Source organism: Staurois parvus, unplaced genomic scaffold (genome assembly GCF_062004578.1).
Source record: "Staurois parvus isolate SC_StPar_1 unplaced genomic scaffold, SC_StPar_1.0 ptg000274l, whole genome shotgun sequence".
Lineage (NCBI taxonomy): Eukaryota > Metazoa > Chordata > Amphibia > Anura > Ranidae > Staurois > Staurois parvus.
In genome coordinates, this window is record NW_028318070.1 from 1,220,793 (window position 1) to 1,292,881 (window position 72,089).

The 72,089-nt window shown below is 42.6% G+C and overlaps 2 protein-coding genes and 1 long non-coding RNA gene across 3 annotated transcripts in view; all 3 read right to left on the reverse strand.

Moving 5' to 3' along the window:
- Window positions 1–1,079: 1,079 nt before the first annotated feature.
- Window positions 1,080–3,910, reverse strand: LOC149459110 (uncharacterized). The gene is made up of 2 exons (XR_016313344.1): window positions 2,186–3,910; window positions 1,080–2,025 (listed from the first exon to the last, which is right to left on the reverse strand). It is a non-coding gene; the product is annotated as an uncharacterized LOC149459110 (long non-coding RNA).
- Window positions 3,911–6,339: 2,429 nt separating this feature from the next.
- LOC149459111 (uncharacterized protein CXorf65-like) lies at window positions 6,340–36,060 on the reverse strand. Its single transcript, XM_089681624.1, has 6 exons — window positions 35,885–36,060; window positions 33,942–34,028; window positions 32,547–32,663; window positions 32,383–32,457; window positions 6,900–7,001; window positions 6,340–6,819 (listed from the first exon to the last, which is right to left on the reverse strand). Exons 1-6 carry the CDS (start codon window positions 35,907–35,909, stop codon window positions 6,770–6,772), a joined length of 456 nt encoding a protein of 151 aa, XP_089537750.1. The 5' UTR covers window positions 35,910–36,060; the 3' UTR covers window positions 6,340–6,769.
- Window positions 36,061–44,408: 8,348 nt separating this feature from the next.
- Window positions 44,409–72,089, reverse strand: part of LOC149459112 (uncharacterized) — a 243,337-nt gene continuing 215,656 nt past the window's right edge. The window contains exons 88-91 of the mRNA XM_089681623.1: window positions 63,418–63,509; window positions 51,891–52,011; window positions 48,661–48,780; window positions 44,409–45,964 (exon numbers count right to left, since the gene is read on the reverse strand). Coding sequence (XP_089537749.1) covers window positions 45,785–45,964; window positions 48,661–48,780; window positions 51,891–52,011; window positions 63,418–63,509 — 513 coding nt within the window. The 3' untranslated portion in view covers window positions 44,409–45,784. The remainder of the gene's footprint in view (window positions 45,965–48,660; window positions 48,781–51,890; window positions 52,012–63,417; window positions 63,510–72,089) is intronic.

The following is a 72,089-nucleotide window of genomic DNA, read 5'->3' on the forward strand; positions in this document are numbered from 1 at the left end:
GCCTCAGACAAATGCTGGAAGCCTGGGGACAAGTTGGGGCAAAGTACTACATGTGCTTTTTCCCATTGGTAATGGAGTACTGGTAAATAACCTGATACTTCTTCTTTAAGTACATGTATACAGCATGGTTGTGCAAACATTTAATATATATATATTATAAGTTACTTCTATTTTCTTAGCAGAATAGAACAAAGTTTTCTCAAAGATCCTCTCACACTTCTATTTCTGACATTTTGAGAAGGCAATGTTACATTTTTAGTTCCTCCTGTACAAATAGTTTTACCACTTCATTTTTCAGATATATCCTCAAATGACCCGTCCAGCACGTGGTCACAGTTCTAATTATCTAAGGAACAGATTTGACTATTCTAAATGCACTCATCTTTAGTCATAGACCAACCTATGAAAAATTATATGAATGTTGTCCTTAAGATATTATCGGTATTACCATTAATGGATTAACGTAAGCACCGCGTATAATCAGATCAGCAGAAGAAAATACAGAATTTCATAGGTGCCAATAAACACCTAAGGCGTAGAAGCAGAATAAACACGGCAAGCTCCTTGGGTAATAGTGTTAATGATAGCAAAACACGTGTCCTGAATTACATGCAAATCCGTTGTAACAATCTAAACCTGCCAAGTTAGGTTTGTGTGGTGTTTGTCTATACTTGCAGAACTCGATGCATGAACTTCGCTCCATATTGGGGTTGCATTAAAGTCTTCCTGTGCTAGGGCTATTGTTGTGTGCTGCTGGAGGACTCCGAGAGTCCGCAACGATTCCCAGACTGGACGAATAGAAACCAGCACACCGTGCCTTTAAAGGATGCCTGTGGGTACCATTGCTGTCTACTTTCTGAAAATGCTAGTTGCCTGTCCACCACTGCCTGCAATACTATTTGGGTTCTAGACTTAGAACATGCATGTATGTGGCAGGCGCACCCTTTGGTGCCTTGTGCGCTGTGGCATTAGAAAAATTATGCAATTGCTGTTTCTTTGTTTGATTAGACTGACTTTACTCTGTAATTCCGCCAATGCCGCTCTATGGATGCAGTAGGTTTAAAGAGCACACCGAATACTTTAGTTAACTTCTTTAATAACTTCAATCTTCTTCATATAACATGGCTTACAATGGCTTATTTCTTTCATATTACAATGGTTTTATTCGTATTACATTGGGTTGATTCGATAGCTTATCTCGATAGATTCGTTAGATTCGATTGGATTATGATTACTCTACAGTGACTTGATTCGTAAGTTCGTAAATTCGATAAGTTTGTAAATTCGATAAGTTCGGTGGAACTAAAGTAAACACATACAACATTTTTAGACACAGATCTACCTGCACTGTTAAACAATAGAGGAACACACAAGTGCATTAAATACTTATTTGGCCTTCTCTGCTTCCATAAAGCTTTTCTGATTAGAACTGTCTGTTTCCTCTTCTGTCTGGTGAGCATGTGTCTCTAGAAAATCCTAGCAGGGAGTTTTACACAGGCATAAATGTGAAACTGGCTGGGATTGGTTAAGGCTCTTGTACAGTGTGAGGCTGTCTGTGATTGGCTCATCTTTAACTAACTCTTAAAGGCATATTTTCCTTTTCTGCTTCTGCTAACACAATGAATATATAAATGTCATATAACAATCAAAGACATAAATTACAGCAATGATTCTGCTTTTGGCTTTAACATGTGCCCATATACACTGTATTGAGGTTATTGGCAGGTTTGGTATACACATATATGTGAACCATATTAACAACCTAGGACTGGTCTTAGCTGGCCAGCTACAATGTACGCAGCAAACGAAGTCAGAATTGATATATACGCAAGTCAGGGAGTCAGAAAACATGACAGCCAAGCACACAGATTTTGTTTTTAGGAGGAGGGACATTAATGGCTCAAACCTCATTATTGGCTGCACTGTGGTCAGTTCTAGGAAGGAAGACTCAAATTCCTCTGTCCTTTGTCAGATTGTGCAAGAGAAGTTGGTTCTCACTTCCTGGCAGTGTAGCAGATTGTTCGCCTGATGATGATAGAAGAAAAATAAAACTCAACAACAATTTTTTCAAACGTTTTGTTTCCTGAAAAACATTTTTGGATCATGTTAGACCCCTTTAAACTGCACACAGATCTAATTTCAGAATGGCAGTATCATGTAGGAATCTGGAGAAATGTGAAATTACCTTTTAATGACTATAATTAATGGCATGATGGTTCCGACATGTTACATGAGTTTAACAGGGATAAAATTGTTTTGCCTTCGCTGCCATTGTGCTCTTGCTGGGTATCACATGCGTCCCTGTGTCTTTAAGGAGGGGTAGGCTCCGTCCAGCCATGCCTGCCATTAATCTTCCATGCATATATGTGTTCCTAATATGGAGGCTATGCAAATTTAGAGTTAAGACAACAGTATATACAGAGGTCCTTTGGCGTGGGCACTGCGGTCTACGCATATATGTGCAAACAAAACCCTCTGCTTTTAATGTAAACGTAAATGACAGGGTCATTTGTACTCAAACACAGCAAATACTTTACTCCTGCGCTGGGGTTGGACTCAACAAAGGCTAGACTGACAATGTCAATGTTCTGGAATATTTACTGTTTGCTGCCCTCAACAGACTGGGGTAGTCCAAGTCACTAAATGCAAATGAAAAAACAAAAAGAGGGTGCACCGGCCTAGTGCATTATCATTTAAAAATATTTATTGAAAGAATAAAAAAGTAGGTATCATACTCACAATAGACATATAGACATAGGAATATCACAATGAACAAAAGTGTTCAATCCATATAGCATCTGAGTCCACAACGATGGAACCCTGGATGACCAACTTGCTGACGCGTTTCGAGGACTCACCCTCTTCCTCAGAGCCCTCATTTGTACTCAGTGTCCAGTATATCTTTCTGCAGTTTCCAACAATAGTCAGCCAACACTGATCGATTCCAGCTGCCCCAATACCGTATTTCCTTTCACCATGTTCATAACAGACTACACCTAGATTTTCAGGAAAGAAGCCCAAGTGTGAATGCAGAAAATGAATCTTCAGTGACATGTTGCTGTTCATGGTCTTGTATGCTGTAAGAAGTTTGTCAACCAGCTGAATGCGTTTGAGAATTTTCTTGGTAACTATAGAGTACCAATGACATCCTTGAATGATTTCCAAGTGAATTTTGATCTGTGGACCAACAAAACTGCTTTCATTGACCTTGGTGTCAGGTACAGTATTCTTGGAAACATCTTTGTTCTGACAACAAGTGGTTCACGTGCCATGTTTTTCTGTCAAGGAACTTTTGGAGTGGACATTTATTTTGAATGCAATAGGACTGTCTTGCACATCTGTCCCATTCGCATATGTAACAATAGTACTTGGTTTAGCCAAGCTGCAGTTTAAGCACCACAGGCACTTTTAGATCTCCACAGATATTCCAGTTGTACCTTGGTGTACTGGGTGCGCTTCAGCAACAGCTCAGTGTTTTAGTATGCTTCTTTCATGTGTGCAGCATAGCCAACAGGTATTGAGGGGTGCACATTGCCACTGTGTAACAAGGCAGCAAGGGTGCATTAAGGTAAAAAAAATATTTAGGCTTTAGAACCACTTTAATAAAGATAATGCAACCATATTGGAGACACATCTCCTGTGTACACAGCTGTAACTGAAATGGTGTGGTTGGATAAATTGTGCACTACATCCCAGAATATTAGGCAATGCAAAAAAACAAAACAAAACAAAAGATGGGACTTTCCAGATGCTACTCACTTGGAGGGGAAATAAACATAAGCAGAGAACAGCCTACCCTACTTAACTATGTGTACATAACCCTATACATTATAATAATAATTCAGTATCTCCCAGAAATGAGTACACCCCGCATATTTCTGTAAATATTTTATTTTATCTTTTCATGTGACAATACTGAAGAAATGACACTTTGCTTTGTGACATAGTGAGTGTACAGCTTTTATAACATGTAAATTTGCTCCCCTCAAAATAACTCAACACCGCCATTAATGTTAAACCGCTGCCAACAAAAGTGAGTGCACCCCTAAGTGAAAATGTCCAAATTGGGCCCAATTAGCCATTCTCCCTCTCCGGTTTCATGTGACTCGTTAGTGTTACAAGGTGTCAAGTGTGAATGGGGAGCAGGTGTGTTAAATTTGGTGTTATGGCTCTCACGCTCTCATACTGGTCACTGGGAGTTTAACATAGCACCTCATGGCAAAGAACTCTGAGGATCTAAAAAAAAAAAAAAAAGAATTTTTGCTCTACATAAAGATGGCTTAGGCTATAGGAAGATTGCCAAGACCTCGAAACTGAGCTGCAGCACGGTGACCAAGACCATACAGTGGTTTAACAGGACAGATTCTACTCAGAACAGGCCTCGCCATGGTCGACCAAAGAAGTTGAGTGCATGTGCTCAGCATCATATCCAGAGGTTGTCTTTGGGAAACAGATGTATGAGTGCTGCCAGCATTGCTACAGAGGTTGAAGGGGCGGGGGGTCAGCCTGTCAGTACTCAGACCATACGACGTACCCTGCATCAAATTGGTCTGCATGGCTGTCGTCCCAGAAGGAAGCCTCTTCTAAAGATGATGCACAAGAAAGCCCACAGTTTGCTGAAGACAAGCAGACTAAGCACATAGATTACTAGAACCATGGCCTGTGGTCTGATGAGACCAAGATACACTTATTTGGTGCAGATGGTGTCAAGAATGTGTGGCGGCAACCAGGTGAGGAGTACAAAGACAAGTGTGTCTTGCCTACAGTCAAGCATGGTGGTGGGAGTGTCATGGTCTGGGGCTGCATGAGTGCTGCTGGCACTGGGGAGCTACCGTTCATTGAGGGAAACATGAATGCCAACATCTACTGTGACATACTGAAGCAGAGCATGATCCCCTTTCTACAGAGACTGGGTCGAAGGGCAGTATTCAACATGATAATGACCCCAAATACACCTCCAAGACGACCACTTTCTTGCTAAAGAAGTGGAGGGTAAAGGCGATGGAGTGGCCAAGCATGTCTCCAGACCTAAACCTTACTGAACATCTGTGGGGCATCCTCAAACGGAAGGTGTAGGAGCACAAGGTCTCTAACATCCACCAGTTCCGTGATGTCGTCATGGAGGAGTGGAAGAGGACTCCAGTGGCAACCTGTGAAGCTCTGGTGAACTCTATGCCCAAGAGGGTTAAGTCAGTGCTTGAAAATAATGGTGGCCACACAAAAAATTTACACTTTGGGCCCAATTTGGACGTTTTCACTTAGGGGTGTACTCGCGGTTTAGACATTAATGTTTGTGTGTTGAGTTATTTTGAGGGGACAGCAAATTTCCCTGTCATACAAGCTGTACAATCACTATATTATAGCAAAGTGTCATTTCTTCAGTGTTGTCACATGAAAAGATATATTAAAATATTTACAAAAATGTGAGGGGTGTACTCACTTCTGTGAGAAACTGTACATAGTGCTCTGCCCTAGGCTGGATACATTTTGTTTTTGGCTCTGCTCTACTCAGTTGAGCAGCAACTTATTTTTCAGGTCTGATCAGGTCTATCCCTAAAACTAGGGGTTGATTGTTGCAGCCTGCCTCTGGAAGAAGCTTCTAGAAACAGAACAGTAGGATCAATCTTAGGGCTATGAATATTTATTTGACCTCATCCAGTCCCTGGGAGTGGGCACCCAGAAGGTGTAGCTGGGGAGAAGATAAATGTTTGGGAGGGTCTGTTCAGCTTTCTCTCCCTTGGTGCCTCTACCCCTCTGGGAGGCAGCCTTTGTTACTGAAAACCTTAGCATGTGCTGGAGGAACCAGACTTAAATATATTTTCTGGAGGACACTACCTTATGAAGTTGTGTTGAAGAAGGAACCCTCTTACTGAAGAGTGTCGCAGAGAAGCTGGTTGGGAACTGTCCCTGGACATTGTGAGTAGGACCTTGTCTCCAGGAGTGCCAGAGCTTTGAATGAGGGTTAGATGCCAGACAATGCTACAAGGACTGTGATAGCTCTTTTAGAGTCTCAGACTAACTGGCTGTCCCCTCTGCCTCCAGAAATACTTAAGGCTGCTGCCGAAGGACTTTGCTTGAGAATCTGTCTTCTTAATTCCTGTGTGTGTTTTGGAGTATCATGCACCCTCATTCCTCTACTTGCCTGTGTTCAAGTACTGCAATAAATCTTCAAAAAGACACCTCTAGACTGAGCCTGAAACTTGTCAGTGTGCTGTAGAGCTGGTACCTGGGCTGACAAATTCTGAACAGGTAAGTAAGAGGTATTTCCAGCAGCTCCCTTCATGACTGAGCACTACAAACATATGAAAAACGCAGTCAAAATAATTTTCATGGTAAATATAAGAGGTAAGGTGTGCTTCATTTATGTTAAAATGACATACATATATGACTACAATTGACCCCACTGATTACAGAGCTGTAACAATCAAGTTATGGAGAAATGTGAACTCTCATGTACCTTCAGCATTCAGTTCTTTTATATTAACGCCACTGAGCTCCCAAAGCAATTCTGACAATGTGTACATCAAGCTTTCATAATTCAAATTCATATTACTGAAACTGTAGCAATGATTTCAGAGCAGAAGCCTGTGGGTTCACCTGGATCCAGGTGCAGAAAGGAAAAATGTATATGATGATATAGAAAGGATAAAAAGCAATGGGATCATTTTTTCCCCCTGAAACTCTCAGGGTTGGGATGGTGCTATAGGTTGGTATTGAGAACTCAATGCCACTTCATGGTCTGACAGAGGTTTATCAGGTTCATGCTTTCTCATGGCTTTATTGACCGTTTTCGTATAGGTGTGCTCTGTTTTGCTGTCACTGTTGAAAAGCAAAATTATAATAATAAATCATCTAACATAGACATCCATAAAACTGTTAAACAAAACTAAGCTTCTTACCATCCGGAGGCGTGGAAATCACTACTGTGCTTTTTCGACTGGACTTTTTGGATCTCGGCTTGCGACTCGAGTCCTTGGATTCTCCCCAGTTTCCTAATTTTGCTAATGAGAAAGAAATATATTATTTACTCATTATCATCAGCAGTGGTAAATTCCTTTTGTACCCAAAGACTAGAGCTATATGAACTATCAAATCACACTACTAAAAATTTGGAATGCTCCTAGGGAATATTATTATTCCCCTTCCTTATCAATAGAATGGTGCTCCTTTGTGCTGGTGAAATCATGTATATACATCAAGTCTTGTATTGGTGCTTTTAATTTTTCTCAGTGTTATTTTGTTGTATCTTACATATGGAAGATGAACTTTCTCTAAAGTGCATCAAAAGTGCAGCACAATCAGGGTTTTTGTCATACACAATTCACTAAAGAATGTGAAATTACTTTATATAGCATAAATTGGCTTTTATCATAAAGCAAAACTACACTGCATCTGAGCACCACTAACTGCAAATGCTATTTAGTTTGTTTTTAATGTTCAAAGCAAACTCTCCCATCCATCCATGTCTCTATGCTTTATTTTGCTGAGAAATCACTTTAAAACACCCCAGTAACATTTCTGTTGATGGCCATCTTGAGTAAGGCAGATGGCAGATGTAGCATTTACTTTCTAGAATCCATCTGCCCTTAGCTCAGGTATGCAGACAGGAGGGTGAGCTTAGCCAAGAAAACACATCCTCCCCTCCTGAAAACTCCTGGGATGTATGACATAAATTTGGCCTAGGCACAACAACAGGTCAAGGCTCAAGAGAACTTAGAGAGCAGCATGAAGCACTGCACAGCTGAAACTAGCATCAAGTGGAGTGAAAGGCCATCCATGACAAATTCACAGGCCACTGTGTTGAGGAACAGGGGATAACAGCCCTACATGATTAGGTCACAAACAGGATGCATTACAAATGGAATACAAGTGAGGTGGAACCAACTATGGATACTCATAGACCACTGCAGAGCAGCAAGGTTAATGGCCATGCATGACTAGGTCACCACAGGTCACTGTACAAACAGAACAGAGAGATATTACCAACAAGGGTAACTGCACAAATCACCAAGGAACAGCAAGGGTAACGGCCATGTATGACTAGGTCACCATAGGCTCCTGTACAAAAAATACATAAACTCAGACATTATCCACAAGGGTTAATCACAAACCATTACTGAGCAGGAGGGGTTATTGACAGTACATGACTAGATCACCATAGGACATTTACCAAGAAACAGTGAGATATTACCAACAAGGTAACAGACCCAGTTCAGTACCACTGGGTCACCAATACCACTGTATAAACAGCATACAGTGAAACATTACCAACAAGGGATACTCATAGACCACTACAATACAGGAAGGTCAATGGCTGTGCATAGCAAAGTCACTATAGGCTGTCCTACCAATAGGATCTGGTGAGAAATTATCCACAAGGGTTACTCATCAACCCTCTGAAGAATAGAAGGGGTTAAAAGCTGTGTGTGACTATTACAGTACACAGCAAGACACAGCCATCCAGGGATACTCACAAGCCACTGCATGGCAGGAGGGGTTAAAAGCTGTCTGTTGACTATGTACAACAGTGTTGCAGCTCCTTTCAATAACTCCTATGGAAAAAATGGAAAACACATTACAGGGGCGGTGTTTGGTTTCTGGGACACAGAGACAAGCCCTGAGATACTTACTGATAGTGGCTCAGGCATGCAACAGCAGCCCTCAGAAGGGAATGCTGGATGGTCTTTGCCCTCCTAGTGAGCATCCTCCTAAGGGGTCTTTGTAAGGATTGTGCGCAATAGAGACATGGAACCTGTACGCGGCAGCCATTTTTGTTTTTTCATAAGCAATGATCTTCATAATAACTCATTCAAGCCATCACACATGACATGTAAGGCCTAGGAATGCAGGATGTGCCATAAAATGTCTATTCCACAACTTAACAATTCCACATACAATCTATAAAATTCAACATGAACAGGACACATTAGTATTAGGAATATATCTGAATGGGGAATATCATACCGAACAAATCAAGGTCATACATGACTATGTTCGCACATACGAAAAGGGAGAAAGCAGTCTCCTGTCTCCTGGGTGACAAAGGTAAGATGTGTTATGTATCCCTGGGTTCGAAATACAATTCTGAAGATTAATCTGCAAGTTGCTAGAATACCACCTGCACATACTGTAAGTCATTAATATTAGTAGGAAACTGAAGTTGGGGCTTGGTCATAAATTTGGTGACCTCCTAGCACTCATTCCTTAAACTAGATTATTGGTCAGTTGGTCTCTGGCGACACTCCTGTGATATCCTAGAAAAGGGACTGACCGGATCTAGTATGAGCTCTCGTTTAGCATCAACCAAGAAACATCTTACCGGACTTGAGAGCAAAGGCAACATTTTTGCATGGACAATTGGACACTTGCTAAAACCAAGGACTTTGCAAGTATTCTGCCTTCTTAACGCCTTTTTTTTTATTTCTCTGTTGCATTATTGTTTTCTTTATTTATGTATAACATCCCTTTCTGTAACTATTTTAATTGCACCATATGACCTTTTCATTAATAAACCCTATTTTGAAAAGTGTTAAAATTATTTGTAAGGCTTTTAATGCAAACTAAAGAATCCCTGTCTCTTGAAGAGTGCTACTGTATATAATAATCCTCTGAATATACTTGTCTATGGTGACAGTGTGTGTTACAGACATTTACTGTTCACATTTGTTCTTGCTAACATTGTGAAGGGTTGATACTCTCAAAGCTATCTGGTAGCAGTTTGGAGTTTGTCACAGGGTAAAATAATTACGCAATTAACCCTTCAATCGCTCTCAGGCTGCAGGCACATAGATTGTGGTCCTGTGAGTTGGAAAATCTTTGTGCAGGGTGCAGCTAAGAGTGGCATTGCTATGCAAGTGGCAGCGCAGTGTGAGATTGGCTGGTCCTTTGTCATGAGTTGGTGAGAATGGCAGGGGTCGGGTACCGTGTTCGTCACAGTCTTCAGAGACAGGGCTCCATCAGTGCATGGACCCCAGCCCTAGACCTGTATAGCACCCTGCATCTAACTCAGATGTGATGCACCACATGCCAAGGTGAGCACCCATGCAGGATCCAGTGCCCGCAGCAACATTACAGGCTGGCCCCTCATAATTTTCCAGGCAGGATCAAGGTACAGTCACCCAAGTTTCATCTGAGAAGTCAACTGATACAGTGAGCTGCAGGTGGGAGCAACAATGGCTATGGAGCAACTAGAGCTTGATAGAAGAAACTTGAATAAAAAATTCCACCAAAAAGTGATACGTTTGTCTTAAGTAGAGAGATGTTCATTATCCAAGTACACTAGACAAAAACAGAGGCTATCTGGGAGTGGTAGGGGGTTATAGAGGCAACGTCCCTGCACCTTTTTATTGCCAGTGTCCAATCACGTGCCTATAACCCAGGGTTAAGACCAAGTCCCATGTTCTGTACTGTACGATTAAAGCAGTTGTGAGCATACAATGTTATGGGCACTTTCTAATATAAAGTTATAATTATGCAGGCACCATAACTGCTTTTACTTAGTTTCAGACCTTTTTAACAAGGTTAAAAGATTTTATCACATGACCATGCATCCCTTCTTCCTGATAGTGTGAAGTGGGGTTACAGGACACGGTGCAGACATACAATGTGCCTGTTTTCCATAGACTGTTCAACCTGAGGCAAGATACAGGCTGTTATTGAGCAGGGGACGTGCAAGTGATAGGCTATGATTGGGAGGAGGCGTTTGGTGTGTGCAAGATGCAGGCTGTGATTGATCATGAATGGGGGGCACCATTGCTGAACAGACTACTGAATAAACACATGCTGTGTGTCTTCACAGTGTTCTGTAGCTCTGAAAGGCCAGCCAAAGAATGAAAACTGACCACACCAAAGCAAATCCTCTTGCTTTCTGTGGTCAGTTTAGAACAAGAAAGAAAGGTGACTTGCAGGATCAACTGAGTACTTCTGAGGAAAGAAGTACAGTATATTAAAATGATACAGACAATAATTTCTAAAATACACATATATGAACAAACACATAGAAAAAATAAATATTTAGGGTAACATACACTTAAGAAAGATGTGTGTGAGCAAAAATAGCAGAAACACAATAAAAGTGCAGTTGTTACCATGGAGCTAGAAGGAAACATTAAATAATAGGTTAGGGTTTAATATTTATGTCTGTGGGCAGGGCTTTAATGAATAACCCCTTGTGTCTGTGGACAGAAAAGAAAAAACATGGCCTGCTGGCAGTCTCCTAGAACAAGGTTGAACATCCACTCCACGACAGATGATGATGGATGGATAATAACACCGCTGCATCTTTGAGATCTCAGAAGCTGTCCCCAGGGGGTTCATTGGGGGTGGAAGGATAATCTACTGGGTTGGATTTTTCTATACAATTTCTTTAAATTACCTTGTGATTAGATGTCACTAGATTAGTCAACATAGTATGTACAGAACACAGGAACTCTTCAGAAACATAACTTCACAAGAAGTGAAAAAAAAAACAGGCAACAGGTAATAAATCTATGTTAGGGGAGTGGTTCCACCATGACCTGGTAAATATTAAGGATTACTATGAGGCTCCCGCTGCTATTCATGACATACTGATCCAATAAGGGAAGTTATGGCTACTCAACTACTGACATGCTTGAAAATCAACCACCTTTGCTCAAATGTAAATGCATGTCTAAACCCGGCAAAGTAACCTTCTCAGAGGATCAGGAGTGATTGCAAGCCGCATCTAATATTGCAGTGAGGTAAATGGCTGCTCCAGATGTTTCTTCCTCCTGGAGGTCAGCAGACACAGCACTGACCCCAGGCCCGAGGTAGATGATTGCAGTGCTCAAACAAGACTCAGATGTTGGTATCTGATGCCGATTATGCTGCAAGTGATTGGAACATAAGAAAACATTCCCCTGGTCTTTACAGACGTAAATCAACCTAGAATTGTTCATCAGTGGAGTTGAAAATTATTTATTGGAATGCTTTATATATTGGACCTATATTCTTAATACGGCATATTTTAGACTTAAGATATCATAAGAACTTAAAGTTCACCAAACAAAAGGAAAAAACTGGCTAGAACTCAAGCACAGAATATTTTTCAAAAGACATTTCACTTTCTCATCTGTACCTAAATTACCTAAGCTGCCTGATATTTGAGCAACTCACTATCTGTCAGAGTAAAACAAGAGTCTATATTGTTCCACAAAAATCACCTGTTTACACTTGAGTCCTTGTCTGACCCATATGGTTGATTTGTAGTTATTGGAGGACTAAACAATGGTCAGTGATATATCTTCATTAACCTACAGTATACACCTTCAGCTTCTAACAGACATTGCATTAGGATACTGCAGTGGATGTTCACAGGTTTGAATTAAATGTGTGAATATTTGGCATTGGGTTTAACCAATCTCTACTTTTGAAGTTTACAGTCTCCTCACCTAGCGATTCAAACTGGGTGATAATGTTCTTTATACAGCAGAATTGTACAAGTCAAGCAGCTGGATCTTTTGGGCAGCTTTTAGCAATACCAACTGTGTTACCATATTTTTATACAGTCAGCTTTTAAGCAGTGGGGTTCTTGAGCACTCATTGTCTAATGTCTATTATCCAGCAACAGGGAGATATAAGATGTGCATCCTTTAGGTTATGCTGCAAAATATTGCTTATGCTGATAAATAAGATTGCACCTGATATGCATGAACACAGGGCCATGTGTTTGTCTTTATGAGCATATCATAATTTTTTGTGTTTTGTGGGTGTTTTTAGAAAGGTTTTTTCCTATACTAATTAAACATATATCTCTTTTGTATAGTTGTATACTGACTTTATGAGATACTGTATACATATGCCAATTTGGGGAGTGCCTTCTTGTTCTAAATTCTGAGGCATGACGTACTCATAGGTTAATGGTGACACACCTAATAAGGGATTATTTAAATTTTTTTGATTATACAATTTATTTACAAGTTTGTTTTTTTATTGTGACTGTAAGCAGTTATCTCAGGCTATAAATATATTGAAGTTTGTAGTAGGCATACTATTGCTGCTATATGTATGCCATTGCTGATATAATCATTTGGATTTGTGAGTGATTGCAAAAGCTGGAATAGCTAAACTCAATCTGGAAAAGTTATTGATAGTAGTAAAGAAACAAAAAAATCACAAGATTAAAGATTATTTTGTAAACATTTTAAAATATATATATATACACACACACACACACACACGTCCAAAACCTGGAGGTGTGTGTGTGTGTGTATATATATATATATATATATATATATATAAAATCTACTGAACGTGGTTTTTGTTGACAAAGTTTATGAGTTCAGATATTTCCTTATATTCAGCAAAATTCCAGTAAAATAAAACTGCTTCATTTATACAGGCATGCACAAATACAGTATAGAGCAGTGGTTCTCAAGCTTCCTAATGCCGTGACCCTTTAATACAGTTCCTCATGTTGTGGTGACCCCCAACCATAAAATTATTTACCCAGTAATTATAAGTCATGAAGTGTCGTTTACCTCCAATACTGCTGCTTTCAGCACAGTAGCTGCTTTTAACAGAGTAGCTGCTTTCAACACAGCAGCTGCTCTTTACACAGTAGCTGCTCTTTACACATCAGAAATATGTGTTTTCCGATGGCCTTAGGCGACCCCTGTGAAAGGGTCGTTCGACCCCCAAAGGGGTCGCGACCCACAGGTTGAGAACCACTGGTATAGAGACATCAAAGAAGAAACCTTGACCTTGATTCATAAGGGTCAAGGGTTTAAATAAAAACAAATCACAATTTTTCATATACTGTATGTAACAAGAACATGATGATCTTAATATGTGAATAATATGAAACCAAATTGCAAACACAAGAGTTTCAAAGTAAAAGTAGCACACGTTGACACAGTGAATTATTTGAACAATTGATCAATTAATTTATTGGAGTTATAGAGAATTTGAATAGAGAACTACTTGGAAAAAAAAGACAGATTTAAAAAAAGGGATGGCTTTTGCTTCAGGCAAGGCTTGTTGCTGGGAGAAAAGAAAATAGGAATTTTGACTAAAGCAGGCCATACAGGGATCGAAATTTGGCTGGTTCAGCAGGGGCCAGTCGAATTTTGATCCATGTAAGGGGACTGTGGTTGAACAGAAGTCGATTGGTAGACCGTCCTGTTGGAAAAAATTAGCAGAATCAACGCTGAAGGCTATAGTCTGCAGTGCTGATCAGTGTGATCTGATGGCAGGGTATTCTTCCCACTGTCAGAATACAAAGAGACAGCAAGGAGAATTCCTGGTTGAGCAAAAAAAAAAAACTCATCGAAGGTCAGCTTTTACTTGTAAACTCCTTATCTTTGGATACAGTACAGGACAGAAAATGTATGTTTAAAGAGCATGCATTATATGCAACCTACCTTCAAGTGTTCGGGCACTGGCAAAATGCTTGCTAAGGATGACCCTAGAGCGAACCTATATGACCCTTTCCACTTCCCGAGACTCCATGTATATGGAGCCTTGTTAACCTCCAGCATACTACGCTGTCCCCAGCACATCTTCCTTGGCAGCACTGGGGCTAAAATCCAGTTACCAATGCAGTTAATCAGCTCCTTTCTTGTCTTCCTGCTGTACTGTCCTCTCAATGGTGGGGAGAGAAAAGGAAGTGCCTAGGCTATGCAACTCTAGTGCCTTAAAGCACTTGCCAACCAGGAAGCTCTGAGTTGGGGGTTGAGTGTGTGGTACCCCATATCCCCCTTTTATCTACCCTCCTGGACATGCTGGGGACAGTATGAAACGCTGGAGGTGATCAGTGAAATCTGTGGCAGATAGAGAGCTGTTGAGAGACCACTTGGAAAGAATGAACAACCCATATAGATATAGAAAGTAAGATGTGGGATACAGAGGTAAGCAGGTATGGGAGGAGGCTGAACTCTACACACTGTGTTTAGCACACCCCTAAACCCTGCACTATGCATGCGGCGCACCCCCAAACTCTGCACTATGTACGTAGCGCACCCCTACACTCTGTGTAACCCACTCCTATTCCCAACCCCCCCCCCCCCCCCCAAACTCTGCACTTTCTACATAATGAACTCCAGGTATTTAATGCCCCTTTAGGACCCTCCCACTGTTAGTGAAATGTGACCACGCCGGCTATTTGATGCAGTTTGGAGAGTGTGGGGTTTTGGGGGGGGGGGTCATGGTTGAGTTCCTGCACCAATTTTCTGAGAAAAAAATCCCTGGCTGTGGATATACAGTAGCTGTCTCCACACATAGACCTAGATGCATTCTGTACTGTGCATAAACTTGTGTATCACAAAAAGGCTTCTACGTATCTTACCCCTGCACATGTTTTCCATAATGAAAATAGATTAGGAGAGGATTGCTTATAAAGAGAGTACAATTATATAAACCTTTTGTCACCTAATTGTGACATTAGTCACTAGGATCCCAGATTTCCTCCTCATCTACCATGACGAAACTCTCCCACCAAGCTTCTCTCTGTTGGTTCTAGATTAAAGAGTTTACTGCTTTACAGCTGCCAAGTTTGTACTGTGAGCCTGTTGTTACAAATGTGGCTCTCGAATGATGTTACTCAGTAAAATGTAAAATCTACTATGAGTGCACGTTAATGACATGCACCCAATTTTGGGAAACTTTCGAATTGGTGGACACATAATGAAATACAACACCTAGTGTGTGACATAAAATGTACAGATTTGAGTAGATAAAAATGTGACCTGTAGCAATATGTAATCCTAAATGTAGTTTCAGTCCTTGTCATTGTGGAAATGAGGTGTTCAGAGACAGATGCTCATCAATTAGCATCTGAAAAGACTAGCTTCCTCTGGAAGTGGCACCTGGGTGCTAATAAGATTTTGTCACCTTCTGGGAAAACCTGGAAGGAAACGGCTGGAGACAGGTTGGCTTCATGACACCAGGGGGGCTCAGATCTGTCTCCCTGACATTGGGAGCTCTAAAAGAATATACATACATCAAAGGAGTATGTTTCATCCCTCATAAAAGCTAAAATATTAGTTGCAGAGAGATAAAAATACTTTCTTCTGATGAGGCACTCTGTGGGTCACATCGACATATAAAAAACATATTTGTGGATTAGGTAGAATGCCAGGAAAATGCAGGAAATGGTTAGGTGGCGTTGGATTGCGACACCCGAACAGTGATTGGTACTGTTGCGATCGGACTGATGCGCGGGTGTCGGAAATCCAATCCCCGACTTGGTGATTCAAGCCGATCTTGGTCCGATTGACCTTGGGCAGTTCGACACCCAGAACATCCTGTGGGCAGGTACAGGAACACCCCCCAGGGTCAATTGGCAGAAGACTAATGTCCCGCCTACGTCCATATCCCCATAAATTGAGGATACGGACATTTGGGCATGGTGATTCGTATGGAGCCGGTTCTATTTGACTGACGGATAGCTGACGCTCTGACTTGCTCCAGTCGCAGGGTAAATCTTGGTAAGTTTTATTCTGTTTTATTCCCTTTTATTTTATAGTGAATAGACATTTGTGTGTCTTCTTGTATTTTTTGTATTTCTGTAACTTTTTATACTTTGTTTATATTTTATGCACTACCCAGTTTCGGGATATTAAATCTTAAAATTAATAAGTGACTTCTATGTATTTAAGCACGTTGTCAGGGCCTGGACTTGAACCTGGGACTTCTACTGTGTCAGGCAGTAACTCTACTCACTGAGCTACCTGGGATGCTGGACAACACTTTGCCTCATCTATTGGATAATCCTGCCTTGTGCCTTGTTTGCTCTTGAACCTTGAACTCCTTGCTCCTCCCATGAACTTCCTATATAAGCCATGTCCTTGGACTTCCTCCTTGCCAGATTATTGTGCCTTTCCAGCCAATATCCTGCTGCTGTCTACACCTCCGCTACTGACCTTTGGCTTGTTCCTGACCACGATTGATCTGCTACCATTTGTGACCGACCCTTGGCTTGTGACCGACTCTGCTTTCGTCTGATCCCTAACCTGTTGATCCGCTATTGGTTCCCAGTCTGCTCATTCCCTGGTGGGGTGATCCTGAGATCTGCGACCTGGTATTAACACGCAGCCCAATCCATCTCCACCATTAGGAGCTCTGGTAAATACCAGTTAATACTTAGACCCCGCACCTCAGGTGAGCCTGCGTCATTCCCAGGGGGATCCGCTGGTGTACCTATCCTGCTGGTTCCAGGTAAGCCTTTTACTGCTATAGCAACTGGTCTCTGAACCTGACCTTACACCGTGACAGAATAATCTGGCCCACACATGGAGGCCGCTATAGCAAATGCCATGGCTCCTGTCAGGCAGCAAATTTCAGAGCTACAAGAGTTTGGTGTTACCTACCAAAAGAAATTTGCTGAACTGCAAAGTGTAGTAGAGGGGCAACAGGAAGACATCCATGCTCTGCAGACACGATTGCTGGACATGTGCTCCCGCGATGTTGCTAATACACGCATGCCTCTGCCACTTAAGTTCAATGGAGACCGCCGCCACTACAGGGGTTTCCTTAACCAATGCCGCATTTATTTCCAGATGCAACCTGCTGCATTTAATACTGAGAGGCAGAAGGTATTGTTTGTTATAAACCTCCTGACTGAGGAAGCCCTAGCTTGGGCCTCTCCCTATATAGAGCAAAACAATGCAATGTTAAACAGTTTTGCGACTTTTGTGACTGCAATGAACCAGGTCTTTGATGATCCCAACCGCTGCGCTACCGCTGAAGCAAAGCTGCATAGTTTGAGGCAGGGTAGACGGAGTTGCGGAGTATACAACTGAATTTCGACGCTGGATCTCAGATACCACCTGGAACCCAGCAGCGCAAAAGAGTCAGTTCCGGCAGGGGCTCTCTGAACAGGTGAAGGATGAGCTCGCCAGAGTAGAGACTCCTAACGATCTTGAGGAGTTCATCCAATTATGCATTCGGATTGACCAAAGACTGACAGAAAGAAGAAAGGAGAGATTGGGAAGTAATGGTGGCATGCGTTTTTCTGCTAATCAGTTCAGTCAGAAGGATTTAAACATTTCTTCAGATTATAACACACCTGAACCTATGCAAGTAGATACTGTTAAAAGATCAATTTCTACTCAAGAGAAGGAGAGAAGACGTTTGGAGAATTTATGTTTATACTGTGGGGACTCTGGGCATTACGCAGTCAATTGTCCTAATAAAGCCAAAAGAACAATTGCTGCGACTGATGTTATCCTGCCTGAACGCATAAATTCAATTACCCAGTCTATCTCCCCATTGATTGATGAAGAAAATAAAGTTGGTCCTAAACAGTCTCATTTTGTTGTCCCTATCAAACTTTTTACTGAGGGCCATGAAATTCCTTGTTCTGCTATGCTGGACTCTGGGGCTGGGGGAAACTTTATGGACATAGAGTTTGCCCACAATAATAATATTCTCAGGAGAAACAAATCTGCCCCTATTGATATGGAGACAGTTGATGGTTCACCTTTATCATCAGGACCAGTTACTCATGAAACAGTTCCTCTAGTACTCCAATTTCAGGCTGACCATTTTGAGACCATCAGCTTTCAGCTGATTACATCACCTAAATTTCCTGTCATCCTGGGCATCCCTTGGTTTACTACCCATAATCCCTTCATCAACTGGGGAGCACGGACCATAAATTTTACATCCCCCCATTGTGAGGAACATTGTAGGAAACCATGTGCTACAAGTTGTCTACCAATCAGGAAATCACAGGCTGATATGGTAACTACACAGTCATATGACAATCTGCCTCCACAATACCATGAGTTTCGAGACGTCTGTGATAAGAAAAATGTGGATCAACTACCTCCTCATCGTCCATATGATTGTCCCATTGAACTGCTTCCAGGAGCAGAAATACCATTCAGCCGCATTTTCAATTTATCAGAACCTGAGTTAAAGGTGCTAAGGGAGTGGCTTGATGAGAATTTGGAGAAGGGCTTTATCAGACCCTCAACATCTCCTGCAGGAGCAGCCCTGTTCTTTGTTGAGAAAAAGGACTCCACCTTGCGTCCATGCATTGATTTTAGGGGCTTGAATAAAATCAATGTTAAAAACCGTTACCCACTCCCTTTAATCGCAGAGATGTTGGAAAGACTCCGCTCTGCCAAAGTCTTCACAAAACTTGACTTACGGGGGGCATATAACCTGGTACGCATGCGTCAAGGCGACGAATGGAAGACTGCCTTTAGAACCAGATATGGACACTTTGAGTCCCTAGTTATGCCTTTTGGCCTAAGTAATGCTCCCGCGACTTTTCAGCACTTCATAAATGATGTGTTTCGAGATTTGTTGGACCAGTTTGTTATTGCTTATCTGGACGATATCCTCATCTTTTCGGACAACCTGGTGGAGCATCGCAAGCATGTCTGCACTGTATTCAAAAGGTTAAGAATGAACCGACTCTACATCAAACTGGAGAAGTGTGAGTTTGAACGAGCCCAGATCCAGTTCTTGGGATATATCGTTTCTTCAGAAGGAGTGAGCATGGATCCTGAAAAGATCAAGGCAGTGGTGGATTGGACTGCCCCTGGAAACGTTAAGGAAATACAACGATTTATTGGATTTGCAAACTTTTACAGGAAATTCATAAGAAACTTCTCTAAGGTAATAGCACCAATTACACAGCTGACAAAGAAAGGAGTGCCCTTTGCATGGTCAACTGAGGCACAAACTGCTTTTAGTAAGCTAAAGACTCTCTTCACATCTGCACCAATATTGGTACATCCTGATCCTGAGCTACCTTTTATTGTGGAAGTGGATGCCTCAGACTCCGCCGTGGGAGCTATCATTTCTCAGCGACGAGGAGAAAAAATGCAGCTTCATCCCTCTGCTTATTTTTCTCGTTTGATGTCATCTGCTGAAAGGAATTATGACATTGGGAATAAGGAGTTGCTGGCAATTAGGGAAGCCTTTTCCGAATGGAGGCATCTGTTGGAAGGGGCTAAGCATCCTGTGACTGTCTTCACGGATCATAAAAATCTAGAATTCATCCGTTCTGCCAAGAGATTGTCTTCTAGACAAGCACGTTGGTCACTGTTCTTTTCCAGGTTCAATTTTATTATCTCATATCGACCTGGGTCAAGAAACGGAAAGGCTGATGCCTTATCACAAATGTCGTCTGGGCCTCTCCAGGAGAACACTTCTGAATGCACAATCCTGCCTCAAAAGAACTTTCTAGGGGCCACAAGTCCTAAGGCATTCTTGAATCTTCTTAAAGAGGGGTATGAGAATGACCCACTTCTCAATCATCCACCTACGGACATTAACCTGACTTATAAGAATGGCTTTTGGATTCAAGGACATCATCTTTATGTACCTGAATCTGTTCGGGTGGAAGCTCTCAAGTTGGTTCATGATTCCAAACTTGCTGGGCATTTTGGAGTCGCTAAGACCGAAGAACTATTATCACGTTCCTTTTGGTGGCCGGGGTACAAGAAAGATGTCAAACGCTATGTGACCTCATGCTTGACCTGTGCACGCAATAAGATTCCCCGAGCCTCCCCTTTGGGGTTGCTTCAGCCACTCCCTGTTCCATCAAGACCATGGGGGTCTATTTCTATGGATTTTGTGGTGGATTTACCTCCCTCAAAAGGAATGACCACCATTTTGGTAGTGGTTGACCGTCTCACTAAAATGGCCCATTTTGTTCCAGTTAAGGGGGTGCCCACTGCTGAACAGACTGCTGAATTGATGGTTCGAGAAATTTTTAAACTGCATGGAATCCCTGATGATGTGGTGTCTGACAGAGGTGTGCAGTTTACTTCGAAATTCTGGAGAAGTTTTTGCTCAGCCTTAGGTGTTACAATTAATCTGTCCTCTGCTTTTCATCCCCAGTCTAATGGTCAGACTGAGAGAACTAATCAAACAATGCAGCAGTATCTTCGATGCTTTGTCACTTATCTTCAGGATGACTGGGTGGACTGTCTTCCCACTGCAGAGTTTGCATACAACAATTCTAAACATAGTTCCACCTCTCAAAGTCCTTTTTACTTAAACGCCGGTTACCATCCAGTTTTTATTCCTGATCTCCCTATCACAACTCCAATCCCTGCTGTTACCAATAGACTAACTACATTGCAGGAGATTCAAGAGAAATTGATTGAGACTTTGAGGGAAGCTCAGGAGTATTACAAAAAGTCTGCAGACAGACACCGGAGAACACTTCCTACGTTTCATGTGGGTGAAAAAGTTTGGTTATCAACAAAGAATTTGAAGGTCCAGGTGCCATCTGCTAAGTTGGGTCAAAAGTTTGTGGGTCCTTTTCAGATTTCTGCCCAAATCAACCCAGTCACCTTTCGCTTACAGCTTCCGGATAGTATGAGGATTCACCCTGTTTTTCATATATCACTACTCAAACCGTTTCAGGAAAATCCTTTCCCTGGAAGAATTTTTCCACCTCCTCCACCTGTTGAGGTACAGGGTGAAGAAGAATTTGTGGTGGAGAAAATCCTTGATTCCAGGATCTTTAGGAATAAGTTACAGTATCTGGTTCAATGGGAAGGATATGGACCAGAAGAAAATTCTTGGGAGCCTGAGGAGAATGTTCATGCTCCTAGACTAACAAGAGAATTCCACCAGAGGTTTCCACGCAAGCCTAGTCCTAAGACGTCCAGAGGACGTCCTGGGAGGAGGGGAGTACTGTCAGGGCCTGGACTTGAACCTGGGACTTCTACTGTGTCAGGCAGTAACTCTACTCACTGAGCTACCTGGGATGCTGGACAACACTTTGCCTCATCTATTGGATAATCCTGCCTTGTGCCTTGTTTGCTCTTGAACCTTGAACTCCTTGCTCCTCCCATGAACTTCCTATATAAGCCATGTCCTTGGACTTCCTCCTTGCCAGATTATTGTGCCTTTCCAGCCAATATCCTGCTACTGTTCCTGCTGCTGTCTACACCTCCGCTACTGACCTTTGGCTTGTTCCTGACCACGATTGATCTGCTACCATTTGTGACCGACCCTTGGCTTGTGACCGACTCTGCTTTCGTCTGATCCCTAACCTGTTGATCCGCTATTGGTTCCCAGTCTGCTCATTCCCTGGTGGGGTGATCCTGAGATCTGCGACCTGGTATTAACACGCAGCCCAATCCATCTCCACCATTAGGAGCTCTGGTGAATACCGGTTAATACTTAGACCCCGCACCTCAGGTGAGCCTGCGTCATTCCCAGGGGGATCCGCTGGTGTACCTATCCTGCTGGTTCCAGGTAAGCCTTTTACTGCTATAGCAACTGGTCTCTGAACCTGACCTTACACCGTGACACACGTGCTCATAGCTTCGGAGATATTAGATTGGAGAGATTAGATTGTATTGTATTTTAGTGCCTTTAAACGCTCGGTCAAGCTCTTTGCCAATCTGTATGCAATTGCACTGCGTGTTGGCAGATTCCAAAGGTAACAGATCTGCCAGATGGAGATCTGTGTAAGTGGGGTGTCCAAGCAGACCGTTCTGCAGATAAACTGTTGGGTGGTGGCAGGCTACCTTTTGTGGTGTGTCTGGTGCGGGGGCGGGTGGACAGTGGAAGAGTGATTAACACTGGGGTTCTAGCTGTAGGATAGCTGGAGGGATCCTAGAAGGGTGTGTGATTGTAAGCTGCTCCTCAACTCTAATCAGTGCACCAGATTGTATATAAGATTTGTATCTGCCAGTGTGTGTGGTCGACCAGCTGGATTGGAGTAGAGTCTCCCTCAGGTGGTGGCCAAGAGGTAGTGCGGGCTGTGAAAGTGTATCACGGCTGGTCTTATATAAGGTTTTATATATTCAAAGTTAAGTCCCCTTTATTCCCTCTACCCCAAGTCACAGCCGGACGTGCGCGCCTCGGGTAGCTAGTCACTGTGGGCGTGGCGTGTGGGTGAACCCGTGACATAGTGTCTTATATATAAATTCTCCTACCTTGTAGTCACTGTAGGAGGAATGGGGGCGGTTGCCATCATTTGCTATGTAGACCCTCAGTCTCTGCTATGGTAGAGTAGAAAGAGGGTAGCTTGAAAAAGTCAAAATATAAAGGCAGCAGCAGGATTGCCAAGGGTCCAGAGAGTTCAAAGGGATGTTTTAATAAATAATAGATAAAAGAAAGCCAACATATTTCAGGGATCCAGATACTCTCTCTTCATCCAGGCTTAAGTGTTTCATAATCTTAAATGTGGCTGGACTTGATAGAAATGCAACAATAGATAGGTAAATACATTTCTGCCACTGTCAGTGGTCACAAAAGGGCACCCAGAGATTCTGCCCCCCAAAAGCAGATCTTAGCAGCATGAGAACAAGCACTACATAATGTCCATCCTCAGCCATGCAGCTAGATATGCCAGCAACTTCCCACAGTGGAGAAGCCCCACCTGTCCATTGTTTCCTCTCACCTATTATGGTTAGCACTTCTGCTGGCAGTACTAGGGTCGTTGGTTCGAATGCCAACCACGGCACAACCTGCCTGGAGTTTGCATGTTCTCCCTGTGCCTGCGTGGGTTTCCTCTGGGTACCCCGGTTTCCTCCCACACTCCAAAGACATGCTGGTAGGTGAATTGGATCCTGTCTAAATTGTCCCTAGTATGTGCATGTATGAATGGGAGTTAGGGACCTTAGATTGTACACCCCTTGAGGGTTAAGGACTGATGTGAATGTACGATATATATGTAAAGCGCTGCGTAAATTGACAGCGCTATATAAGTACCTGAAATAAATAAAATAAAATATTATGCCCTTCTGTAAACACCTGCTGGCAACTTTACCAGTGGGTTTTCCTTTGCTGCAAAAACACCAGTGACCCATGGTGGACTGCATGCACAAATGTCAACAAGCTGCTGATGACAACCCTTGCTAGCCCCAATAGACCCTGTACAGCTAAGCAGTGGCTGACCCACGCGAAGGCCACAGACTTCAGTCTAGAGTGGTTGCAATCCACTGCCAGGAAAAGGGGAGGGGGAAGGGAACCACTTTAAACAATCTTAAAAAAAGGAAATAATACAAATCAAGAATAAAGTAAAATAACCATTTGGCTGGTAGAGATCCATAAAGTACATTATGGAGGAGATTTCCTAATACTGGTGCACTCCGAATCTGATGCAGCTGTACATGGTAGCCAATCAGCTTCTAAATTCAGCTTGTTCAGTTAAGCTTCGACAATAAAACCTGAGAGCGGATTGGTTCCTATGCAGAGCTGCACCAGATTTTGCACCATGCAATTTTAGTAAAGCAACCCCTATATGTTCCACAATTTAAAATACATAATACAACATATACAGCATGTGTAGCATAGAATGGGAGACTACAAAGAATGATCACTGCACCGATGAATGTAAATCCTAAAGAGAAGTTTCATTCTGAAAAAATAAAAGGCAGCAGCTACAAATGCTGAACTTGTTTACATTTAATAAACACACACTAACCAGTCCAGGGATCCAGTGCTGTCATCACCCAGGATGTTTCCTCGCCAGTCTTCAGGTCCCGGGCACCACTATCTTGGATGTGGGAAGCCAGTCGTGACTTCATGGTGCCTCATAGTCCGCTCCTCACTGCACATGCACGAGGCGCACTGTGCTTTCTCAATAGTCCCGCAGCCTCCTGGGACCTGTGACGTGTCCCAGGAGTTTGTGGGCGGGCAGCAGAAGTGGGAGCAGGACCTGTCAGAAATAGGTGCCAACTCCCAGAAGAAAAAAAAATCCAAAAGCAGGAGGGGGGAAGCAAAGCTTCCCTTTTCAGGTGACGTTTTGCTTTGAAGAAAAGATATAAAACTTAAAATCCTAATTCAAACCAGGTTTGTAGATTCCCTTGAGTTTATAAATCCATTTATTTCTACTTTGAAAATCCACATCTTGAAGGTTACTATGAACATTTAATAATAGCTAAAAATGGTAAACTATTTGATATCTGTGTAGCTGAGCACAAGGTGTCCCAACTGAGGTCTGGAGATTGCCATTAGTAATAGCTTAAACAAGATCATACATTTTTTCTAAACATGTCTTTTTTTTTTACCAATAACACTTTTTTACTACATGGCATTCACAACTAAGGAGCCCTACCCCAATGGTCTGACAATTTCCAAAGAGTTCACAAGGATCACCTATACTGAGGGACTAATATGTTATGTATAGATATTTTTCTAGATAGATATTCTATTAGAGGTTATGACAAAATACCTGTCAAAAATATTCAATTAACCTATCATTAATAAGAATATGCCAATGTTCTCTGCATAATGTGTATAATCCTACTATCCTGATTGTTAGATGAAGTGATCAAACAAGTTTTTTTTTTACATTTAAGGCGACAACCATCCTTGTACATCTTGGACAAGGCACATTAAGAATCATTTTTAAATAAATCTTTACTATAGCCTGTTTGAGAAGCCTTACCTGAAGATTTTTTTATTCCATTTCAAAAGTGTTATCCTTTGTACAATTAAGTTTGTTTTGCAGATACTGACCAACCAGAATCCCTCAGATCAAGTGCGTATGATGTGACCTCTCCACATTGAAGATTTTATTTCCTGCTGTATGTTTTCTGTATAATTTATATCCAAGCGTATTATTTTTATCTCTAAAGATGGTTCAAACTAAAAATTAGATTTTCTTAACACTGCATGTCAGAGCCAATTACAAATTGAATAGATTTGCATTGAAGAATTGTACAAGTTTGTTAAGAAGACAAGGGACAGATTTACTAAAACTGAAGCACTCGGAATCAGGTGCAGCTGTGCATGGTAGCCAATCAGCTTCTAACTTCAGCTTGTTCAATTAAGCTTTGACAATAACACCTGGAAGCTGATTGGTTTCTATGCAGAGCTGCACCAGATTTTACAGTATTAGTAAAACCCCCCATGATGTTTTTGTCCACATCATACTCCATGACAAAATGTGGCATCGGTATATCAACCAATCTTCATTAGAAACAGAGTTTGTCAAATTGTTGAATGTGAATGCATTCGGCTTGCAATTTACACTGACCTACAATGTTAATGATTTCTCTTTTTTTGATTTAACCATCTTTAGAGATGAAAACAGTATGATTGGATCTAAATTATACAGAAAACATACAGCAAGCAATACCATTTTACCTGTGAAGAATTCATATCCTACACATTTGATCCAAGGTTTGTTATTCAATACCTACTGATCAAATATAATTATAATGACTATTCTGAAGTGAAAGCAAAAAGTCTTCAGGTAAGGCTTATCAACTTAGAGCTATAGTACATGTAGACAGTTCACAGTGTCAGCAATAACCTCACTGGCTGTGAGAAGTGGGACAGTAATCATATCATAGTCACTTTTTCATGCAGAAATATTGTGTTTTATGCAAATAGTTGTTTGTGGTTCTTGCAGTTCTGTGGTAACCTGTAGAGCAGGGGTCTCCAAACTTTATAAACAAAGGGCCAGTTTACTGTCCTTTAGGGGGCCGGACTGTGGTCAGTGGAAGAAAATGTCCTGGCATCAGTGGGAGTAAACAATGCCTCATCATTGGTATTAACGGGAGATATAGTGCCCCATCACTGGTATTAATGGGAGGAATAGTGTCCCACCATTGGTGTCAGTAGGAGGAATAGTGCCCTATCACTGGTGTCAGTGGGAGGAATAGTGCCCCATCACTGGTGTCAGTGGGAGGAATAGTGCCCTATCAGTAGGAGAAATAGTGCCTCATCACTGGTGTCAGTGAGAGGAATAGTGCCCCATCATTGGTGTCAGTGAGCGGAATAGTGCCCTATCAGTAGGAGAAATAGTGCCTCATCACTGGTATCAATGGGAGGAATAGTTTCCCATTGTTGGTGTCAGCAGGAAAAATAGTGTCCCATTGTTGGTGTCAGTGGGAGGAATAGTGTCCCACCATTGGTGTCAGTAGGAGGAATAGTGCCCTATCACTGGTGTCAGTGGGAGGAATAGTGCCCCATCATTGGTGTCAGTGGGAGGAATAGTGCCCTATCAGTAGGAGAAATAGTGCCTCATCACTGGTATCAATGGGAGGAATAGTTTCCCATTGTTGGTGTCAGCAGGAAAAATAGTGTCCCATTGTTGGTGTCAGTAGGAGGAATAGTGCCCTATCATTGGTTTCAGTGGGAGGAATAATGCCCCATCATTGGTGTTATTGGAAGGAATAGTGCCCCATCATTGGTGTTATTGGAAGGAATAGTGCCCCATCATTGGTGTCAGTGGGAGGACTAGTGTCCCATCATTGGTGTCAGTGGGAGGAATAGTGCCCCGTCATTGGTATCAGTGGGAGGAATAGTGCCCTATCATTGGTTTCAGTGAGAGAAATAATGCCCCATCATTGGTGTCAGTGGGAGGAATAGTGCCCCATCATTGGTGTCAGTGGGAGGAATAGTGCCCCATCATTAGTGCCAGTAGGAGGAATGGTAGACTATCTATTTTAGGTCTGTGTAGCTGAGCACAAGGTGTCCCAACTGAGGTCTGGAGATTGCCATTAGTAATAGCTTAAACAAGATCATACATTTTTTCTAAACATGTCTTTTTTTACTAATAACACTTTTTTACTACATGGCATTCACAACTAAGAAGCCCTACCCCAATGGTCTGACAATTTCCAAAGAGTTTCATCTCATATTTACAGTTATTAGGTAGAGTCACAATTTTCTGTGTCTTAATATATTTGCAGTATGAACAAGTATCTCATGTGAAAACACCCCAAGGCAACAATTTACATGGATCACCTGTACTGAGGGACTAATATGTTATGTATAGATATTTTTCTAGATAGATAGATAGATATACTATTAGAGGTTATGCCAAAATACCTGTCAAAAATAATTAATTAACCTATCATTAATAAGAATATGCCAATGTTCTCTGCATAATGTGTATAATCCTACTATCCTGATTGTTAAATGTGTAAAAAAACTTGTTTGATCACTTCATCTAAGGTGACAACCATCCTTGTACATCTTGGATTACTTTTGTGCACATTAAGAATTATTTTTAAATAATTCTGTACTATAGCCTGTTTGAGAAGCCTTACCTGAAGATTTTTTAATTCCATTTCAAAAGTGTTATCTTTTGTACAATTAAGTTTGTTTTGCAGATACTGACCAACCAGAATCCCTCAGATCAAGTGCGTATGATGTGACCTCTCCACATTGAAGATTTTATTTCCTGTTGTATGTTTTCTGTATAATTTATATCCAATCATATTGTTTTTATCTCTAAAGATGGTTCAATCTAAAAATTAGATTTCCTTAACACTACATGTCAGAGCCAATTACAAATTGAATAGATTTGCATTGAAGAATTGTACAAGTTTGTTAAGACGACAAGGGGCAGATTTACTAAAACTGAAGCGCTCAGAATCTAGTGCAGCTGTGCATGGTAGCCAATCAGCTTCTAACTTCAGCTTGTTCAATTAACTAATTAATTAACACCTGGAAGCTGATTGGTTTCTATGCAGAGCTGCAGCAGATTTTACAGTATTAATAAATCTCCCCTCATGATGTTTTTGTCCACATCATACTCCATGACAAAATGTGGCATCGGTATATCAACGAATCCTCATTGGAAACAGAGTTTGTCAAATTGTTGAATGTGAATGTATTCAGCTTGCAGTTTACACTGACCTGCAATGTTAATGATTTCTCTTTTATTTTTTTCTCTATTATGACTATTCTGAAGTGAAAGCAAAAAGTCTTCAGGTAAGGCTTATCAACTTAGGGCTGTAATACATGTAGACAGTTAACAGTGTCAGCAATAACCTCACTGGCTGTGAGAAGAGGGACAGTAATCATATCATATTCACTTTTCCATGCAGAAATATTGTGTTTTATGCAGTTGTTTGTGGTTCTTGCAGTTCTGTGGTAACCAGTAGAGCAGGGGTCTCCAAACTTTATGGGCCAGTTTACTGTCCTTCAGACTTTAGGGGGCTGGACTGTGGCCAGTGGGAGAAGAAAATGTCCTGGCATCAGTGGGAATAAACAATGCCTCATCATTGGTATTAACGGGAGATAAAGTGCCCCATCACTGGTATCAATGGGAGGAATAGTTTCCCATTGTTGGTGTCAGTGGGAAAAATTGTGTCCCATTCTTGGTGTCAGTGGAAGGAATAGTGCCCTATCATTGGTGTCAGTATGAGGAATTGTGCCCTGTCATTGTTGTTAGTGGGAGGAATAACGCCCCATTATTGTTGTCAGTGGAAAGAATAGTGCCCCATCATTGGTGTCAGTGTGAAGAATGATGCCCCATTATTGGTGTTAGTGGAAAGAATATTGCACATTGTTGGTGTCAGTGGTGGGAATATTGCACGTTGTTGGTGTCAGTGGTGGGAACTATGCCCCAATGTTGCTGATGGTGGGGGAATAATGCCCCAAGGGCCAGATAAAAGTAAGCAAAGGGCCACATCTGGCCCCTGGCCCGCAGTTTGGAAACCACTGCTGTAGAGGATTAGCTGTCCTCTGAATTCCTCTCCAGCAGTCATTTTGGGGAAGCCCTGTGCTCTGATTGGGCACAAACTCTCTCTAGAATTGAGCGGCCATTTTGTTTTGGCTCTTCTATATAAACAGAGCCCAGCCAACATTTTGAGGAGCTCTTGTGTGTATATAGAAAGGGGGCAGGCTGGGCTTTACTTAGGGAGAGTCTTCCAGCCTCAGGGACAGAACAAGGGTCCTCTGGAGTCTTGCCTATCATCCCTGTTGCTGCGGTTGAGAAGAAAGACTTTCCGAGTCAGTATATCTCCCTGCTATACCAAGACTACTTCGTGTCACCTGCTTATGGACACTAGCTTCTCGCAAGCAAACATTATGTGCCATATATAACACATCAGTGCTTGTAGCAAGGATATAGCAGTGCCAGCAGAATTAAGGTGTAATCTATATCTTGTGTGAATATACTGTGTACCTGTGCCTTATAAGCCTATAAGAAAATCATTTATCTGCACTTTTGCAAATAGTATTTTCAACTTCTGCCAATCCAGCAATTAAAGCTACTTTGTTTGCAATAACACGCAGTGTGATCCCCTCTATCAAATTGTCATGCTTTTAGCCTGCCTACATTTTGGCGTAGTTGGCAGGATGGCAGAACCATCATCCACAGTGGCAGGAGTGGTTAGAGGGTTAACCATGACACCTTATGGAGCAGCTTTGGCACTGATCCCTAAATTCAAGGGCACAAATATACCTCTGGCAAACTGGGTGGAGAGATTGGATAGCTCAAGCCACTTGTTTCAAATACCAGTGGAACACATTGATTGTTTTCTGTTTTCCGATTGATTGTTTTCTGAGTCTTTTTTCCCTCCTGCTTTGAATTTGTGTTCATTTTAGTAATATTTTTAGTTTTTTTGTTTAAATCGGTTCCTTTCTTCCTTCTTTTCCTAGCAGTCAATGGCACCCAGTCTGCACTGGAGTCTGTGGCCTTTGTGTGGGTCTGTTCCTGCTTTGTTCGGCAAGGTCCATTGTGGGTATGCATGGGGTTGGGAAAGAGTGGTGTCAACAGCATTCAATGTGCTGACATTTGTGTGTGTGTTGCAATCTGGAACACATGCATATTTTTGGCACAAAGGGTTGGTTCTGCCCACCAGATGTGACATTGCTGATGGATGTTTTGGGTGTTTCTGGCTGGGGATATAATAGGCAAGGGATAGCAATGGGCAGATGGGCACATATTTTTTTAAGTGAGATTCCAAATAGGTGAAGAGAGTGAAGTCACCATTATCTGAAGATTCACAGGGTGTGTCTTGGAACAAGATTCAACTATACCTGCTTTTGAATTTTATTGAAATTCCATTTTTTTTCTTTTTTTAACCATTTTTGAGTGTGGATGGGACTCTTGGTGTTTTTTAATCTATGAACATTTGTGGTGAAGCAAGTGACAACATTGTTTATTTTGTAGCACATTTTTTGCCAATTTTGTATTATATGCTTTGTAAGTCTGTGCCTTAGGCTTCTTTCACTGAGGAAGACTGGTGATCTTGCCACCAGCAGCATCCTTGATGATGATATCCAGAGTGCCTCTCAAAGGCCATGCTAACCAGATACTTTTTAGATGCAAGAGGTTTCATAGTCCGGCAGTTTAGCCAAAGTGTTCTTCGCATATGTACTGACAGGAGAAGATTCATCTGAGAGTTGAAATGGGACGCTTCCAGCAGCCCATCACAACTGTAGTTTTTGGCTACAACCAATTGCTCCAAATGTTCTAAGAACAAGGAAATAACTGCAGCAGTGACAACATCCCATTTAGGCAAGTTCACAGCAAAGATGGGAGCGCAGTGCAGAGCCTGCCAGCAGGAACAGAGCTTTAGAGAGTTTCCAAAAGTTTATTGATTGGGTCCTTAATGATAGGAGCATCCTCTACTGGAATGGTGGTTGCTTTCTTAACTTCAGAGACTGCTGGATCCACACTGGGAACAGAAAACCTTTTAACAAAGATGCATTTCATAGGCTATCAAGGGCTTGGGGAGCTAACATCTTGTCAGGGTGTTTCCACGGCTGTGAACAGCACTGGTAGAAGCAACAGACCGATTCTCCAGTTTCAGGGTGGTCACTGTAGGTGGGCAGCAGGAAAAGCCTGAAAATCAGTGGGGAGAGGCTGATGGGTGCAAAAGAGAGCTCAGAGCATACACACGACACTCCACCCATCAGAACTCAATCCTTCAGCTTTAACCTCTTTCACAGTGGAAACTGTGGAAAATAGAAATTTTAAAAAGGTGCCCAGCGACTTAAGCAAATGAGGTAGCTCCTCAGGGACAGGTAATGCTCTGGACCCAGAAAGAACTCTTACTAACTTGTGACCAGAATGGAGTTGGGAAAGCGCTTACTTGGAACCCTGTGCCTGAAAGCCAGGCTCAGGACAGCTGTGCAGGATAGCGGTCAGTGAAGAGAGCAGCTCTAGAAGCCATTTAGAGAGGAATGCTGATTGAAGAAAAAAATCTGAATGAAACAGATGCTGGTAAAAATGGGTTAGTCTTTACAGAGCAAAGACATCCATCATCCTGGTACTTTAGTGAAAAACTTAACCATGCTGGTAGTAGGAGGCAAGGGGGGTCAGAAGGGGCACATGCCCCAGGATCTGTCTGCAGGGAGGGGAAGCATGCTGGGCACACTAGCAGCTCCCTTATCTCTGCTTTTCACTGACAGGAGTGACTGCAGTGTCACTGCTGTCAGCAGGGCTTTGCCCGAACAGCTACCCAATTTGTGATAATGGCTGCAGGGAGAAAAACCCCCAGCCCGTTGTCACAGGGAGTGGAGGAGAAGGGGGTGCTGAAAATATTACACCCTAAATATTGGTGTAACATATAGCATGTTCAGAAGAAGAACTTATCCTTTAAGATCCGTAAGAAATGTAATACTGAATGGACACGAGAAAAATCTCAGTAATGCATGCCATAAAACAGGTCCTGCCACAGTCTATTCTTGACATTTAGTATAAAGGAACGCAGTGCATATTTTTTCACTGACATGCTCAAGTCTTACCAAGAAATTTGGAGTTCACAATGTTGTCATCATTCAGTAAGGGTGTAAAGATGACATCCGAGGAGTCCTGAAGCCCTGAGCATGGGGAAGAGATTATAAAACTGATGAAGCTGGAGTAGACCGCGAGTGAAGCAGACCTGTCACATACATTACACATCACTTACTTGTCGCAGCAAGCAGTACACAGGTCTCTCTCTCGCTGAGAACCTCGTTGGCATAGCGCTGCTGATTTTCCAATAGATTTTTCACTTGTCCACTTTCATCCGCTAACTCCACATCACCTACAAAATTCACACGTGAGACACAAAGGTGGCTTGTTATTGAGTTCAATGGACTGGCAGATGTGCCCAAAGGTATCTGCCAAATAAAAGTATTACCCCAGTAATAATTTAACCTGTGTGTCAAACAGAAGGTGATATTTCAAAGAATATCTAATTGGTCCCTTGCACAGTCCTTTGTATTCACTAACCTTAGACCAGCCACTCAAAAAACATAAGGGCAAGACATATTTTATGACCTTTGCATCTGAAAACAAAGGTAATTTTGGCAGACTATGGAACTTCAGCAGAGCACACAGTACAGCCAGCTAGAACCAGGGCTTTTTTTCAGTGGGAATGTGGTGGAACGCAGTCTTAGCACCTCCAGCAGTGATTATAATGGCAAGTGTGCTGGGGTGTGCTGGAGGGTATTTTGATGCTGGCTGCTGGGGAATCTACTGTTCCCAGGAAGGACTGTGGTTGCTGGTGGGGGATAGGTTGTTGCCAGGGGGGTCTTATGTTGCTGGGAAGGATTTACTGTTGAGGGAGGAGCCTATTATTGCTGGCTGCTGGGGAGCCTATTGACGCTGGTGGCTGGGAGATCTATTATTTCCGGGTGAATCTATTGTAGCCGTTGAGGTATTTTGTTGGGGGGATCTATTGTTGCTGGGTAGGGTCTATTGTTGCTAGGGGGGTCTTTTGTTGTTGTTGGCTGCAGGGGATATATTTGACTGCTTTTCTTGCTATCATTAACCAATTCCATGCAAATTACTTCGCACTACAAAATGATACTTGGTCCTGTATTCTCTGAAAGGGCAGTACTGGGAGGTGGGTAAAGGGTGGAACCAAGGGACAGTGCTTGAACATGGGTAGGGGGAGGGGACAAGAGGTGACTTGGAAGGGAGAAATACTTGCACCTATTCTCTGAGGAAAAAAAGCCCTGACTAGAACCACCAACCAACTCTGAGGAGACCCAATAGGTTGGTTTGCCAAGGGCCATGTGATTACTTTGAAAATCACACTACAGGTCTGCCATAACATAATATTACACAAAAAGCTTTTCTTCTTCTAAAGAACATTATTTACAGTCCATAGAGATATTATAGGAACCAACAAACAAAAAGAGTTCATCATTGTCTTTGTGATTTTCTCCAGGCACCAATAACATTTTGTCAGATGGCTGTGGATATGAGTCTAGAATGGCACGGGTCTTGGCTGCTGAGAAGATGGTAATTTAGGGGACCTATAATGGTTTTTCTATGAACCCATGTTATTTCTAGTTACATTCTGCCCCCGCTATACCTTCACTGTCACAGTGGCAGCTGCTCTTGATACCTTCCAGCAGAAGTTGCACCTTGCAGTTAATGTTAAACAGCATTTCTTCACTATCTGTAGAGAGAAATCAGTTTTGAAACTTGAATGATAAAGAATGAAATGTTTGATACAACCTACCTTCACCTGTTACAGACACCACTGAAACATGTTTGTATCAAAGCCTGTTGAGGCAAACAGGACTACATATGTGAAGGTCCCTTATGCTTTCCGGAGGTTCAAAGCTGCTGAACCACCTTATGAACATACAGTGAAGGAAATAAGTATTTGATCCCCTGCTGATTTTGAATGTTTTCCCACTCACAGTTGCTTTGTGTTTCTTCCATTTGCGAACCTTCTCTGTTGTCACCTTCTCACCAAGCTGCTTGGCGATAGTTTGGTAGCCCAGTCTAGCCTTGTGTAGGTCTACAATCTTGTCCCTGACATCCTTGGACAGCACTTTGGTCTTTGCCATGGTGGAGAGTTTGGAATCAGATTGTTTTATTGCTCCTGTGGACAGGTGTCTTTTATACAGGTAACAAAATGAGATTAGCAGCACTCCCTTTAAGAGACTGCTTCTAATCTCAGCTTGTTACCTGTATGAAAGACACCTGGTAGCCAGAAATCCTGCTGAATGATAGGGGATCAAATTCTTATTTCCCTCATGAACATGCAAATCAGTGCATCATTTGTTAGACATGCATTTCTTTTGAATTTTTTGTTGCCATTCTGTCTCTCAGTGTTACATTACACCTACCATTCGATTTTTAGACCGATCATTTCTTTGTGAGTGGGCAAACATTCAAAATCAGCAGGGGATCAAATACTTATTTCCTTCACTGTAGGTCACCCTGCGACAACTGCTGACATGCCCAGAGGCCCCAGTATAAAGAAACAGTTGGGGTTCCCCTTTGATACACTACATAGGATCCAGCCTTCAACATCCGTACCATAACACCTTATATACTGTATGCTCAAGTTATGGCCCTCTGAAATAAATTTAGAATAATGTATAAAGCGTTTTTAAACCCAAAACCAAGAATATATTATACCAATGATTAGATGTGGTGGCTGTACTAGATTTCTTTTTTTTAAGACTTTTTTTTCCCTCTGTCTTCACATGGTGATCTGGCCAGTAACACACCTCCTGTATTAGAGCACCCCCACTCTGGATGAAGGAGCACAGGGGGCACCTTTGGACAGCAGCATTGTCAGTCTGGGAGGAGAGGAGTATTAGAGGTACTAGCAGATTTAAATATACTAACAAACAGAAGCCAAACTCCAGCTAGCACTTTATAAGCAGTTACATTTTCTTTTCTTTTGGGATAAAGGTTTTACATAAACAAAAAGATGATCATTGTAAGCACCCATGTCAGTGATCTATGGTTTGTCTCGATGCTCTACATCTGCATCTTGCTACATCTGCAGGAAAGTCTGTTCTTTTGAAAAACAGCAGACTTAGGATCGCCAGGTGAAAATAAAAAAAAGAAAGCCTAAAAAAGAAATCTAATGCAGCCACTGCATCTAAGAATTGGTAAACTGCAATATAATACATTTGCTTTTAGGTTTCGTAGCACAGGATTATTTCAGCAGTGGGTGTCAAAAACATTAATTCATATCTGGGTTGCCAACCCACCACAAACAAAAGAGGACCAGTTTCTAAAACTCCTGTCGTGAGGGGGCTTGCTTAGGATCTGTGACTCAGGTACTAAAGCCAGACACAGCCAGGCAATCAGCATTGTCAGGAAGAGGCCTTAATAAGTATGTATCAACAAATAAAAGACCTAACCTTCATATTTTTGACACAACACATTTCTTTTAAAGAGGCCCAGTTGGTATATAGCAGTATCTATCATCACAGCATGGCCACACAGGTGTTGGTTCCCCCCTGCAAACTAATGCAAACACTGGGAAGGGGATACATTTCCACCTACCTCCATAGAGGACCCTTATAAACATTTCTGCCGTTGTTCTTAAAGCTGCGGAGAGCTTGAAATCACAGGCTCCCCTCCTGGACACAAGAGCTGATAACCGAGTTAGTTTATGAAGCAGGAGTAGCACACGTCTGAAGTGAAAACACAAGCAATCACCAGGGAGAGAGTGGAACAGCCATCCATTAGCAGTCCCTGGGTCAGTACTTGTTTACCAAGCATCCTCTGATTGCTGAGTAAATAGATTATCAAATGGAAGGGCCAGCATACAGCCAGCTCAGCTTTCGTTTTACAAAGGTTTGTCTCCAAGGTGTTGCTAGGGATTGGTGCCAGGAAAGCGTTAGATCTATACAGAATTCTTGTGTCTGCTCGGATTTATACACCTGAGATCAGACCGGCTGTTGTACCTCAAGTGACGCGTCTCCTTCCTTCCCCAGTATGATATCGTGCTGCTTCCATGAACATATGCAAGGTGCAACAATGCAAAATACTGACATTTTAGGCCTGGTTCACACCTATGTGGTTTTTTGTAAGTGCATTTTGTGTTTTGCAGAAACGCACTACAGTTCATCTAACATGGTTTCCTATGGATCTAGTTCACATCTGTACATTTTGAGCCCCTAACCCTAACAATTACCCCTTACCCCAACCCTAACAATTACCCCTAACTGTAACTCTAACCCTAACAATTACCCCTAACCCCAACCCTAACAATTACCACTCACCCTAACTCCAACCCTAACCATAACAGTTACCCCCAACTCTAACCCTAACAATTACCACTCACCCCAACTCTATCCCTAACAATTGCCCCTAACTGTAACCCAAACTCCAACAATTACCTCTAACCCTAACTCTATCCCTGACAATTACCACAAAACCTAACTCTAACAATTACCCCTAACTCTAACCCCAACTCTATCCCTAACAATTACCTCTAACCCTAACCCCAACAATTACCTCTAACCCTTACCCCAACAATTACCTCTAACCCTAACTCTATCCCTAACAATTACCTCTAACCCTAACAATTACCTCTAACCCTAACAATTACCTCTAACCCTAACTCTGTCCCTAACAATTACCTCTAACCCTAACCCCAACAATTACCTCTAACCCTAACTCTATCCCTAACAATTACCTCTAACCCTAACCCTATCCCTAACAATTACGACTAACCCTAACTCTAACCCCATCTCTATCCCTATTACCTCTAACCCTAACCCCAGCTCTATCTCTAACAATTATCCCTAACTGTAACCCTAACAATTACCACTAACCCTAACTCTGACCCCAACTCTATCCCTAACAATTACCACTAACCCTAACTCTGACCCCAACTCTATCCCTAACAATTACCACTAACCCCAACTCTATCCCTAACAATTACCACTAACCCTAACTCTGACCCCAACTCTATCCCTAACAATTACCACTAACCCTAATTCTGACCCCAACTCTATCCCTAACAATTACCACTAACCCTAACTTTGACCCCAACTCTATCCCTAACAATTACCACTAACCCTAACTTTGACCCCAACTCTATCCCTAACAATTACCACTAACCCTAACTCTAACAATTACCCCTAACTGTAACACCAACTCTAACCCCAACAATTACCACTTACCCGAACTCTAACAATTACCCCTAACTGAAACCCTAACCCTTAGGGTTAGAGTTATAGTTAGGGTTAGCGGTAATTGTTAGGATTAGGGTTAGTATTTTAACCCTAACAATATATAACAAACAACAACAAAATATAACAATTATAGGTAAAGTTGATCCAGGGAATATCCGATCCTCTCGGGGGATATCCGATCCTCTCGGGGGATCAGGAAGGAATTTTTTTCCCCTGCAGGAGCAAATTGGATCATGCTTTGCTGTATTTTTTGCCTTCCTCTGGATCAACTGTGGGTGTAGGATTATAACTTTTTTTTTTTCTTTCTGTGGTTGAACTGGATGGACGTTTGTCTTTTTTCAGCCAGACTTACTATGTAATTATGTAACAGCATTTTATCTAATTTCCTTATAGCTACAAAAAGTTAACATTCCTGCCAACCTGACACCCCAACCCATCACCAATGCCGGACAACCCAATCCATCACCAATTATGGATTGAATGAATAAAGTGTCATAATGAAAGCAGAAAAAAACAGTCATTCACACAAAAAGACAAATACAACAAATTCTATAATTTTTGGTTGAACTAAATGGACTTGTGTTTTTTTTTCACCCAGATTAACTATGTAACTGCCAACCCTAATGATTACCACCAACCCTAACTCAAAACTGTCACACTTTCCTATTGGCAACCCCCCTCCAAAAAAAATGCAAAATGCGTAAAAAACACAAGTTCAAAAATGCAAAAAGCACTGCAAAACATGCTAACAAATGCATCAACTGCAACCTGCATAGATGTGAACCTAGGCTTACAATCATCATACATTTAGATATGACACACAAATAGTAAAAAAAACAAAAAACGTTGATGCTCCTTCACACATTTTATGAGGCTCCTGGAGTTCTATTGTAAAGACACATGGCTTTAAAGAGGCCTCTGTAATGAACATGGTGTCAGACCTCAGACACTTTTCCCCAATATGACAAACAACTGGCCAACTTCACACCACGCTGTCACCAATACATGACACTGAAAGCCTGCACAAAGATTTTCCAGCAGGTGGGACCCCAGCAGACTGAGAGCAATTGACACTGGGTTTAGTTAACCTGTTACACTGCCACCAGAGAAACTATTGGACTATCAACCATTCACAATAACAATCATGACGTTTAATAAATGTCTGTAATACACGCTGTCACGACAGACAGGAATATTCAGAGACTCTACCCGTAGAATCAAAACTGAAGTGTATTTCATAACTCCTGAGCTGATAACAGTACAATAAGGACATATTTACATATATCAATTCATTAGCAGCATTTTAAGCTCAAACACAACATATTAGAAAGTACAGAGGCAGGTAAGGCACATTCCATCTCCTAGGTGATATAGACATCTGATACCCATCATATTTGTATTCATTCAAAAGATAATCCCATGCTGGATAATAATATACTGGTTACCAGAATGTAACCTGTAGGTCAGGGGTGTCCAAACTTTTTTCAAAGAGGGCCAGATTGGATGAAGTGAACATGGTGGAGGGCCGAACATTTTTCCGAACATTCTTTGAACCATTACAATTAAATGCAAATAAATTATTTTATGCCAAGTGTATTGCAAACTACATACTTTTCATTTCATAACATTAAGATCAACTGACAGCTGAGTTTTCATAATGTATTGAAAATAAATTAAAAAAAAACTTACCTGCACTAATGTGAAGGGTGAAAAAGGTAGCTGGAGCTGAAGTCTCTGCTCGGCAGCCGGGAGGGGAAGAGAAACACACTTCACACTGGAAGCCCGGCCCTGACGTCACCGCCCTCTGTCGCTCCCAGCACGGCGCAGTCACGCATGCGCACTGCTCTCAAGCAGAAGACTGTCTGCCACAGAAGGGAGGGCCGTGCGACAGCCGCATTTACACAGACCAGGGAGAACGCGCCGCAGACAGGCATGCGCACTGCCCTCTGCTCTCAAGCAGAAGACTGTCTGCCATAGAAGGGAGGGCCACATTACACAGAGCAGGGAGGGCTGTTGAAGGGCCGTATTAAACCGACCCCCGGGCCGTAAATGGCCCGCGGGCCGGACTTTGGACATGCCTGCTGTAGGTATTTGAAGATATATTCATTTATTTTATTTCAGGTACTTATATAGCACCATCAATTTTCGCAGCACTTTACATATAAAGTACATTCACATAAGTCCCTAACCCTCAAGGGGTGTACAATCTAAGGTACCTAACTTACATTCATACATACACATACTAGGGCCAATTTATACAGGAGCCAATTAACCTTCCAGCATGTGTTTGGAGTGTAGGAGGAAACCGGACAACCCGGAGGAAACCCACACAGGCAAAACATGCAAACTGCATGCAGGTAGTGCTGTGGTTGTGATTCGAATCAAAGTGCTAACCACTTAGCCACTGTGCTGCCCCATATTAATACATGTGGAGAACTGTATCTGAAGAAGTGTGCATGATCATAAACACTGTAATCTCTCATTGGCCACTGCACAAACCTCTTCATTGGTTAGATAATTTTTGACCAACCCCTCCTCAGGAAGCACAACAGGGAGACTGCATCAGCAGTCTGGAGTTCTCCTTTACCATCAAATGAGGAACATCAGCAACATTTTTTTCATGAGAGACAACACTGATCCATCTGAAGTACATTGATTGGCCTTTGCCAGAATGCACAGAACCCAGGACTTACCCTTAAACCCTTTTTCTGTTGCACTATGGTCTCTTTTCCTTTTTTCTGTGAGTATTTTGTTTGCACCTGTTTACTTATTTAACAATATTTTAAAATTATTAACAGTATCTCTAATGCACTAAGCCAGAACTTAAGTAGAACTAAATGCAAAACGTTATTTCTATTTTGGATCGAGTTACCTCTGTCTTTTTTTTTGTCATCTGTGTCCCATTGTCGAGATTTCCCTTCACTTCCTGTCCCATAGCCAGACAAACAGGAAGTGAGAGGAAATCCCTGAAAATTAAAGTACGACTAAACCCACAACAGTAAAATAAGTCTGTATATGCAGTATAGCATGCTTAATAACCACTTAGGTTAGTGGTTAATCCACAATGTGTAAAGATGCTGTTTGATCCTGGCTTCTCTGATCCTTCCCTTCTTCCAGTTTCTCCCTCTTATCTCCTAATAAGACATATCGTGTGGAGTTATTCTGCACATGCTCAGCTTAGTGTGTATTGCTAGAGAGGTTTTACTTTTCTTTGGGAGGGTGCATGTGATCAGCACAGTGCCAATCAGCACTGTCCAGACATAAATCAGGGGTTCTGCTTCCTCCTAGAGCAGAATGAAAACTCCTCCTACAATCTTTAACCAGTGCTCTGCTGGACACTGATAGAAGTCACAAGACTGATAAATACTGCTGATGAGAAAAGGTATTTAGCTGTTTCAATTTACTAAAACAATTGCATTTCCATGTTCTGTGTACTGTGGGAGAGTGGATATAGTGAATTCAGGGTCCTGGGAGAGTAGATATAGTGAATGCGGGGTCCGGGGAGAGCGGATATAGTGAATGCGGGGTCCGGGGAGACCAGATATAGTGAATGCAGCATCCGGGGAGACCGGATATAGTGAATGCAGGGTTCGGGGAGACCAGATATAGTGAATGTGGGGTCCTGGGAGACCAGATATAGTGAATGCGGGGTCCGGGGACAGCGGATATAGTGAATGCAGGGTCCGGGGAGAGCGGATATAGTGAATGCAGGGTCCGGGGAGAGCGGATGTAGTGAATGCAGGGTCCGGGGAGACCAGATATAGTGAATGCAGGGTCCGGGGAGAGCAGATAGTGAATGCAGGGTCCGGGGAGAGCAGATATAGTGAATGCGGGGTGCGGGGAGAGCAGATATAGTGAATGTGGGGTCCGGGGAGAGCAGATATAGTGAATACAGGGTCAGGGGTTTAGTAACACTTTAAGGGAATGCCTTGGGGTGTCCCAGGTCACCAGAACTAGTGTCCCCATTGGAATATTTCCCCTCTATTACTTTTCTGGGGACAACCCAAAATTTGGGATTTTGTTTGACTTTCCCTTTCAATAATAATGATAAACAGGACAAATTGCGAGGGGGAATATCCCTAATGGGAGCACAGACAGCAACAAAAACCTAGCAGGGGTTCTAATCGCTCTCCACCCCATCCAAAACGAAAACAAAATGTTGTGTCTTTAGTTGCTCTTTAACTCCGATAAGGAAAACAACAAACCTTTCCTACACAAAGTTAACAATCATTTTACAGTCAAATCAATGTTACAAAGTTTCACAAACTTCAATTCAATACATAAATCATTTATTCACGTTTCCCAATCTGTTTTTGTGAAAACAATATAAACCAATAAAACCAACCATTATTTGACCTGTCTGAACAAGTTTTCAGTGTGTTTCCTCCATATGAGGGTTGATTGTACACATGACCAGGTCTTTGAGTTTAAATCAGTATCAAATCTAACACCAGAAATGTAATATATTGCAGCTTACCAGTCAGATGTGGCTGCATTAGTTTTATTATTTTTTTTTTAGCCTTTTTCCCCTGTGAAAAACCTGGTGATCTGGACAGTAACACACCTCCTGTATTAGAGTGCCCCCACTCTGGATAAGGGAGCACAGTGTTAGTCTGGGGTGGGGGCAGGGGAGAGTTAGATGTACTAGTAGATTTAAAACAGTATTAAACCCAGAAGCAACATTTATGATATTGCAGTTTACCAATCCTTAGATGTGATGGCTGCATTGGGTTTCTTTTTTTTTTAAGGCTTTCTTTCTTCTATTTCACCTTCACCTGTTTTTCAAAAGGTCAAGCTCTCTTTCCAGAAACCATTTAACACCAGCAGGACGCTTACAATGAACAGCTTTTATTTATGTAAAACCTTTATTCTAAAAAGGGAAAAAAAACATTTTGCTGTAAAGGATTATAAAAGTGTGAGCTGAAGTTTGACTTCAATGTGTTGGTGTGTTTAAATCTGCTAATCCATCTAACAATCCCCTCCCCCCAGACTGACAATTCTGTGGACCGTTGTGCCCCCTGTACGCCTTCATCCAGAGTGGTGTCTCACTAGTACAGGAGGTTAGTTACTGGCCCGATCACCAGGTGAAAACAGGGGGAAAAATGTCCTAAAAAAAATAATAATGAAAGAAAACTAATGCAGCCACCACAACTGATTGGCAAGCTGCAATATATATAATTTTTTGGTTTTGAGTTTAATACTGCTTTAAATACAACAAAATGAAGCCAAACTCCAGCTAATACTTCATAATCGGTTACAGTAAACAGTCTTTTTTTCCCTTTTGGGAATAAATAAAAACTGATCATTGTAAGCACCCCTGACAGTGTTAAATGGTTTGTCTCATCACCAGGTAAATTATACATCTGCAAGAGAGTTTGTTCTTTTGAAGAATAACAGACTGACTGGTTACTTATTCTTGTGATCTGGCCAGTAAGAAGAAAGAAAGTCTAAAAAAAGAAAACAAATGCTGCCATCACATCTGAGAATTGGTAAGCTGCAATATAATAAATCAAAAGGCAATAAATCAATAAATGTCTGCTTTTGGGTTGAATATCACTTTAAGTGGGAGCTGAACTGAGCATGTGCGTGCCTCTCTTATCTGGTGACTTACAGAGCACACATCCAATTCCAGGAAACATTCATCATGTTGCACTGTTTGTTATGTTGTGAAAGGGATAAGTCAACTGGGGCATTGAGAGGTGAGCCAGGTTCACCAGACATGCCAGATTCACCAGACATGCCAGATTCACCAGACATGCCTGGCAAGCAGGATAGTTTTTGTCTAGGGCTGGCTAAACTGAACCCAGCCTGAGTTTGGTCCCCCCCCCCGCTGGTCTGCACTCACACTGACTAGTAGGGAAGCCTTCCTGGACACACTCCCCTGCTAACCAGACCAGCACTGCCTGTTTCACAACACAGTCTTCTATGGAGGGAACTGTGCTCTGGCACTGATTTCATTCACACTGAACAAACCATACTGGATCACAAAACCACACCAATGACCACCTTTTTCAAGTGGTCTTAGGCATGGTACACTTCCTGGGTGTGGCTTGGAGCACTCACAGCACACAATGGAACTGGTCCAAGGGACTGAACCATGCCTGGGTCAGATTCAAAGTGTTAGTGTGAATGCACCCTGAGTCTTGTTAATTTACTATTCCAGTACAGGGGCGGACTGACAACTCATGGGGCCTCCGGGCAATAGGGGATCATGGGGCCCCTGTGCCCTTGCCCAAACTAAAAAAAGCCTATGAAAAAGGTACCAGGGGCATCTCATGGGGCCCCCTACTGACCCTGGGCCCTCGGCAGTGCCCGAGTTTCCAAATGGTCAGTCCGCCCCTGTTCCAATATGATCCAAGACATTCTCTTCATTTTTCTTAATCCTTTGCTTTCATGTCTTTGGACAGTGGCTTGTTTTCATAGGAACTGGATATGTGCAATTCGTTTAGTTACGAATCGAAGTTCAGACAAAATTTATGATATTGATATTTTTAGATTCAGGTGTATCCGAATTTCCGAATCACAAGTTTCAATGAATCTGAAATGATAACAAAACAAATATTTTGAATTTGAATTCGAAAATGAATTTAAATTCAAATTAGAAAATTAATTTGAATTCCAAATGGAAGCATATTAGATTCGCAACAGCTGGAGTGCTGTCAGTTTGACACTGCACTAAGGTATAAAAATGAAATAAGATGAAGATTTCTACTTAGTGTGTTTTATAGAACAGAATAGAATAAAACAGAATATAATAAAGTAGAGTAGAATAAATCAGAATAGAATAGTATTGAACAGAACAGAATAGAAAATAAGGAATATAACAGAACAGAAAAGAAGAGAATAAAATAAAACAAAATGGAATAGAAAACAAAGGACTGGAATTGAACAGAAAAGAAAAGAACATTTATTTAATTTTATTTCAGGTACTTATATAGCGCTGTCAATTTATGCAGCACTTTACATATATATTGTACATTCACATCAGTCCTTATCCCTCAAGGGGTGTACAACCTAAAGTCCCTACCTTACATTCATACATGCACATACTAGGGACAATTTTCATCAGGATCCAATTAACCTACCAGAATGTGTTGGGAGTGTGGGAGGAAACCAGAGTACCCGGAGGAAACCCATTCAGGCACAGGACAAACATGCAAACTCCAGGCAGGTGGTGCCCTGGATGGGATTCGAAACAATGACGCTAGTGCTGCCAGGCAGAAGTGCTAACCATTAAGCCACTGTGCTAAGAAACGAAGAGAACAGAATATAAAATAACAGAAAAGAATAGAACTGAAAAAAATTGAATAGATTAGAATAGAATAAAATAGAACAAATATAGTCATCTTCTAAAATTCGAATTTTGAAGTTGGAAATTTGAATTTTGAAATCGGAAATTTAAATTTTACACTGAGAATCAATTTGAAAATAACAAATATACAAAACAAACCCAAATATACAAAACCAGTTCTGAAAATGATTCATTCTAAGCTAACAAATATGATACAAAATGATTACCTTAACGAGCGGATGTGAAACAAAATGAAAATAACTTTTCTGTCATGCACATCTCTAGCATGAACTACAGGAGAAAGCAAAAATGTTCATTGCCAAGGCAAAACTTTCGGCAACCAGCTAAAATACACAATTAAATATGATGATGTGAACTGTTTTACAACTGCTGTGAATCACACACCTCTACCACACTGCACAGTCAGGCAAGTGAAACCCAGATTTCTAGTTCAGCATTGCAGCTTCTTGTGTCACCTCTCCACCTCCAGTCTGAGCCTTGGATAGTGATCACCATTATTATGATACACATTTCCTGTCCACCAAGCGCAGGAAAAGCTGAACAGACTTACAAACCATTTAGCAGGTAAAACAGTTGCTGCATACTTATTTAATTTGTATTTAGCTGCAGGAATTTGACATTCATTTCTTTATATCTTCTGTACAGCTGTCTGTATATGTCTTGATAGCACAGTCCTTAAATCAGAAACAACCCCCTTTTTATTTATGATGGGAAAGAAGACATTGAAAACCTTCTGGCTCAGAGTAAATCTTTATACATCAAAGTGTGGACAGTTCTGGTTCCATGTGGCCCACGTGGCCATAATCTACACAACACACACTGCTATATACAGAGGTTGTATTGTATATGTACATACTTGAAAAGACTGAGGTGCCATTAAACACACAAGTCTCTTCAGGTCTGCTCATATACATCACAGCAAAGCCATGGCCGGCCACCTTCTCTTTATCAGGTTTGGAGGTGTTCAGGCTTCTGGTCTTCACATGAACCAGGTGAAGGTGAGGATCTGGTGTTTGGTTGCTGTAGATAAAGCAGGCCACATTCTGCTGAGCGGATCTTCTCCTCTGTGCAGCGTCTCTTTATCTCAAGCATGACTCCCACCTGCGTCTTCTCTGATAGCCTGGGCAACTATTAGACAAATCAGTGTTCATTAATTTCCACTGAGCCTGGGGTGAGACCATGCAACATAAATACACAAAGCAATGGTTACTATACAATAATAAACACATTAGACCTGGTTGCAGACATAAAGGGGGTGATTTACTAAAGCTGGAGAATGCAAAATCTGGTGCAGCCCCGCAAAGAAACAAAAGAAAAAGAAAGAACAACCCACATAGATGAATCGTGCAGAAAGTGATAAGCCTGGCCCTCCTGACTCTTTGTTGGTTTAATTCCACTGTTGCTGCCCCCCTGTGTTTTACCGCTCATATGAAATATTACACTATTTGGTTTCATGCACATGGACAAAGGGGGCCATGTACAAAGTAGATATGACTTATGCCCAGGAAGCCAAGGTGGTAAAAAGGGATTTCTTCTTAGAAAAGATTTACTCTCATTTTCTATTGTGTTTTTTTTTTACTTGGACTAATATTAGTGTTTCATTTTGGAGAATACTGGAATACTCCCACTGTAGGTAAAGTGTATATCTAGCAAAAACTTTTCTTTAGTTTTATAGAAGAGAATGGATAATGCTTCTGTCAGTTTCTTTTTCGGTTGTATTCTGTTGAGATTTCCCTATTCCAGAAACACAACAGGAAGTCAGAGGACATCTTTCCTAAGAAGAAGAAATTCCTTCTTTTTTTTTTTAAATCAGATATTTTTTATTGAAAGCTTTTTTTAACATACATAAAAACATACAAAGAACTCCTTTCCCCTCCCCCAACCCTCCCCAGTTTCCCCGAACATTGGAGACCCCATAACAAAAACAAAACAGTCACCAATAAGTATTGGTGCATCCAACAACAAATGCTGGTGTATCCAATGGGATCTCAAACAGACCATAGCATCATTTGGTACAATAAGACCAACAATAATGCAATTTCATTGTAGAGTGTAATCATTCAATAAACAATTGCTAATGCAGTCTGTTGACTTGAGTTGTTTTATTTATTGGTGTACCTCAAAAGACAATTACATAATCTCCTCTGGACATCTCTCTCTAAGGTACCATTTTTAAGGGGCTGCAGAGAAGTGTAACCCTCGCCAAGTATGCAGTCATATACAGCTCATAAGTTACAGAAAAGTATTCACACTTCCAGGTCCAGGGCTTTTTTTGCTCAGAGAATAGGTGCAGGTACTCCCGCCTTCCAAGTCACCACTTGTCTTCTTGCCTCCTACCCACCTCCAGGTATTCTGCCTTAGTGCCATCCCCTACGCACCTACCAGTGCCTCCCCTTTTATAAAATACAGAACCAAGTATCATTTTGTGCGAAGTAATTTATATGAAATTTAGTAGTGAAGAAAAAAAAAAAAAAGTAAAATAGATCCAATGGAGCCAGCAATAATAGACCCCCTCCCTACAACAATAGATCTCCCAAGCAACAATAGAGCATCGTGCGACAATAGAGCATCGTGCAACAATAGACCCCCCCACACAACAATAGATCTCCCAAGCAACAATAGACCACCCCCCCAGCAACATTAGACCGCCCAGAAAGAATAGATCCCCAAGATACCAACCCCTCTCCCCAAGTAACAATAGTTTCCCCGGCAACAATAGGTCCTCATAACAAAATACTCTCCAGCAACAATACATCCACCCAGCAACCATTGTCCCCTGCCCCACCAGCAACAATAAATCCCCCAGCAGCAATAAACACAGCTCTTGCCATTATGATTACTCAGTGCTGGAGGTGCCGGAACTGCATTCTCACTGAAAAAAGCCCTGTCCTGGACTATGCAAATATCCTATCCAACACTAGAGATCTAGGTGCTCTTCTAAGAAATCCCTTCTTAGCTGCCATCAGACCAAGAGTCACTCTCTGTACTGGTAACAATGGTAAAACAATAGAACAGGCTAATCACCTAACAGGTAAACAGGCAGCAATAAAACACTGATCGGGGTTCTAGCCTTTCCCAGCTCTATCCAAAAATAAAATAGAAAAAGTTGGCTAGAGATGCACTTATCTCTGTATTATATTATTCTTATACAGGATTTATATAGCGCCAACAGTTTGCTCAGCGCTTTACAATATAATATAGATGACTGCATATAGAACAGATGAATGTAAAACAGTGTTTGCCCCATAGTTACCTGGACTTTGGGTAACACATGTCTGTCTTTGCTGGCAAATAAATCTCAGCAATTAAAACATGTTCTCATGGGAACTTCAATCTACAGAAACCAAATTGACATTTTTCCATTTGAAGATCCTATTTAGATAAGGATAATACCCTTTTGTACTCTAGTAAATATATAGACAACTATACAGAGACAGACCATTTAATGATCCATAATACATTGTTTCTCAAAGCACATTTTTATTTTTTTTAATTGTCGGCTTTTTGGAACAAAGGTTTATGCTGAGAACTTCTTACACACTGTACTAGACAAGAACGTCTTTTCTGGATGACAAACTAGTTGTTGAGCACACTGAAATTCCATACTGTCTAATTCACCCAATCACTAAACAGGAGTGTTCTCACATTGAGAATGTATACATTTGGAAAAGAAGTTGGTCCAAAAGAGTTGGATGGACTGTGCATGCACACAGGATCATTCATTAATTTTTAGTTATAACCAGCTTAACACATAGCAGATCCCCAGCATCAGCCTGTAACCTGTCAGTCCATATCATCCTTAAAAGGTGGAAGTGATGGCTTACCACAGATGAATCTTTTGCAGACTGCAGTTTGTCGGTCAGCTCCTTCCTCTCTTTCTTGTTTTGTAAAGCCTGAGTGACCAGCTGGAGGAATTCTTCATTGAGATCATCCAGAGTTTCCTCCTGCCATTCATTATTATTATTATACAGTGTTTATATAGCACCAAAGGGTATGCTCAGCGCTGTACAGTAGCAAGGGGGACAGAACATGAGACAAAACAGTAACAATACAATACACGAGGGGTTCGAGGGCCCTGCTCTTTCGAGCATTCATCAGGATAAGTTTTTACTCAATGGATTTATTTTTGGGTTACAATTTCATAACTGAAACTTTCAAGGAATAAAACAACACATACCCTTATAAAAAAAAGGAGGATTCATTTGAAGCCATTACTGAAGCTGTCTTAGGCTTGTTTCATACGGGCTTGTATAAGAGCAGTGCGAACAGCAACCTTTTACAAAGCATTTACAGAGCTTTCAGCAAGCTTTGTTTAAGCTTTTAAAGTACCATTCAGCTCCAGTTTGTAAAAGTTTAAAACGCAGATTCTAATGGAAGTGCCACTTTAAACAAGCTGATAGCAGGCATCAGCCTTACTTGAAGCTTGTTGAAAGCCTGCTAGCAGTTTTTTTAAAGTGACAATCAGTTTACAATTAATTCTGTGTATAACATTGCCAAACAGGAACTGAGTTCCGCTAAAAGGAGAAAGCCACTCGGGGCTTGCCAGAAGCTTTGCAAAAGCTTGCTGTTCACACTGCTCTTATCCAAGCTGACGCCCATGTGAAACAGGCCTAAGGCATTTGATGAGAATGTCCCTTATATGGATGCCAGTTACCTAGATGAGGAGAGGTTAATATTCTTCTTTGGACGCAACCATCTTCTGAACCCTAGACCTGACACTGGGTACCAGACAGACACAAGCTGACTTATCCCCTCACTGTGTCAAACTAGTATGCAGCCTTGCAGTCACATAGTCAGATTCCTAGCTAAACATGTTAATCCTCTACATTAACATCGGTGTTCCTATTGTTGTATTCCACTTACCACCCTAAAGCTACTAAAGGAATGTATATGTAGCACTGGTTGGTGGCCCTTTAGGCTGCCTGGCAGAATATTCCCCCTAGTCCCGTGGTTCATTCTCCCTCCCTGTCAGTGACAGAGTGCAGGGGAATGCACAAAAGGACTTGGATGCCCTAGGACTAGGAAGGATGCCCATCCCTGGCAACAGGTGATTCTTGCTGGCTGTTGTGGCTGGGAATGGAATGAAGGGGACAGCCTTGGAGAAGCTGGGGGCAGGCTCGTTGTGGCTATCTGCTGGGAGCTCAGGGACAGGGCCGAGTAGCTAGATAGCCTGCAAGACTGTACTATGTGCTGCACTGAGCAGAGAGTGTGCTGAAAGCTCAGGAAGAAGCTGCTGTGAGAAGACTATGTGATGTCATGCTCAGACAGAAAGAGAGAGAGCTGCACATAAGGCTGCTTTGCGTTGTGATACTAATCCGGTGTTGCAGGGGACCACAAGGCTGCTGTTGTGAACACATTTGCTGTGTTAGGAACCAAAATGCATAGGAGCTTTTGTGGCACAGCAATATGGGGCAGAGCCATAAGAAGTGGATTACCAATGAGTGCAGGCTTGAGAGGGAGGTCCAGAGCTGTGGCCTAGCTTGAATCTACATTTATCACATCCATGGAATTGCCTGTGCTCACAGAGACACCATCGGCGTTTCTGTGTTGTGAGAGGTCTATTGGCCAATATTGAGTGTCTAATCGGTTGCTGTTTGCAGCTATTTACCTTTGCCAAGAGGAGTCTGTACTGTTAATTTACCCTGTGGATTACAAGTACTCACTCTTGAAAGAGTGCTCCACCAAGAGAAGTAAAGGACCCCATTGTTGGCACACTATAGTTAATTTTCCATTGGCCATTAGCTTAGTCAGGGACTACATCTTGCAGATAGTTTGCACTCTATTTCTGGTACAATAATGTTTTTATTTAGTAGCCATGACAAGGTACAGATAAAACGATGAGGTCCCTTGCACCATTGTAGAAACAAAAGGGTTAAAAACAAATAAGGAAACAAACTAGCCCATCACAAAAAGTTTCCTCACGAGAGAGCAAGAACATCCAACGGCTCACGCCGGGAGCATCAATGTATATTTGAGGGCTTAATAAAATTGGGGGGGAGTGAGGATGAGGAGGTGAGGAAGGAAAGGAGAAGCGAGAAAAGAAGAGGAAGAAAGAAAGAAGAGAAAGACAAAGTCATATGAAGGAGAGCGAAAGTGCCTGTGAGCAGGAGCCTCCCCTAGTGGACTAGGATACCCAGACTGGAAGGGGGTAGAGTGGGGAAAGCATAAGACCACCCCGGGTTCCATATTTTGAGAAATTTGGAGTGGGAGTCATGGAGTATGCTTGACATTTTCTCATGGCCCATGAGGGTGGTCAAGATGTTCCTCAGGTTGCTCTCTATTTCAATCTGTTGTCTATTGTGCTGTTCTCTGACATTGACTGTTCCAGTAGTTCAGAGTGCTCTAATCCTGTCTGTATTAAATTTATGTTACTCCTATTTGTCTAATCCAACTTCCCTTACAGAGCCCTGGGCTGTTTTATGAAGCCCATTTCCAGAGTTTCAGGTGTGTCCGTGTATCTTGGGGAGGAGACCTGACCCAATCTAGCAGCCTCTTGGGGGGGGGGGGGGGGTGCTACAGATACAATAATGCCAAATTCACTCATCCAGGCCTCACTACTCGAAGCATGGCTCTAATCTTCATGGAGCATGCACTGTTGGCATTTACTGGATCAGAGGATTAGTTGTGACGTAATGGCTCAGTGGTTGTACTTCAGACATAATATTAAAGGACTAGGACGGGTTTGATGATGGAAACACGGGCATGTATTGAAAGTACAGACTTTTCTAAGCATCAAAAGCTATGTAGTGGTCATGTGTAATTTTATAAATCAGCAATGAATTGCAATATCTATAGATTGTTTACCTGTCTACCTGTGATGTACTAGGTCTTCTATAAGAATAACCATGAGCCAGATGAAGCTTTCAGTAATATTAGAGCATATGTTGGTTATGAACATGGATGTCAGCTGCTGTACCTCTCCTAATTGTCTATAGCCTAGGCTGTCATTGAGTGGCCTCAATAGGTTACAATAAAATGTTGCTCAATGTACATCTGCTGGAATGATGGGCCAGGACAGAGGTCACTGTGTGTTGGGCGGCTGCAGAGAACCCACCCGAAGAACAGTTCTGCCAGAATCGTCTTCTCCGTGCATCCCTTTCTCATGGTCTGTGTTCTTCATAAACGTGCTTTCAAATTCTTTCCACTCTTTAATCCTGTTATCCTGCAAATCAGAGCTATGGAAATGGGAACAATAAATGATCACAGATAACATCTCAATATATAACACTTTGGAGTTGATTCACTGAAGAAATAGAGACTGTTCACTTAGCCTTGTAAATAAGGTGAAGCCATGTTCACTCATATAATGAAATGCAACCAAAAATCGCAATTTCTTTTTCCTTGCCCAATTAGGCATGTGAATATAGCTTTGCCTTATTTACTAAGCTGAGTGAACATGAACCTTGCTCAATGAAGAGCCTTTATAGAAAAGCGGTGATGTGTCTATTACATACAGAAAACTTGGGAGGTTGTGCAAGGCCTAAAACCACTGGTCCAGAGATATACAGTATATTTACTTTTGCAACAAATCTGTAAAAATCATAGGAGCAATACAACAGATAATATACTGTAATATACGGCAGAGGTAGTCCTGTGTTTATACAATGATCAGCTAAAACTCTGGGAGTGAAGCCATGCAGCTGTCTTTAAAGCAGAGATATGGGTGCTCCAGGGGTAACTGTTAAACAAAAAGAGGAAGAGCACAAAGGACTCTATAGTATAAGCAAGCAAAAACCTTATAAAACTCATCAATTAGGAGTGCAATACACCCACACAATAAAACACATATAGGGAAGTAGAGAACTGGGAAGCGAAAAAGCACACCAAGGCCCCTTTCACATGGGGCAAATACTAATTTGCTCAGTTTCTGCAGAGAAGACATGGGCGACCGGGTGTAACCAGACTCTGCTGTCCTTTTGCACCAAACTGCCCTTTGACTGGATCCACCTAGATGGAGGGGGACAGATCCCCTTTTACACTGGCTGGTCCATAGGGATGAATGGACCATCCAATCAGGTCTTCCTGAATAAAAGACAGACAGACGTGATCGGACCCTTTGTTTGAAAGAGGCCTAATCTCTCCCAAAGTGAGCGTCTTACCCTGACCACAGGCAGGGTAAGCCCATCGTTCCTCGGGAGATGGAATACTATCAGATGCCTGGAAACACAGCACTGGAGAAAGACCAGTAAAACATGAGCAGGCATGTTAGTGGCAACATCAGCAATCCAAAAGCTCCACCCCCTCCATCTATGTCAGCGGGTCACAAGGAAAAATATGCGGGAAGTAGAATTCCCCCTTCATCCGCCTATTCATAAGGACTACCTCCTACCAGGGCTGGATCTATCCTGTCTGATGTGGGGGTGCAGTAAAAAATGTCAGGGGGCAGAGGATGCAAGGTCAGCAGGGCAGTGTATAGAAGTCAGTAGGGCAGTGTACAGAGGAGCCAGCAGGGCAGAGTGATGGAGGCCATTAGTTTGTAGGGCAGTTTACAGCAGGTTATCAAGGCAGTGTACAGGTGTTAGCAGGGCAGTGTACAGGGAGTCAGCAGGACAGAGGATGAGAGGTCAGCAGGGGAGTGTACAAGAGTCAACAGGGCAGTGTACAGGCAGTCAGTAGAACACGATATAGGGCATAGGATGGGAGATCAGCAGGGGAGTGTACAAGAATCAGTGGGACAGTATATAGGGGTTCAGTAGTGCACAGGATAGGGGTCAGCAAGGCAGAGGATGGGAGGTTAGCAGGGGAGTATACAAGAGTCAGTAGGGCAGTATACAAGGGGTCAACAGGGCAAAGGATAGGGGTCAACAGAGGAGATGACTGGTCAGCAGGGTGTAAAACAGGGGTTGAGAATGCTGCTGTCCAAAGGTACCCTTTGTGCTCATTCATGCAGAGTGGACTCACTCTAATACAGGAGGTGTGTTACTGGCCAGATCACCAGGTGAAAATAGAGGGGAAAAAAGCCAAAAAAAAAGAAAACTAATGTTGCCCCACATTTTTGGTTTTGGGTTTAATAACGCTTTAACATAAGCCCAAGGAACACAAGAATGAATGGATGAATACATTTCCTGATAGTATGCTATAATGAGGAGTGTAACATTGAATAGAATAATATAATAGTAAACGCTCACTGCAAAATAAAATGGATAGAAATGTAAATATAAGCAGTATATCTAAATAGCAGCACAGTTAGGGCTTGTTCACACTTGACTACATTTCTAACTCTTCAAAATGCCCCTATAGTGTTAGGCAGGCATTAATGAGCTTTAGTATGGGCGTGCTACAAGCATTAAAAACGCTCCTCAAACACCCATGCGCGGTTTTGAGGCGTTTAATGGTATTAACGCTTGTTAAATGCCTATAAGAGTTTATTATAGGCATTTGTAGTGTGGTTTTAACGTCCTCGAAAATGCCTGCCAGGTGTTTGAGGCGCATCACCATAGACTTGAATGGGAGGCATTGAAAGGCTTCAACTCCTGACTTGACATGAGGCTTCCATTTTGAAGTGATGTAACGTTAATGCTTCATGTTTTGCTAATGTGAACAGCACTGTGTGCTGCCCGTAGTATCATTTCCATAGGCCTTTAAGGAGTGTTAAAAACACCCCTCAAATGTCTGTTTTCAAAGCTAGTGTGAACTAAGCCTTAAGGATTTGTGAGAATCTAATTATATTTCTGTTTGCCAGTGTAGGGACTGAATCCATGGCACTTTTCCCAAAAAGTAATTAAGCTGTCTTTATAACCCACCAGACACATTTCTCTAGCAGTTAGGTCCTGCCGCCAGTTCCCATAGTTTTACTGCAATGTGCAACCGATTCAGGGAGTTCTTAATAGAACCACTTTGTAAAAATTCAAAAATAATTGTCCCCACTTGGCAGATAAGGAAACTGGGTGTTTTTAATAAAAAAGGAAGTTCACTTCCCCCCCATTTATTTTTTTAACCCCCATGGCCTGCCTACCCACCTAGTGGATCCAGTGTTCTCCTGCTGTGATCTGCTTTCACTGTTTCCACCACTGCACCACCATCTTCCTCCATGATGTCATCAGGAAGGGGGCTGTCTTTTCCAGGTCTAGGCCTCTGCTCCTTTCATGAATAGGAGCAAATGCCTCCTGGGATACGTGACATGCATGGGAGCTCAGCACGTCATTCTGGCCTACGCAATGATGGAGGATGAGGGACGTACCAGAACATGTAAAAAAAAAAGGTAAACTACAAGAATAATGGAGATAAGGAGATCTGAGGGGAGAAAAGTTACATTTTAGTGTTAACGTCTTCTTTAAAGTGGTTGTAAATCCTTACATAGACCAACTGAAGTGACTAGCCCCAGGTATTATGCAGAGGTGAAACAAATCCTCCTATATAAATTGTACCTGTTTATCTGCAGCCCTCTCTACATCCATTTAAAGTGGAAGTAAACTTAAAGCTTATAATAAAGCCTACCTGTAGTTACAAGGAATATCTCCTAAACATTCACTGTTTATTTATTTCAGGTACTTATATAGCGCCGACAATTTACGCAGCGCTATACATATATATTGTACATTCACATCAGTCCCTAACCCTCAAGGGGTGTACAATCTAAGGTCCCTAACTCACATTCATACATACACATACTAGGGACAATTTAGACAGGATCCAATTAACCTACCTGCATGTCTTTGGAGTGTTGGAGGAAACCGGAGTACCCAGAGGAAACCCACGCAGGCACAGGGAGAACATGCAAACTCCAGGCAGGTGGTGCCGTGGTTGGGATTCGAACCAACGACCCTAGTACTGCCAGGCAGAAGTGCTAACCACTAAGCCACTGTGCCGCCCCAAGATACTTAGTGTTCCTGCAGCAGATGATGTCACCAGTGCATGCGCTCTGAAAGAACTGCATACCCGTGTTGTTGCTTTATAGCTCTGTGCCGTGGCCAAGACTCCTGCACTTATGCATGTGAGCAACGTCATTGTGGCTCGGCCAATCAAGCAGCCAGAGCCTGCGAACCCAGAAGGAAGACGGAGTAAAGATGGAAGCCCTGTCGGCGGTGACAACACGATGCTGGAGGGCTTTGTTCTAAGGTAGGTCTTTCATAATGTGCTAGTATGCAATGCTTACTATCACATTATGACATTATCTGGCAGGGGATTTTTTTTGGGGGGGTGGCTTACTACCACTTTAAAGTCCAGAATTTACACAGCTTTTGTGAGGCAGAGCACAGGGATCTGATGTCACATACTGCATAGCTCAGAAAGGATAGCTAATCTGAGACCTGGGTGGAGGGAACATCCCCCCATATACAGAATCTCATATGGAAGCATGCACAGCTGAGACTGTCAATTACAGGCTAGGTGCTGGAGACTGCCTCCCCTCTCGCCTTCATCCCTTGAAGTCAGCACAACCAGTCAGAAATTACTCATGTAGACAGCAGAGGAACCAGACTGCAGACTGAATTAACACTTGGTGCTTTGGATTGAGACACACTACACAACTGGATTGAGTACACATTATAGAAGGATATGCTTTGTTCATATTTAATGTCAGAGGTTTACTCTGAGTTGGCCTACAGAGACCATCAGAGTGCCTGTCTCTGTGCACTGTGTAGCAGGCAGCATACTTCCCACCACTACCCCCTCCTCTTCTCACATATCACTGGTTGTCAAGGATGCTGTCAGCTTTACGGCAGGCTTCTAGCAACCAGTGACACTGACAGCAGGTGGAGCCTGATGGGCAAGCTGAGGGATGAGCTCCCCATTAGGTCCCCTCTTTCCTTGTGATTGATTGGCAGGAGGCAATGGTCAGATTCTATAGCCATTAGGAGGCTGTCTATTAGGAGTGAACCTAATGGGTAACTATGGTCTCTGAATCCCCGTCAGGCTCTGCCCACCCAGCCAGAAATTCCTCAGCTGCTGCTCTGTCTGTGTGATAGTTGCAGCAGCAGGGAGGAAGCTCCATTGCACTGTGGATGGACACACTAGACTCAGTGTCCCTCTGTATGGCAAATGTCGGTGCTTGGCCCACATTCATTCACCCACGTCTGGTAGGAGCCACAGAGTGACAAAAACACACAGATATTTAATTCCCTGTTGAAAACATAACTTTTACCAGTCTACTTCTCACTATGGAGTGGATTTACCAAAGGCAAATAGACTGAGCACTTTGCAAAGTGCAGTTTCTCCAGAGCTTAGTAAATGAGGGGAAGCTCTGCTGACTTCCATCATTCAATCATGTGTAAGCAAAAATGCATTTTTTTTTTTCATTTTCCTTGAATGTGATTGGGTATTCTTTGCAAAGTGAAGATTTACCGCATTTACTAAGCTCTGGAGCAACTTTGCAAAGTGCACCGTCTATTTGCCTTTAGTAAATCAACCCCTATGTATCAGTGTGCTTTTGCACTGATAGGAGGAGTGCTCTGCGAAGGCTGACAGGAGGAAGGAGAGTCGGATGAAAGTGGAAGCCGGCTGCCTCCTCGATGTGACTGGGAGACGCTCACTGCTGCCTATACCCCCCCTGGCTGGCTGTCCGTGCCTGGGCCTGGTGGACCCAGGAATCCCAGGAAACCCATCCTGCCTCCCTGGGACGGATCCTAAGGGGGAAAGGAGTGAGAGAGGAAAGGGGAGAAAGGAGAGAAAGAAAGAAGAAAGAAAAGGGAAAGAAAAATAATACAGCATCGGAAACCCTGAGGAATCCCCCCCCCCCAGGACTGAGCAGCAGTGATGGCCCTCCGCATAACCATGGAACCACCGTCCTGAGAAGGGAAGGGTGAGTGAGAGCTACTGGGGGCTTATTGTGTTGGGGACCCCTGAGTGACATAGGAGACCAGGTGGTGAAAGAGGGGAGGGGAGGATTCCCAGGGATTGGAAGAGAAGAAGAGAGGAAGCCCAGGTGTCCTAGGAAAATAAAACATAAAAAATCGCAAGTGTGCCTAGTCCAGCAATTATAAAGGAGAAGTATAATCCCATCTTGAGGATACAGAAAGAAAAAATTATTAAAAGAAATTTACAGAGGATATGAAGAATAAAGGTCCCAAGGTAGCAGGGCCCAAAGGGTCTCAAACAGGAACAATAAAGAAATTCACATCATATGGAAATATTACGCCAGAAAGGGCCCACTGCGCAAACACAAAAGGGGAAATGGACACTAGTTCAGGTAATAGTCCAAGATTATCATTGGGCATGAATAGCAGCTGCAGCCAACAAATAGAGGATGGCCCGGTCAAAAGAGAATCAGATGGGGAACTACAAGCACCAAATAAGAAGGAGATGATAGAAATGTTTCAGAATTTGGAAAAAATGATAAAACATGAAATGACAACTATTCGAAATGACCTAGGGCACCTGCTATTAAGAATAGAGGAAACAGAGGAGAAAGTTAAAATCCAGGCCCAAAACATTGACAATTTAAGGAAAAAAATAAATCAATTGGAAAACACCCAGAAAAAATTGACCTATAGGATGGAAGTCCAAGAAAACAAAGAAAGAAGGTGTAACCTTAGGGTACGAGGAATTCCAGAGACTGCAAAAGGCGAAACACTATATGAACTAGTGAAAAAAATCTTGAACTCCATAAGAGATAGACCAGAAACAAACGGGATCAAATTAGATGGAGTGTTTAGAATAGGAATGCTTAAACAGGCTACTGAGAAGGAAAGACCGAGAGACATAATTGTCCAGTTCAAAAAATTTGGGGTCAAAGATGAGATTTGGAAGAAGACCAAGGGAAGATCATTAATTAAGTATGGAGATTTGACTATTCAAATTTATGCGGACTTAACAGTAAAGACCCTATGGAGAAGGAGATCCCTGAGACCCCTGTTGGAGCAAATGAGGAAACAGAATGTGCAGTATAGATGGGGTATCTCAGCATCTCTAATTGGCTGGAAAAATGGGGTCACAGCCTATTTGAGATTTCCGGAGGAACGAAGAGACTTTTGCGAGAGACTGGATTTGCAAAGAATGGAGATAGCGGGGTGGGAAGAAGAAGAAGAAGATAAAGGAGATATAGATGTTTCAAGAAAAGAGGACTGGCAGCGGGTCGGGGGGAGGAAGACTTTGGGGTTGGGGAGGGAAAGGAGGGAGAATTAAGTAGAAATTGTGTGGTTTTTTTTTGTTTTTTTTTTCCCCCACTTCCATCTCTCGCCCCTGGTCTCTCCCCTCCGGATGTCGAGGTCCTTTAGAACGCTCTGGTGAAAGGAGGGAAGTAAAGATTCTTCTTGAGCCTGGAGGATAGAGAGAGGAGATTTTGGGGGGGTCGGAGGAGAGGCGAGCCGTCCATGGGCGGAGCTTACGCCCTAAGTTTTAAATCAAAGGTGGAAACAGATCCACAAATGATTTGTAGGCAGTTTATAGGCCTAAAAACGGGTAGGGGAAAATAAGAGAGGGGGGGAGGGATGGGGGGTGGGAGATGGGTGTCGGGTGGGAGGATGAGGGGGGAGGGGAGGTGGGGTTAAAATACTGCACGATAGAAGGGCCTAATAGGAAGAGGTATAGTAGAAGAGAGATAGACAGATTAAAGAAGGATGGAAGAAATACAGGTTATAACATATAATGTGAACGGGTTGAACTGTCCTGGGAAAAGATTTAAGTTGTTTAAAGAGTTACACCATAGGGCAACGTCAGTGGTATTTTTACAGGAAACACATTTTGAGATAAAGTCAAATGTGAAATTAAAATCTAAATATTATCCAACATGGTACTACGCTGACTCCCCAATTAAAAGAGCAAAAGGAGTGGCAATAGGGTTGGCAAAGAACATGAGATTTGAACTGGAGGATAGAAGAACTGATCCGGAGGGGAGATTCCTGTTTTTGAAAGGTAAATTACAGGGAATCGAGTGTACATTAGCCAATATATATTGCCCCAACAAAAAGCCGGAGAACTATTTGAAGGGCCTGTTGAAAAAACTGATGGACTTTAAAAAAGGGCGTTTGATAGTAGCAGGAGACTTAAATCTCTGTATGGATCCCCAAAAGGATGCAACCTCCCCTGTGCGGAGAGAGGGGTGTGGGTCTCTGAGAGCTTTGAAGAAAGCGATTCACGAGTACCAACTGGTGGACACTTGGAGAATAATGCATATGAGAGACAGAGACTACACCTTCTTCTCTAAGGCACATGAGATATATTCGAGGTTGGATTATATTTTAATAGATCATCAACTCATAGAGTTATTGGTTAAAATAGAAATAGAGATGAGTACATTCTCGGACCATGCCCATCACAATGAAAATGGGATGGGGAAGACGGTGGACGGGAGGTTTAGGATGGAGGTTAAATGAGGCCCTGCTTATGGATGAGGACATAGTGCAGAAGATTGGGGAAGAGATCAAGTTATATTTTAAGGAGAATGAGACAGAGGAAGTATCGACAGCCACAGTATGGGAAAGCCACAAGGCATATATTAGAGGTATCCTGATTGCGATGGGAGCAAGGAAGAAAAGAGAAAGAAGAGAGAGGGTTAGTGGGCTCCTAAAAGACATCCTGGATCTAGAGCAGATACAAAAGAAGAAAATAACAAGAGAAATAGGACAGAAATTAATGGATAAAAAAGATGAATTAGAGAGATTGATGGACGAAGAGAGGAGAAGGGTATATAATAAAGTACTAAATGAAAGATATAGATGGGGCGACAGACCAGGAAAATACTTAATGAGAGCTCTGAATAAAAAGAAAAATAGAAATTATATAGAAAGGATAAAAAACCCTAAAGGAGAGTTGGTTTATTCAACCAAAGAGATTATTAAAGTGTTCACGGAATACTATAGAAAACTGTATAATATCAGTCCCCATGGCTCTTCAAAGGAAAATGTAAAGGATATTAACGAAAAAAGGATGATATATTTAAAAAATGCAGGATTACCAAAGTTAAGTGAAATACAATTGAACGCCTTGGACGCGGAGATTTCCCAGGATGAAATAAAAGTAGCATTAAGAAGTACAGGGGGTGTAAAAAGTCCAGGACCGGATGAGTATACAGTTAAGTACTATAAAAAATATAGTGAAATATTGTTACCTAAGCTGAAGAAGTATATGAACGACCTGGGAGGAGGGATGGAGGGGAGAAGAGAATCTCTTCAGGCCTATGTTGTACTCATTCAAAAGGAGGGAAAAGACCCTTCCCAGTGTTCTAGCTATAGACCAATTTCATTATTGAACACCGATACTAAATTGTACGCAAAGGTTCTAGCAAATAGGCTGAAAGATCTAATGCCTGAATGGATTCACGGAGATCAGGTGGGCTTTGTCCCAGGGAGAGAGGGTAGAGACAACGGGTTGAGAACACTGATGCTCATTCAGAAAAGTAGAAAAGGGAAGGCCCCGATGGTACTATTGTCGATTGATGCCGAAAAGGCGTTCGATAGAGTGGACTGGGGCTTCATGATGGACAACTTAGAAGTGTTGGGGATTGGAGAGAGAATGCGTGAGTGGATAGGTAAATTATATAGGGAGCCCACCGCAATTATCACGGTAAATGGGGAGAGGTCGGAATCCATTGGAATGTCCAATGGAACAAGACAGGGCTGCCCACTGTCCCCCTTGCTGTTTGTTCTGTCATTGGAACCCCTGTTGTCTACGATAAGGAATAGTGGAGCGGTAAAGGGAATCCAGATAGAAAATACAGAGCATAAAGTAGCGGCCTTTGCGGACGACTTATTGTTTTATGTAGACAACCCTCGAATAACATTACCAAATATAATGAAGATCTTGAAGGAATATGGCGATCTATCAAATTTAAAAATTAATCCAACAAAAACAGAGATCTTGAACATCAACGTACCAAAGAGTGAAAAGGAAAAGCTACAAAAAGAGTTCCCCTTTACATGGAGAGAAAAAGATTTAAAATATCTAGGAATAAAACTTGCTATCTCATATAAACAACTGTATAGATTAAACTATATTTCTTTGATAAATGAGATTAAGGAAGAATTAAAAATATTAGAAGGTGGAAACCCATCATGGATAGGACGTATAAACCTAGTTAAAATGGTAATCATACCTAAAATACTGTATAGATTCCAAATGGTCCCAAATAAACTCCCAGAGGTGTTTTTTAAGATAATGAAAAAAATGTTAATAAGATATATCTGGAGGAACAAAAAATCAAGAATATCATATGAAATATTGAGTAGAACTAAAGAGAAAGGTGGAATGGGACTACCTGATGTCAAGAGATACTATAAAGCAGTAATTTTAGCAAGAATTTATGATTGGACATTCAACCACAAGGGGAAGAGTTGGGTAAAAATTGAAAACGAATTGAGTGGGATTAGTTTGAGTAAGATGATATGGGTTCCAGCACATCTTAGAAGAGTTAAAGAAAGCACAAGTATTTACACTTTAAATGTTTTAAGGGTATGGGATAATTTACACAAAAGTAGGAAATGGGAATTCAATTCTATATTAATGCCCCTTGTAAATTCTGATTATTTCCCCCCAGGAAAGGATGAGATATCTGGTAGATGGTTTAAAAGGGAAGATATCCAACTGAGAGATGTACTGGTAGAGGGGGAATTGAGACCATTTAAAGAATTAAAAGAGAAGAAGGGAGAAAGTTTTATTGGAATAGACGAGTGGAAATTTCATCAGTTAAAATGCTTTATTGGAAAACTACCAAAACCCCTGAGATTAAAAAAGGATTGGAATATGTTTGAAAGGTTGTTGGAAACACGTAGAGATGGGAAACACGGAATTGCCAAAGTTTATAGAATACTCACAGAATTAGACACAGACACAAAGTTAATTTTTATAACAAAATGGGAAAGAGATATGGAGGTGGTGTTAGACGAGGAACAAGATATATAGATTGATACACGAGACCAACAGAACAAGATATATAGATTGATACACGAGAATGTTAGTATGAGAGACGTGGAGATTAACTATAAATGTTTGACACAATGGCATATCACACCAAGTATTGAGCACAAGATGAGGGGGGAGAATTCTAAAATGTGTTGGAGAGGTTGTGGGGAGGAGGGCACGGTGTTTCACATTTGCTGGCAATGTCCGAAAATTCAGGCTTTCTTTAAGATAATAGTTAACTCAATAGAAATAATAACTGGAAATTACATAGGGTTAGACCCAACGATATGTCTCCTACATAGTGTTGGGATCACAGTAAATAAATATAAAGAATCAGGCGTATGGTACTATTTAAATGCTGCAAAGGGGTTGATACCCAAGTTCTGGCAAAAATCAGAGGTGCTGAAGGAGGAAGACTGGATCAACAGAGTAAATCAGATAAGTAGAATGGAAAAATCTTACTATATGCAGGAAGATAGGATGGAAATATACTATACAAGATGGGAAAAATGGGAAAAATCAGGACTGAAAGAGAAGTATAGAAAACTATAAATTAAGAAACTATTGGGCCTCGAGAGAGTATAGAACGTGCAAAGGGGAGGGAGGGGGAAGGGGGTGGGAAAGGGTTGGGAGGGGAGGGAAAGAAAAGATTTATTAGAAGGGGCAAGGTAGAAATGTATGGAATATTTATATGTATTGTTGTTTCTTCTTATGGAATTTTTTTGGTAAAAAATGAAAAACTAATAAATATTTAAATTAAAAAAAAAAAAAAAAAAAAAAAAAAAAAAGGAGGAGTGCTCTGGTACCTTTTTGGCATGTGATATTGTTCTGGTAGTTTGTGTATGAACAGGAGGTCTCGTGCCAGTGATCCCACTTCAGGGTCCCTTTCATTTTTATCCTGTAACATAAAGGTGAACTAATCTTTAATGAAAAAAATATACAGTTAAGGCACTTCATTACAAACAAACACTCGCATGAGGTTGGGCCTCTTTCAAGCTTGTTTATGTGTCCTTAAAATGTATTTTTATCAAAATCAATTGTAAAATACAGATCTTTCATGAGTTCTACATTGAACACTCAGTATATCTTAAATAAAGAAAACTTGGGCAGACTCGGTTCAAACAGCTGTCATTTCTGAATAATCTGTACATTAAAAAGTAGAAAAACACATGCAATTCACAATGCTCCCCTAAAATCTGCCGTGTTGGGGTCAATGTTCTTCACTCAGAAAGCCAAAGAGGCGGTTTCAGATGTACGAGTGAGAGATTCTTGTAATTAATCCCTTGTCTCCAGCAATTGGTGATGACTTGGCAGCTCCAGATTAAGTGTGAAAGTCTACTTTTGACTGGGAATATCTCACACATAAGAGGTGGGCATTCATCCCATTTTGTGTAAACAAGTAGGAGTCAAATAATTCTGATGGAAAATATATAATTAAATTAATCTAATATGATTTGATGGAGAAACTAACGTGAAAATAGCATCAATCATATTCATAAAGTGTTAAACGCAGGACCCTGCATTCACTATATCAAGTCTCCCGGACCCTGCATTCACTATATCAAGTCTCCCGGACCCTGCATTCACTATATCCGGTCTCCCGGACCCCGCATTCACTATATCCGCTCTCCCCGGACCCCGCATTCACTATATCTGCTCTCCCCGGACCCCGCATTCACTATATCTGCTCTCCCCGGACCCTGCATTCACTATATCTGCTCTCCCCGGACCCTGCATTCACTATATCTGCTCCCGGACCCTGCATTCACTATATCAGGTCTCCCGGACCCTGCATTCACTATATCCGCTCTCCCCGGACCCTGCATTCTCTATATCCGGTCTCCCGGACCCCGCATTCTCTATATCCGCTCTCCCCGCACCCCGCATTCACTATATCTGCTCTCCCCGGACCCTGCATTCGCTATATCCGCTCTCCCCGGACCCTGCATTCACTATATCTGCTCTCCCCGGACCCTGCATTCACTATATCTGCTCTCCCCGGACCCTGCATTCACTATATCAGGTCTCCCGGACCCTACATTCACTATATCTGCTCTCCCCGGACCCTGCATTTACTATATCCGGTCTCCCTGGACCCTGCATTCACTATATTCGCTCTCCTCGGACCCTGCATTCACTATATCTGATTTCTCACAGTACACAGAACATGTAAGTGCAATTATTTTAGTAAATATAAACTGCTAAATACCTTTTCTCATCAGCAGTATATATCAGTCTTGTGACCTCTATCAGTGTCCAGCTGAGCACTGGTTAAAGCTTGTAGGATGAGTTTTCATTCTCCCCTGGCTGTCCTGTGAGGCTTCATAACCCCTGATCCTCTGTCTGGACAGTGCTGAGTGGCCCTGTGCTGATCACATGCACCCTCCCAAGCAAAAAAAACTCTCTAGCAATACAAACCAAACTGATCATGTGTAGCTTTCCCCCAAGGCTCGTTCTATCAGCAGAAGGATTGGGGACAGTAGAAGAAGGGGAGGATCAGAGAAGACAGGATCAAATAGCCTTTTTACACAATGCAGAGGATTAACCCCTTAGGTTCCACAGTGAGTATAACAAGCATGCTTTACTGCATATACAGACTGATTTTACTGTTGTGGGTTTAGTAACACTTGTCATGGAAATTTTGTATTGTTGGTCGAACTTTAAATGTGTCATGTATTCGTGTTATTCATATGTCTCTCGTGTGGCTTAATTAAAGCTCTGAAGGCTGCAATTGGGCCATGCGCATGTACAATGTATGTATTACAGTACTCGGCTTGGTAATGGATGAGATGGCAGATCTGCGCTTATAGACCGGCGTGTATACCACCACGGCATTCCATGCGAATGCCGCTGTCAGTAGACCGTGGGCCTGTATCCACATATCAGCAGCATGGTACCACGTGGGCTTCATAACGCAATGCGCAAGCGGTGTGAACTCCACGTGTAGGCTTATGCATATCTTATAACCCATTACCAACTTGAAACTGTATCTGGGATGGATGTGTTTTAATAAAGATCGTATCGGGCCCATCCAGGTACAGACTGATATTTTTAGAGAGTGCTTGTACAGAGAATGTACATACCAATAGAAGATAGTAGGACAGGAAATATGACCTCAGATGGCTCATAGGGGGGAAGGGGAGGAAGTCTGCTGACCTCAGAAGGTTCATGGGGGAGGACCAGTGATAGATAATAGCAAAGGCTATGCTCCAATTGGAATGTGCATCCTCTGTATAAGCAATCCCCATTGTATTGTTCGGTGGGAGGGATTGACTTTATTCATGTGGGGGGCATGTGTGTATTCTTAATAAAAACAGAGAGCTGAGCCTAAAGCCGGCCCTTATGTGGATTGCAACACCAGCCTTAGAGTGTCGTGTGATCATTCTAGGGTAGCGGAGCTCCAATCACCCACAAATTCAACAGGACCAAAGTATTTGGATGGGCAGGAATCGTGTAGTTTGGCTGCAGTCGTGGTAAGCGAGATTCGCACAGCTTTATGGGGGATTTCTGCGCATCCAACTGCGAGTACTCACGGTAAGGAGAAATTCGTTAAAGTGAATTTCCAAGACAGTTTGGCGAGCCTGGTGGATACTAACGCGTATTCTTGCGTAGCTAACCAAGAACGAGGGGGGAATGAGCCATCATGAACTAGCAAAAAGTATGCCGGCACATTTCAGGTCTCTCTGCCATTAAGAGGATCGCTTTTTGCGTGTTCGTGTGGCTGATTTCGCTCTCTGTTAGCTAACAAGAAATACCGCTTAACAAGGACCTTGTTTTTTGTCCTAAACTCTTGATTTGTGGGTGAAAGACAAGGGTTTGTCTCTGCGGAGAGCAGCAGAGGGGTGGGTTTGGTTGGCTGGATTTGGTCAAGTTTAAAAATCTTCCAACCAAAAATTAAACGGGTATATGTTTTAGTGGGTAAAAGTTGTTGCATAGTGTTAGGTAAGTATTTGTGGGCTGTAGGTACTGTGGTGATTGCTTTACCCCCCTCCACGTGAGGTAATTATTACAGTGCTGAAAGGCTTAGGTTAATTGTTAACTGTTGTAAGATCTGTGTACAATGTTTTGTGGAACTACTGCTCCCAGCAAGCATGCAGCAGGGGGTCCTTTTTGTTACATGTGCATGTTAGTGTGATATGTTGGTGTTTTATGTCCGTTCTGTGATTGTGCCCAAATTGTGTTGTATGTGTACTTCATATTGTTGTGTAATTGTCCAGCGTATGTTCTGTTCAAAAGTCTGTTTTATGTAAGAGGCAATTTTGAGGCTAGAGGCTGCCGTGTGCTTCCCTGTGGGGGGCCATTCTAGTGTTACCATGTGCTCCTCTGTGGGGGGTCATTCTAGTATCTGCCATGTGCTCCTCTGTGGGGGGTCATCTTCTTGACTAAACCACATGGACTCCTTTTGTTTGGTGGCCATTTTGTTAATGACCATGTGCTTTCCCTGTTGGTGGCCATTTTGTTGGCTACCATATGTGCAGTAATCTCTATGCAATGTGCATGAAGTTTCCTATATGCATTTGACCCATATTGTGTTTTTAATCCAAATTTTTTACAGTTTCATTTGTTTGCTTTTAGCTTTAAATTTGCGTATTGCCAGCCAATTTAAAGTGTGTTAAGCGAGTTTTCCCTTCACGTGTTCCACATTTAATGAGCGCGGTGTAGTCTGGGTTTTTGCACATAGATTTCTTGTATAGTGATTATGTTTTTCTTGTGTTTTTCCTGTTAAAAGTAGTTCCTTATTGTAAAGCGGGTTTGTTTTAGGCTGCTGTGTCGCGTGTTTCACATCCAGCAGACTTTTTGTGTAAACGGTTCTAGGTGGTTGCAGTAAAGATTGCGTGTATAATGTGGATCGTTTAGCGGTGCTGATAGGAGTGATTTTTGAGTCAGCAACAAGGTTACTTTTGGCGCAGTTTTTCGGTTTACCTCGGTGTAATTGTTTTACTGTGAAACGTCCCGTGTTTTTCATAAGGATCCACTTTGTCCTTTTTAACAGTTTTTCAGGTTGAAAAAGGGTTTTTCTGTGTGTATTAGGAAAGTTTTTTTTCTTTTTACACAAATTTCCTAAAGGTCAGTTAGCAGGTTTCTGCCCAACCAGTGACCCCTAAGTAACATCCAAGAACCCCTCTTTTTGTTTTGACTTGTGTTAGCTACTGTGTGCAGGGAGAGAAAAGCCACTTTCATCATTGTGCGGTGTGGCCTGCCAAACACAGTGGGTGATGAGAACCACATAAATTACGCTGTGCGAGTGGGCGGTCCAGGGAAGTCCTGGTCACCACAAACACTTCGGGTGGTCAGGATCACACAAATTGCGCTGTGGGAGTGGGAGGTGTGCTCTCAGTCTGACCGCCACTTGATGCGCTTCGGGTGATCGATAAGTATCACATAAATTACGCTGTGCTGGGAAAGTGGTGGAATCAGGCCTCTCGGTAGGATCCCACCGAGTGCTCCAGGGGGTAAACAGGTACCCGGACGCGGGATATATACCAGTGACTAGTCACGATGGGCAGTAGTCAGTCCATGAAGAGAGAGGGGGAACCAGCCCTCTTCAGGGTAAGGACAGCTGCACAACTGATGAAGGTGAGTTTGGGGGGGAAGTCTACAGAACCCCTCAAAAGGTGGAATAAATGGTCGAAGGGTACCAGATGGGAAATTCCCCGGGAAGGTACATTTGACGCATGGAGGTGGGAAAAATTCATCTCTGAATTTGAACCACGGATGCAGGCGTCAGAACTAGAGATCGCACAGCTATGGCTTCACAGGTCAATCCAATTAGGGAAGCAAGGCATACATAAACTGGTGTCTGTCCGGAAGAACCAGGTGATGTATACCTGGCCTCCAGAGGGAATAAAACAGGAGGATCCAGTGTCAGAGGTGGAGGAAGCTCTTTCAGGGCTGACTCTACTAAGGCAGGCAGGATCAGGGTCTACTGGGGTTCCCCAACAACCAACAGTGGCTGAGATAAGTATAACTGCACCTGTCTCTTCTGTTAGTGACGTCACTCTTGACATACCTTCTGTGTCTTCTGTCTCTATGCCTCAGCCTCTGCCTCTACCTCTCCCTTCTCCCTGCTTCACCCCAGCTCCTTCTGTTTCCAACTATGAAGCCTACTCAACAACCGATTTGCAGACTATCTGTGAATCAAGGGGAATAGACACCCGGTTAAAAAACAGGGCGGATTGCATCAAAGCGCTACGAGCCACTGATCAGACCCCTGCCCCCCAGCTATACCCTGATCTGAGGGACCTCAAACCTGAAGGTGCAGTAAGCGAGGTGGTTAATCTAAGCCCACCGATGATGCTGGGTCAGCCCTTGCACTCTTCCCGGACCGAGGCCTATCCAGTCAGGGTGCAGCAATTTGAAGGTCCTCCCAATGCACGGGGGGAACGGACTTTAGGGGAACGGGTAGTTTGGCATGTCCCCTTCACCCCGGCAGAGATCCGCACTATTCTGGCTGAGCTCCCGGACTATCGAGTCAATCCGAGAGGATTTGCTCGAATGTTTGGACAAAACCAGTTCAGCTATGGTATGAGCGGGTCAGATTGTGCACAGATCCTACGGGCAAAGGTGGGCATGGAAGTGGCCAGTACAGTGATTGCAGGGTGCTCTATAACCACTCATGAGGAGATGACTTCAGGGGGCAAAGAATTCTGTACACAGCTAAAGGCAAAGCTTCCAGAAATGTATGGTGCTACCTCTACTACGGACATGATGAAGCTCACCCAGGGTCCTAATGAGGAAAGCGCCTGCTTCTGGCGCCGTCTCAAGCAGACGGCACTGGATGCGGATCTGGAAGTTGGACCTGATGCTCCAACTGAAGGGGTAAAGGTGACCGCGACGCACATTCTGTTGCGGGCCAAATTTTTGGAAGGCATCGATACTAAAATTCGGGAAAGGCTGGTTCTGGCCCGACCCGAATATAATGAGATGTCTATCCCTGCTATCCTTTCCACTCTTGCGGCAATAGAGAGGGAAATGGATAGAAGAAAACAAGACAAGGCCAAAGTTCTTATGTCCCAGACCCCACACGAAAAACCAAGGGATCCGGGTCACAGGAAGGATAGGCCCCCACCCAGGTGCTTCCAGTGCCACCAAACGGGGCACATAAGGAGGAGCTGTCCCCAATTACCTAAAGGTCGGTGGCAGTTCATTCCTGATGAGTCCTCCGCCCCTATGACCACCATGGTAAGTAACTCCTATGAATTCTCATAGGAAGTTGACAAATCGGTGTCGGCCCAGATCCATCTTTTTCTAGAGGAATTAAAATATCCCCTCCCTTGCCTCACTGACACCGGTGCAGCAAGAACGGTCCTGCGAAAACAGGACATCCAAGGCAAGGTACCTCTCTCAGGGGAAAACCCTCCTAACCCCTACTAACCTCACTATCAAACGATGCACTATTCTTAACCCAGCTTCTCTTCTTCCTGTGTCGGAAGATGAGAAGGGGGGGGAGGACAGCAATGACAGTGCTGAATTTTGCAACACGACTAACAATACTAACACCTCTTCTGCTAACATGTCTTCTTTGTCCACTACTAATCTCTCTTCCAAAGGACACGACTGCATTTCTTTGGTGGAACTGGAGTCAGCGGCGACACACCCCATATCACCCCGAGAGTAGCGGTAAGGTTGAACGTCTTCCGATACCCAAAAACCTTGGCCTGAGTGTCTCCCCATTGCCCCCTATTCCATCCGGAATGCCCCTCGGCAACCACATGGGCTGTCACCCTACGAGGTGTTGTTTGGGGGACCTCCCAAAACAGGGTTGTACTTTCCTCAACAGTTGTCGTCTTTGCATTCACAGCTTACAGGTTATGTGCAATCTCTGCAACGGGAGCTGCAGAAGATACACCATCGGGTTCGCGAATCGCTCCCCGATCCAAATACAATAACAGGTGTTCTTTCTATTGAGCCAGGTGATTGGGTCGTCCTAAAGAAACATCAAAGAACCGGACTCGAGCCACGGTTCACCGGACCATACCAAGTCCAGCTGACGACACCTACCTCACTCAAACTCGAGGGACGAGACAACTGGGTGCACGCAAGCCACTGCAAGAAGCTTTTCAGCTACACCAGAGAATGAGGGGTGTCATTTTCCTTTTTCTTTTTGTTTGTATGTCATACATGTGTGTGAACGGAGGAAAAGACGGCAGATACCCCAACCTTTTATTTAAAATGCACCTGCGTTTAGCCAGAACCGCCAACAAAACCAACTGTTGGGTATGCTCTAAGCCCCCACCCAGTCATCACATGTCCGCAATGGCCGCTGTTCATGCCCTATATGACATCCGCGTCGGCATGAAAAAGCAAGGGACCCCTGGTCAGCCCCCACGTAGACATTTGTCGGTAGAACTTAATGACACATTTTTAGCAGGTAACATCAGTTTCAGCACCAATATTAGCTCTAGCTCCTGTAGGGCCCTCACCAGTCCATTATGGGTAACTGGGCAGCTAGGCAGCCCTCAGGTGTGCTTTAACATCAGCTTTGGCACAGGTAACAAGTTTGTTGGGACTACCACCTGCGAGGGAGGTATAACTGTCAATCTGACTAACCAGACTTCCTTTCTGAGTAACCACACTGACCGACCAGACCACGTGTGCTGGAAGGACGGATGTGATGTGCAGACTGAGGGAGCAATCCCCCAGTCTGTGCAACTGTTGCTCAGTACCAGAGGCCGAACGAGGAACTCCTCCTGTTCTGCTCTGACAGGTCCATACTATTTTCTGTGTGGTTCGGCAGCCTATAGAACCTTTCCCCAGAACGCGAAAGGTTCGTGTGCCCTCATAAAGCTAGTCCCCGCATCCTATGTAGTGATGGACCATGAAGAGTTGATGGTCCACAAGAAGGCAAGGATGGCAGGGAGAGTTCGCAGGGAGCTGTTCTCTGAGGGCGACCAGGCATGGGCTTGGTTCCCCTCATGGACAGGATGGGGAATAGAACTTATGAAGCGCCTGAACAATTTTTCTGTCATCGTGGATAGTATGTTTAACGAGACCGTAGAGGCTGTCAGAGAAATTGCCCAAGAACAACGGCAGATGGGAATTTTAGTGCTTCAGGAGAAGATGGCCCTCGATTATCTTTTAGCCGCCAAAGGGGGGTTCTGTGAGTTCATCGGAGAGGATTGTTGTACTTGGATAGAAGACACCGATGACAAGGTCCAGGCCCATATGGACAAAGTTAGTGAACTACAGGGAAAAGCTAGAGCTATAGCTAGTGAGGGTTGGAATCCGTTCAAGGGTTTGGGAGGATTGGGAGATTTCCTGTTCTCCATCGGATCTTGGTTGAAGGAAGTGGGAGTGTATATCCTGATGCTTCTCTTTTTCATCTGCCTTTTATATGCCGCGGTGAGATGTTCCTGTTGCCTCATCGACCGTGTAAACCAAGCTCGGGCAGACGACCACATCTCCATGCCCGCTCCTGGGATCCCACTCCAACCACTGATCGGAGGAAGACCTCACCAACCATCCACCTTCTCTACAG

What these genes read in the sequence shown, in the direction of transcription:
- LOC149459111 (XM_089681624.1), bottom strand. Translation starts at nt 35,909, where the DNA reads ATGTTTATAAGGGTCCTCTATGGAG. An exon ending in TATAAGGGTCCTCTATGGAG is followed by an intron (nt 34,029 to 35,884) that starts GTAGGTGGAAAT and finishes TTCTCTCTACAG; the next exon opens with ATAGTGAAGAAATGCTGTTT. An exon ending in TGTACTGCTTGCTGCGACAA is followed by an intron (nt 32,458 to 32,546) that starts GTAAGTGATGTG and finishes CCCCATGCTCAG; the next exon opens with GGCTTCAGGACTCCTCGGAT.